This window comes from Hyperolius riggenbachi, chromosome 12, assembly GCF_040937935.1.
Source record: "Hyperolius riggenbachi isolate aHypRig1 chromosome 12, aHypRig1.pri, whole genome shotgun sequence".
In the NCBI taxonomy this organism is placed as follows: domain Eukaryota; kingdom Metazoa; phylum Chordata; class Amphibia; order Anura; family Hyperoliidae; genus Hyperolius; species Hyperolius riggenbachi.
Window position 1 is genome coordinate 32,470,422 of NC_090657.1, and position 72,089 is coordinate 32,542,510.

General features: G+C 44.6%; 2 protein-coding genes across 2 annotated transcripts in view; both read right to left on the reverse strand.

Moving 5' to 3' along the window:
- Positions 1–17,716: 17,716 nt before the first annotated feature.
- Positions 17,717–42,681, reverse strand: LOC137542577 (keratin, type I cytoskeletal 47 kDa-like). Its single transcript, XM_068264600.1, has 8 exons — positions 41,936–42,681; positions 35,826–35,908; positions 35,545–35,701; positions 31,206–31,367; positions 28,489–28,614; positions 22,811–23,025; positions 22,658–22,731; positions 17,717–18,469 (listed from the first exon to the last, which is right to left on the reverse strand). The coding sequence occupies exons 1-8, from the start codon at positions 42,617–42,619 to the stop codon at positions 18,372–18,374; spliced, it is 1,599 nt and encodes a 532-aa protein (XP_068120701.1). The 5' UTR covers positions 42,620–42,681; the 3' UTR covers positions 17,717–18,371.
- Positions 42,682–68,116: 25,435 nt separating this feature from the next.
- Positions 68,117–72,089, reverse strand: part of LOC137540910 (keratin, type I cytoskeletal 10-like) — a 15,818-nt gene continuing 11,845 nt past the window's right edge. The window contains exons 5-7 of the mRNA XM_068262092.1: positions 71,606–71,817; positions 69,483–69,841; positions 68,117–68,300 (exon numbers count right to left, since the gene is read on the reverse strand). Of these exons, the coding sequence (XP_068118193.1) occupies positions 68,215–68,300; positions 69,483–69,841; positions 71,606–71,817 (657 nt within the window). The 3' untranslated portion in view covers positions 68,117–68,214. The remainder of the gene's footprint in view (positions 68,301–69,482; positions 69,842–71,605; positions 71,818–72,089) is intronic.

The window sequence follows — 72,089 nt, forward strand, 5'->3', positions numbered from 1 at the left end:
AAAAATCACTCCTGCAAAATGCTAACGGTAATCGCCGGCGTTTTGCGGTTTTAAGTGTGAACGGACCCTTAGAGTTGTTGCTTTTGTCTGGTATAAAAGGTAATATACATATTTAATTGAAGGAATACCACAAAAACATTTAATTTGGATACCTTTATTTAAAGCATACCTGAACGAACCTGGGCTATAGTGAGTGGTGTGATGGACGGTCTTCAGTCCGTGGCAAACTTCATATGTGAGTCATTCACATTTATGGTGAACTTTACAGGACAGCCAATTTTTACCACGTGTGTCATCACCCCCACCCCGTAAAAGAAACAAACCTGGCAGCCATTTTAGGGCTGGTGTACACCAGAGAGGTTCTGGAGAGTTTTTAAAAACGCTAGTGGTTTGAAAACTGCTTGGGTAATGTATTTCAATGGGCTGGGGCACACCACAGCGGTTAATTTTTTTTTCCACAAACACAAACTCGGGCTGCAGCATTTTTTAGATTTCTGAGGTGTTTCTGCCTCAATATTAAAGTATGGGAAAGTGGAAAACTGCTCTGAAAAACGCTAGATCAGAGCGGTTTTTCAGGCATTTTTGTTACAGAAGCTGTTCAGTAACAGCTTTACTGTAACAATATATGAAATCTGCTACACAAAACGCTTCAGAAAACGCTAGGCATGTTTAGAAAACCTCTCTAAACATGCCTAGAATCGCTCTGAAATCTGCTCCAAATACCTCTAGCGTTTTGAGGATCTGCTAGCGTTTTTTTGTGTGCACTAGGCCTAAAGCTACGTACACACATGCGACAACGATCGTTCGTTGTGAACGACGAACAAACTTTTAATTGACGAAAGAACGACCTAAGTAAAGTTAGTTTTTAAAGGTGTGTAACGATCTGATCATTAGAACGAACGTTACATCACGTAAAGCAACTATTGCACTTGCGCGTAAAAATGAAAAGTTCCATGGAGAAATAGTAAAATGCGCATGTCAAGCCTAGTACAAACGATTGTTTACAACGATGTACTACTTTTGCAAATGATCGTCGTTGGAAAAAATCCGCCAAGATAGATCGTTGATTTTTAACGATCTAGCTCGTCCGTCGTTAGACTTAATGGTCGTTGGCTCCTTTTTTTAAACGATCGTCATTTGAAATGATCAGGGAACGATCGTTTCAAACGACTATAGTCGCATGTGTGTACGCACCTTAACAGTCTGCCTGGCCGGGGTCAGTGTAGGGAGAGCAGTGCTGCTGATTGGGGGTAAAAAGATAGCTTGCTGTGTAGCTGCTTCCATAGTTGTTCAACTCCTTGCAATTCACCAACTAAGGACCCAAAAGTCCTCTTGGGGACTGATCCTGCCGTTATTTTGTATTTATTTTTTTGTTTGTGGTATGTAGCTTATTGTAGACCATCTGTGTAGAGGCCTGCATTGGGTCAGGTACCCACGTGTTACCCGAAATGCCGGCCGGGTTCGGGTACCCGCTTTGACCCGGGTCTGCGGGTGCCATTACCAGATTCACCAGAAAGCGGGTTGGTTGTGGGTAGCGGGGCTGTGGGCATGGGTTGGGTGCGGGTCTGAAAAATTAGACCCGCAGAGGGCATCAGGTTGGGTACCCAGGATGCGGGTTGGGTTCGGGTATCCGTTTTGATTTTAATCAGAGTGCGGGAAGGGGGTCTGCAGGTACCAGATTCACCAGAAAGCGGGTTATGGGTCGGGCACGGAAAGCAGGGTTGCGGGTGTGAAAAATTAAACCCTCGCAGGTCTCTAATGTACATACCGTAATTGGCTGTGTTGGGCAGATTCAGCCAAAGGATAGATGAAATTCTGATAGAATCGGATCAGGGAGAGATCTGTCGGCTGCACATACACTGCAGCAAGGTCTTGTAAGTCCACCGCCTTGCCGTCTCCTTTGTGTGTATTTATACTTCACTACCTGTCTGCTGTCATCTGCCGCAGTGCCACAGAGACGTCACACATGAGCTGTGCACTGGCAGTGTGTGAGTGTAGATGTATGATGGGCACTGCCGCGGGCGACAGAGGACAGCTAAAGTTAAATGCATGCACAGGGAGCACATTTACACTAGGGGGTTCAGTCACGTTCATCGATCGTCCCAATATTCCATGTTGTTACCGCCACACACCCAATCAAGCACGTCGGCACAAGATTTTCCAACATCTACGATTGATACATGCAGCCAATTGTGACCTGAAATTGGTCACATCATCAATCGAGCATACTCTTGGCAACACAGATTTTCATGCGACTCGATAATAATCATTGAATCGGATTGTTGATCGGCCACCAGGTTGAGTGATGTATGGGAACCTTTAGGGCCCATTCACACTAGAGAGTTTTGAAGGCGATTTCGGCAAAACGCGCAAGCGCTTTTTGAAGTGCTAGTGCCATAATACCCTATGGGCCCTTTCTCACTTGGGCGATTTGTGTTAACTGCCGGCGATTAACACAAATCGCTTCACCATTTTCAGGCGATTTCCCGGCGATTGCGTTTCAGTGCTATATAAGCACTAAATGCAATTGCGGTAATCTCTGGCATTTTGCGCTTTTAAGTGTGAATGGGGCCTTAGACTTACACTGCGCAAACAGCATATTTGTCAAATATTTAAGGCTTCTGCTACAGTGGCTGCAAATAACTTTTTAGGCATATGTAAATATAATATACAATATAATTAGCATATATATAGTATAAATATATCATAAATATGTAAACAAAAAACCCTCTAATTTAGCTAACTCTAAAGTCTGATAATGTTGCAGAGCACAGACTTGTGTAGGTGGAGCCAGGCCATTAACCCATTAGCGTTACCAGGGTAACTATAGCAACATGCGGGGTAACTACATTACCACCGTTATTCATGCACCGCTAATGGGTTACCGGCTTACGCTCCCCCTGCGTTAGTAGCAATAAAATTGCTGCATGCTTCCTGCGCACTGCAACTTTACCGGACTTAAAGGGACTCCGAGCACCTTTCATGGGCATGCCTTTAAGACGGACTTCTTCCAACAAAGTCGTGCTATGACCCCTCTGTAGGAGCCTCTTGCAATGGCCATGCATGTCACTTCCTCTTCCTGCTTCATTCAGTGATGCACTTCTCTAACAGAGAAGACAGGGGTGACCCGGAAGTTATAAAATAGCCAAGATGGCAGCTGCAATTTTAAATTGAAATCGAACTAAAACTATTTAGTGTAGAACGGGCATCAAATGAAAGCGGAGAGCACAAGCTACAGAAAGGTATGCATCTTTAACTATTTTGCAGTACTGGTCGGAGTCTAAAAGGCATGCCCAGGAGAGGTGCTCGGTGTCCCTTTAAGTGCATCAGGCTGAATGATTCCCAGCTGAGGCTCTGTGGAGTCTCACAGTGTCATCATTAAGACTAAATCCCCAACATGTGAGACCTTCTGTGGCTTGAATTAGAAATCACTGCTTTGTGGATCTAGAGGAGGGCAAGGAAAATCCCCAAAGTAAGAAGTTTTTACTTTTTTTTTTTTTGGAATAGTATGGCCTTTGTAGCCAATAGTCCTTTTTAAAGGACAACTGTAGCGACAGGTATGTGGAGGCTGCCATATTTATTTCCTTTTAAACAATAGCAGTTGCCTGGCAGTCCTGCTGATCTATTTAGCTGCAGTAGTGTCTGAATCGCACCAGAAACAAGCATGCAGCTAATCTTGCCAGATCTAACAATAATGTCAGAAACACCTGATCTGCTGCATGCTTGATCAGGGTCTATGGCTAAAAAGATTAGAGACAGCGGATCAGCACTGCTGCCAGTCAACTGGTATTGCTTAAAGGGGAACTGAAGAGAGAGTCTGTCATGTTTATTTCCTTTTAATCAATACCAGTTGCCTGGCAGCCCTGCTGGTCTATTTCTCTGCAGTAGTATCTGATTAAAACCAGAAACAAGCATGCAGCTAGTCTTGTCAGATCAGACTTATAAGTCTGAACCACTGAAACACCTGATCTGCTGCATGCTTGTTCAGGGGCTATGGCTAATAGTATTAGAGGCAGAGGATCAGCAGGGCTGCCAGGCAACTGGTATTGTCTAAAAGGAAATAAACATGACAGACTCCATATACCTCTCTCTTCAGTTCCCCTTTAACCACTTCAGGGCTGTGGTGTTAACCTCCTTGCCGGTTATCCTGAGCTCAGCTCGGGGTAACCTGCGCAGGAGGATTTCTCAGGCCCCGCTGGGCCAATTTTCACAATTTTTTTTAATTGCACGCAGCTAGCACTTTGCTAGCTGCGTGCATATCTCGATTGCGCTGGCCACCGATTCGCTGCTACCCGCCGCGCTGCCCCCCTCTCCAGACCCCTTGCGCAGCCTGGCCAATCAGTGTCAGGCAACGCTGAGGGGTGGATCGGGATTCCCTCTGACGTCCCGACGTCCATGACGTCATCCCGCGCCGTCGCCATGGCTTGTCAGCGGCTATCATGTAGCTAGCGCTAGGCTAGCTACATGAATTAGAATTTTTTTTTTAATGTGCTGCGTCGCCCCCTTGCCAACATAATTGGAACTGCAAGGGGGTTAAACTCCCCTAGTGACCAGGCCTTTTTTCATAAATTGGGCCACTGCAGCTTTAAGGCCTCGCTGCAGGGCCGCACAACTCGGCACACTAGTGATTCCCCCCCCCCCCCCCCTTTCTCCCCAGCAACAGAGCTCTCTGTTGGTGGGGTCTGATCGCCCCCCAATGTTTGTTTGTTTTTTTTACAAATATTTTTCTTATTTTTATTAATAAAAATGCCCATTTTTTTATTATATTTCCCTCCCTCCTGTCAGCCTATGACATCGATCGGCTGTGATAGGCTTCAGCCTTCCATCTGCGCGCATGCTCTCCTGCTAGCTCCATAGAAGGCCAATCACGTCTTCAAATTCAAATGGTAAGCTACAATAGGGAAATATTGGTAATGCTTATATTTTATTGCACCTATCCCTATTCTCACACTGTCCCTTAAATCCCCCCCCCCCCCCCCCCACAATGGCTAACCTTAAAGAGGACCTCCATGCAAAAAAATACAAATCTGTCAGCGCTGCTGTAATGAAAAGTTATATTTACCTCGAGTCTTGTCCCACGAAGCCGCCCCGAAGTCCCTGCATCACTCCACTTCCACCACTTGGCCCCGCCTCCCCCTCTCCTTCTAGAAAAAAACACCATGCTATTTATTTATTTTTCCTGCAGTAAATAGCTTGGCGTTTTTTTTTTTCTTTATCTGTTTTTCAGTGTTGCTATGCTGGTAGTCTGCAATGCATTCCTTTTTTTATGGACAACCATCCACTTGACCATAGCTCCCAACTGTCCCCCTTTTGGAAGGTTTTGGAAGGACAGTCCCTCTTTGGGAGCCCTGTCCCTCTGTCCCTCTTTCCTCCTCATTTGTCCCACTTTCAGGACTTTGTCCCTCTTTTTATGTAAATATATAGATTTCTCTTCAAAAAAATCTGTTTGACTCTAAACTTTATTCCCATCCTTAAAATTGAGATATTACTAATTGTAAAATGTTAATATAAAGGAAAATGAACCAGGATAGAAAGGACCAGTGTGGTTTGAATTATAAAACATATTTTTCTTATGAAATCTTTATGGCATGCGTGACTAGGAGTTTGACGGGGCGTTATCAGGGGTGTGGCTTAAGTGTCCCTCTTTATCATCTCAAAAAGTTGGGATGTATGCACTTGACAACAGCATCCAGTTATAAGACCACTTAGTAGATAGCCACAGAACAGATGTGAAGCCCTTGCCACTGCAGGGAGGGCCAGAATTTTGGAGGCTCTTGCTATGTATTACCCTCATTCACTTTAGCTAAAGGTGGCCATTAACAATCGATTATGAACGATTATAAAAATAGTCATCCGATTTGGATGGATTTTTGTCAAACCAAAATTTGGATCCTTGATGGTGTGATGGTGTAGTAAATGATTTTTCTTCCGATCAGAATTTCTGGTTGCTCAAACGATTTTTTGCTAGACGTTGGACCATTAGTGACTGGCCAGCTTAAAGGGGTTCTTCCGCGAATGAGGAAAAAAAAATAAAAAAGTGGTTTGTGCATAAACTATTAAACATCCTTCTAAAATAGTGTAAAGTTTTTTTCAAAAAAATGAATGGTTTCATCAATACAACATGTAATGTAAATAGTGAAGTATGAAGGACTGGGAAGCTAATCTATTTGTTAGGGGTGGTTTTTTTTTTTTTTTACCTTCTTTTCAAAACCATAACTCCTGCCTAAGTAGTTTTCAGTGGCATAACCCACTTCTAGCAGGAATCGCTGTTATAGCCCTAACAGAGCTCAGCTGAGCTGCTGAGTGTGTTTACATTGTTGCTAGGCAACCAGAGGCCATGCAGAGACTCGTTTGTGAAAAAGAATCATAAGCTGCTGGGAGAATGAATCAGTCCCATCGACACCATATGATTCTTTGTCAGATTTGGTTCAATTTGATTTGATTCATTGATTTAAATCAATCTGACATGTCCGATTCATGATTTGATTCAATTCGATTAAAATTGAATCGAATCATGAATCGGACATGTTAGAGTAATTCAAATAAAATTAATGAATCAAATCAAATAAAATCGAATCTGACAAAGAATCATATGGTGTAGATGGGACTGATTCATTCTCCGAGCAGCTTATGACTCTTTTTCACAAACTAGTCTCTGCACTGGGCTCTGGTTGCCCAGCAACAATGTAAACACATATTCAGCAGCTCAGCGGAGCTCTGTTAGGCCTCTTGCACACTGCAAGTGATTCCGATTCAGATTCCGCTTTTTAATCAGTTTTTACATCCGATTCAAATTCCGATTTGCAGTTTGCTCCCTGCACACTGCAAATCGGAATCTGAATCGGATGTAAAAACAGATTAAAAAGCGGAATCTGAATCTGAATCGCGTGCAGTGTGCAAGAGGCCTAAGGGCTATAACAGCGATTCCTGCTAGAAGTGGATTATGCCACTGAAAAATACTTAGGCAGGAGTTATGTTTGGGAAAAGAAAGTAAGAGAAACACCACCCCTAACAAATGGATTAGCCTCCCAGCCGTCATCCGTCACTATTTACATTACATGTTGTATTGATGAAACCATTTAAAAAAAACAACTTTTTACACTATATTTTAGAAGGATGTTTAATAGTTTATGCATAAACCACTTTTTTTTTTTCCTCATTCGTGAAAGAACCCCTTTAAGCTAACCATTGTTTCAGTAGAAGACTGGATGCAGAGTTCTCTGTTATGCTAGGTACATACGTTGCGTTCCCGCATCGAATGCCTGGCTCGATTCGATTATTTCCGAGCATTTCTGAGCGCATTTCGATGATTTTTAGGTCGAATGCCATGTAAAGTATGGCAAATCGACCTAACGATGCATCGACCTGCGAATCGGACATGTCGGAAATAAACAAATCGGCGGGAATCGAGCGGCGCATCGACGGGAATCGAGTGCGGGAAAGCAATGTGTGTACCCAGCATTATGACAAATACTCGGAGATCATAATACTGTGAACATGTTGCTTTGTAAGAAAGGTCAAATGCACCACTATCGACTCGATGTGCAGACTGGCTGTCTCGGCCTGTGATTGGTAAGTCTAAACACTTGCCTGTGTTCCAAGCATGAGATTCTGGGTATCCAGGTGCAGCGGATGTTCTCAGTATGGTCATGGCTTTCGCAGCTGTGCAGTAGACAGCCGTCAATCACAGAGTTGTAGAAGCCAATAGCAAGCGTCGAATGGGGGTGACACCTGGAACCCACCAATATCCCACCTTCAGGGGTGTGTGGTTAGTGAACACTTGTTAATCTGGAGGTTTTTCCATGTATAAGCTGTATCCCAAAATGTCATAGCCAGCGCTCAAATTAGCAGTGTTTCTGCCTCAATGTAAAGTATAGGAAAAGCTCAAACCGCTCTGAAAAACGCTAGATCTGAGCGGTTTTCCAGGCGTTTTTTGTTACAGAAGCTGTTCAGTAACAGCTTTACTGTAACAATATTTGTAATCTGCTACACAAAAACGCTCCAAAAACGCTAGGTATGTTTAGAAAACCTCTCTAAACATGCCTAGAATCAATCTGAAATCTGCTCCAAAAACCTCTAGCGTTTTGAGGATCTGCAAGCGGTTTTGGTGTGCACTGGGCCTCACAAAGTTTGCACCGTGTATCACTGATACAATAAACGTTTTAACTGCCCTGATGTTTCAAATCTGTAACCAGCTGTAAGAATTCCCAGAGGTGTTAAAGGGACAAGCGCGGTCCAAGACCGCTGGACCTGAAGTTATTTACACAAGGGACTGTAAATATTTATTTCACTGTTCACTTTCCTTCCCTCACAGCAGGTGTTACAGAGACCTCACTTGTTTAAAGGGAATGTACGAAGAGTATTAAAAAAAAGTACCTTGCCAGGGCCGGCCCTAGACTTTTTGCCGCCTGAGGCAAAGTTAGAAAAAAATGCCGCCCCAAAAGCACCCCCAAGCCATAGGTAGGGGGGCCACCGAGCTGGAGGGGGTAGCGGGCAGGAAGGGGGAATTGGGCCTAGCGGTGGGGAGGGGGGGTCGGACCCCCCCTCCCTCGCCTGGGTCCCCCGATCTGCGCTCCACCTCCAGCTTTAAATAGCTCCGTAGCTGCCTATAGTAAGAGGGACGGGCGGGGACCACTCACCTCTTCCGGTTCCAGCGTGCGCTCCACTGACGTCGCTTCCTGCAACACCGCCCACTGAATTGTAAGTGGGCGGCGTTGCAGGAAGCGACGTCAGTGGAGCGCACGCTGGAACCGGAAGAGGTGAGTGGTCCCCGCCCGTCCCTCTTACTATAGGCAGCTACGGAGCTATTTAAAGCTGGAGGTGGAGCGCAGATCGTGGGACCCAGGCGAAGGAGGGGGGTCCGACCCCCCCCTCCCCACCGCTAGGCCCAATCCCCTCTTCCTGCCCGCTACCCCTCCAGCTCGGTGGCCGGCCTCCTGCACCCACGGACGGGCGGTTGCCGCCCCCCAAGAAGTGCCGCCTGAGGCAAACGTTTCACCCCGCCTCATGAGCGGGCCGGCCCTATACCTTGCGCTTCCTCCAGCCTCTGCCAGCTGTACTGTGGCCTCGTTGCAGCTCCGCTTCACACCGGTGGCCTGGGGTCCACTCCAGGGCAAGATGCTGACCTCGGCAGGTTGGCGCCTACTGTGCTTGCACAAGAACCGCTCGCAGTGGTGCTGAAGTCATCTCGAGTGTACTGCGCAGGTGCAGTAGGCTTGCGCCTGCACAGTACACTCAAGATGACGTCAGCACCACCTGACGAGGTTGACATCTTGTCTCAGGCGGCGTCCATGCAAAAAAGGCATCCGGGGGCGGGGTGGAGGGAGAGGTGGTGTATAAAAATATTGTCATATTTTGTTTACAATAATGTTTTCCAAATTGAAAACCTTTAATAATGTCTATGAAATCGCAAATTTTGAATACAATAATCTTCCGTTTTGAAAGTAAAACTTATAATTACGTTTGTTAACAAAGATAATATATGTATAACCATTATAATTGTATAATATTGTGTATAACCTTCACTTATCATTCCTTCATGTAATAAAATCTGAAAATATTGTTTATAACAATGAATGTATAACCATTATAATTGTATAATATTGTGTATAACCTTCACTTATCATTCCTTCATGTAATAAAATCTGAAAATATTGTTTATAACAATGAAAAAATATATATAAGTACATTTTGTATTTACTGTAGTAAAACCTTTTACTTTAAACTTAACCCTACTCTCACACAGAACCCTCTCTACCTATCCCTAACCCTAAGTCCCCCTGATGTTGCCTAACCCTAAATCTCCCCTGGTGGTACCTAACCCTAAATCCCCCCCCCCCTCCCCCGGGTGGTGCCTAACCCTAAGACTCCCCCGGTGGTGCCTAACCCTAAGACTCCCCCGGTGGTGCCTAACCCTAAGACTCCCCCTTGGTGGTGCCTAACCCTTAGACTCCCCCTTGGTGGTGCCTAACCCTTAGACTCCCCCTTGGTGGTGCCTAACCCTAAGACTCCCCCTTGGTGGTGCCTAACCCTAAGACTCCCCCTTGGTGGTGCCTAACCCTAAGACTCCCCCTTGGTGGTGCCTAACCCTAAGACTCCCCCTTGGTGGTGCCTAACCCTAAGACTCCCCCTTGGTGGTGCCTAACCCTAAGACTCCCCATTGGTGGTGCCTAACCCTAAGACTCCCCCTTGGTGGTGCCTAACCCTAAGACTCCCCCTTGGTGGTGCCTAACCGTAAGACTCCCCCTTGGTGGTGCCTAACCCTAAGACTCCCCCTTGGTGGTGCCTAACCCTAAGACTCCCCCTTGGTGGTGCCTAACCCTAAGACTCCCCCTTGGTGGTGCCTAACCCTAAGACTCCCCCTTGGTGGTGCCTAACCCTAAGACTCCCCCTTGGTGGTGCCTAACCCTAAGACTCCCCCTTGGTGGTGCCTAACCCTAAGACTCCCCCTTGGTGGTGGCTAACCCTAAGACTCCCCCTTGGTGGTGCCTAACCCTAAGACTCCCCCTTGGTGGTGCCTAACCCTAAGACTCCCCCTTGGTGGTGCCTAACCCTTAGACTCCCCCTTGGTGGTGCCTAACCCTAAGACTCCCCCTTGGTGGTGCCTAACCCTAAGACTCCCCCTTGGTGGTGCCTAACCCTAAGACTCCCCCTTGGTGGTGCCTAACCCTAAGACTCCCCCTTGGTGGTGCCTAACCCTAAGACTCCCCCTTGGTGGTGCCTAACCCTAAGACTCCCCATTGGTGGTGCCTAACCCTAAGACTCCCCCTTGGTGGTGCCTAACCCTAAGACTCCCCCTTGGTGGTGCCTAACCCTAAGACTCCCCCTTGGTGGTGCCTAACCCTAAGACTCCCCCTTGGTGGTGCCTAACCCTAAGACTCCCCCTTGGTGGTGCCTAACCCTAAGACTCCCCCTTGGTGGTGCCTAACCCTAAGACTCCCCCTTGGTGGTGCCTAACCCTAAGACTCCCCCTTGGTGGTGCCTAACCCTAAGACTCCCCCTTGGTGGTGCCTAACCCTAAGACTCCCCCTTGGTGGTGGCTAACCCTAAGACTCCCCCTTGGTGGTGCCTAACCCTAAGACTCCCCCTTGGTGGTGCCTAACCCTAAGACTCCCCCTTGGTGGTGCCTAACCCTAAGACTCCCCCTTGGTGGTGCCTAACCCTAAGACTCCCCCTTGGTGGTGCCTAACCCTAAGACTCCCCCTTGGTGGTGCCTAACCCTAAGACTCCCCCTTGGTGGTGCCTAACCCTAAGACTCCCCCTTGGTGGTGCCTAACCCTAAGACTCCCCCTTGGTGGTGCCTAACCCTAAGACTCCCCCTTGGTGGTGCCTAACCCTAAGACTCCCCCTTGGTGGTGCCTAACCCTAAGACTCCCCCTTGGTGGTGCCTAACCCTAAGACTCCCCCTTGGTGGTGCCTAACCCTAAGACTCCCCCTTGGTGGTGCCTAACCCTAAGACTCGCCCTTGGTGGTGCCTAACCCTAAGACTCGCCCTTGGTGGTGCCTAACCCTAAGACTCGCCCTTGGTGGTGCCTAACCCTAAGACTCCCCCTTGGTGGTGCCTAACCCTAAGACCCTCCCCTGGTGGTGCCTAACCCTAAGACCCCCCCTTGGTGGTGCCTAGCCCTAAGACCCCCCCCCCTTGGTGGTGCCTAGCCCTAAGACCCCCCTCCCTGGTGGTGACTAACCCTTAGACCCACCCCCCCCCTTAGTGATCGCTTTATTGTGCGGATAATAATGTTTTACAAATAGTGACTGTAAAAAATATACTGTATTACAATTTACTTACTGATCGCTTTATTATGTGGATAATCAGTAATAACATTTTTACATGTTTAGTATATTTGAAAATATGATTCGTCAATTGAAAACGTTAATCTCCGGGCGCCCTTTTTTTCCGGTGCGGCGCCCTTGAAACGATATTTAATATGGGAGTGAATGGCGGCGCCCTTTTTTGTCCACCTGCCTCATGTACCCAATATTCCTGCCCCCCCCCCCTTCCTAGCGGGAAGCGGAGCTGTGGCAAGGGCACAGGACGGCTGACGGGTTGGACGAAGCCCCGGGTAAGTTGAATGATTTTTTTTTTTATACTCCTCCTCAGACATTCCCTTTAATGGGGGAAAAGGGGTGTCATGGTGGTCAGACTTGTTTTATGATGTTTCTGGCAGATGAGTCTCCATAATCTGTGGGTTACCAAAGGATGAGGAAGAAGAGGATGTGAATGTTCGAGGAAGACCCCATCAAAGTCTCTGTAGTAAAAGCAGCGGCTTTCTAAAGTAAATGTAGAATAATGGAGATTTATAGCATAAAATGCATTTACTGCTGACTGGCCTGATCTGTCAGGAAAGTAGATCCATGCAAAACAATCTGTTTGTCAATGCTAGTCCTCAGTCTATCAGCTGTCCTCTTATAACCAAAACCCCCAGGGCTTTCCTTTACATATTCCTCTCGTGTAGGTCATGAAAAATGTAATGCCCAAAGGAACACTGTAATAAGTTATTCTAACACACAAAAATGCTATGCAAAAAAGTATATATAAAAAATGGTAAAATTACATATAATTTTCATGTTCACAGTGGTGGGGTGTAATGGCTGCTGTATAACGTGGCTTACCCACACTGCAATGCACCACCTCTGCAATATGCACTGTGCGACAGGTGCTTTGCCATATAAAGGGTTGCAGTGTAAAGCTACGTACACACATGCGACAACGAGCGTTCGTTGTGAACGACGAACAAACTTTTAACTGACCAAAGAGTGACCTAAGTAAAGTTCGTTTTGAAAAGTGTGTAACGATCTGACCGTTAGAACGAACGTTACATCACGTAAAGCAACTATTGCGCTTGCACATAAAAATGAAAAGTTTCATGGAGAAATAGCGAAATGCGCATGTCAAGCTTAGTACGAACGGCCGTTTCCAACGATGTACTACTTTTGCAAACGATCGTCATTGGAAAAAATCCGCCAAGCTAGATCGTTCGTTTTCAACGATCTAGCTCGTCCGTCGTTAGACTTAATGGTCATTGGCTGCTTTTTTTAAAATGATCGTCGTTTGAAATGATCGGGGAACGATCGTTTCAAACGACTATAGTCGCATGTGTGTACGCACCATTAGTGTGTTACTGCTAAATGCGTGTGTTAGCAGTTAAGATCAAACATAGTACCGTATATACTCGCATGCAAACTAAATTTTTGACCCCCAAAAAGTGGGTCAAAAGTTGGGGGGTCGGCTTGCTTGCGGGTGTGTAAAAAAGAATGAAGCTCCCCTTCTCTGCTTCCCCAGCAGCCGCCGCTGCTATTACCTTAGCTCGGCGCCGCTTCTATTCCCCTGTCCTCCTCGTATAATCCACAACAGTGTGCCCCACGGCGACTGCTGTGATGAGAGAGGGAGCCGTAGAGAGAGAGAGCGGTTCCCATAGTAACGGCGATACACATCGCCGCTACAGGAAGCCGCTTTCTCTACGGCTTCCTCCCTCATCACAGCAGTCGGCGTGGGGCACGCTGTTGTGGATTATACGAGGAGGACAGGGGAATAGAAGCGGCGCCAAGCTAAGGTAATAGCAGCGGCGGCCGCGCGCGCGGGGGGGGGGGTTTCACTACACTACCTACGCTGGGCACTATACTGGGGCACATTACTAGCTATACTGGGCACTATACTAGCTATACTGGGCACTATACTAGCTATACTGGGCACTATACTAGCTATACTGGGACACGATACTAGCGATACTGGGGCACTACCTACCCACACTGGGCACTATACTAGCTATTGCTGGGCACTATACTAGCTATACTGGGGCACTACCTACCCATAGTGGGCACTATACTAGCTATACTGGGCACTATACTGGGGCACTACCTACCCATAGTGGGCACTATACTAGCTATACTGGGGCACTACCTACCCATAGTGGGCACTATACTAGCTATACTGGGGCACTATACTGGGGCACTACCTACCCATACTGGGCACTATACTAGCTATACTGGGGCACTACCTACCCATACTGGGCACTATACTAGCTATACTGGGGCACTACCTACCCATACTGGGCACTATACTAGCTATACTGGGGCACTACCTACCCATACTGGACACTATACTAGCTATACTGAAGCACTACCTACCCATACTGGGCACTACTCTGGGCACGATACTAGCTATACTGGGGCACTACCTACCCATACTGGGCACTTTACTAGCTATACTGGGCACTTTACTAGCTATACTGGGGCACCACCTACCTTACTGGGCACTATACTAGCTATACTGGGCACTATACTAGCTATACTGGGGCACTACCTACCCATACTGGACACTATACTAACTATACTGGACACTTTACTAGCTATACTGGGGCACTATGCTAACTATACTGGTCACTTTACTAGCTATACTGAGGCACCACCTACCCATACTGGGCACTTTACTAGCTATACTGGGCACTATACTAGCTGTACTGGGCACTACCTACCCATACTGGGCACTATACTAGCTATACCGGGACACACTGGGGGGATCACACGGACAGCATTTCCTACCCCCGGCTTATATGAGGGTCAATCGTTTTTTCCTGGTCTTCCAGGTAAAAGTTGGGGGGTCGGCTTGCTTGCGAGTATGTACGGTACTTTTCATTAACTGTGTGATTTGCTGTACTCAATACAACCAGGGCCGAATTTGTGCTTTGCAGCATCCACAGTGCTGCCACCAATCACCCCCTCCCCCCAACAACATTCTGGAGGAAAAGCCTATAAAATGACTTGTGCACCTAATATGTGTGCATGTTTTCTCTCAGCTGACAAATGATCGTACTTCCTGTCAGAGCAGTGAGTCCCTCAGGAGTGAAGTAGCAGAGCAGTGTTCATCTCCCTCTCTAGCACTGGAAATTAGCAAGTCCATTTAATTTGGGGAAAAAAGATTCACCCATGCATATTGAAATGCTGCTTTTATTGCAATTCCTTCTTCAACTATTTTTGTACTGATTTTTTTTATTTTTTGCTCATGGTTAACACAGTACAATACTCTACTACTACCTTTTTAAAATGAGTCAGCAAGGGGATAAGCATGAGCCATACATTTCTCTAGGTGAAAAAAAAAACATTTTTTTTATTAAAATATACTGGGGAGGGGTAAGAAGGCTTTAGTGATTAACAGAGGCTGACCAGCCATACTGTCTGACAGCTGTAGTTGTAAAGTGGAGCGAATTTTTGTGTGGATATGTGCTGTGCAGGAAAACTTCTTATGGTTCTTCTTTCTACAACCCTGGCACTAATCACTGAAGCTTGTATGTTCTGGGGTCATCAGGACACAGCAGATGCAGAAGAGTAAGCTGTTTCTCATTGCGCACCACAAAGTAAGGAAGATGCACAGAACTCTAAAATTCAGGCTTTGGCCTCAATTCACTAAGCTTATCTCCTGTCTTTAATAACTCTTCTACAGTTGTTACCATGGGGATAAGGCATGTAGTATTCAGGAAACATTTTACCTCAGGCAAACCTAAAGTTAACTCTTCTGTCTTTAAGTTAACTCTTTAATCCTTAAAATAACTCCAGAGTTAAAGACAGGCTGTTCATTAACTGCGTGTGAAAATAACTACAGAGGAGGTAACTTAACTACAGAGGAGGTAACTTAACTACAGAGGAGGTAACTTAACTACAGAGGAGGTAAATGAAGAGGTAACGTAAGGAATGAAGAGTTAACATAACTCTCTTACTGTGTGGAGGTAAGTTTTCTCTTGCCTTATTATCTCCAGCATGATCTTAGTGAATTGAGGCCTTTGTGTGGAGTAAAGCAGGGTGGCTTCAGACCAGGAGAGATGATTTACTTTGACATGTGGCCTTTTATCACTCCTAAGTCCTGCCCCCCTTCTGCTTTTTCAGCATCCAAGGCCTTGGGCTTTCTGGCCTTTCCAGAAATTCGTCCCTGAATGCCACGTGGGTATAACATGCGGTGTCCCTGTCCCGATGTGTTGTGTTGCATTCCTGATGTCACAGGGAACGCAATGGTTATTGGGAACGTGGCCTAAAACATCTGTAGAAGGGCCACAAAATCAAAAACTGAAATCCTAATAGGCTCTGTGTTAAAGGAAGATGATGTTACAGTTACTTTTTAACGTTTTATACTGACATATAGTAGTGTGCAGTAAATGATTCAAGATACCCACTTTTACATCAAATACCCTGGTTAGAACATTTCCTATAGCTGTATATTGCTTTATATTGGTATGCAGCTCTGCCCGTCCACTAAGGCTTAACGTCCTTAGTGGTAATCCCGAAACAGGCTCGGGAGTTGGGATTTAAATCCGCAGCTCAGTGCAGTAATCCTGTGCCTGAGTGAGTTATTTCTCTGCATTTTTTTTTTTCATTTTTCTTAGGGTCTAAAAGCTTGTGAAATATTGCATGGCTTTTAGACCCTAAATCTGGAAATAATCATAACATCTGGGAGGTTAACCTAGGCTCAGGGGCGTAACTAAAAAAATCACCTCTCAGCACTCCCCTCCTGCAATTATCAGTGGCTGGCAGCAGGCGGATGCAGGACACATACCTCCATCCACCATGAAGGGGCCATCTTTAAGTGCTTCCTGCTACTTCCTGTTTAAACAGAAAGTAGCATCAGACACTTAGGGCCCTTTTCCACCGGCGCGTTTGCGCTGGCTGAATCGCAAAACCGCAAACCGCTAGCGATTTTACAATCGCTACGGTTTGCTTTTTAACATAGGAATCGCGGTAGGTCATTTCCACTACCGCGATTCGTTTTTGTCAGGAACGCGAACGCGCGGCGGAGCGATAATTGCCGCGATTTTGCTATGCAGTGCATAGCATAGCAAAATCGCGGCCGCAAACGTCGGGGGAATCGCCGGTTTTGCGATTCAGCAATCGCTAGCGTTCAGCGTGAACGCTAGCGATTGCAGGTGGAAAAGGGCCCTTAGAGGAAGTTTAGGGGGTGGAACGCAGGGAGGTATGTGATTCAGCCGCTGCCAGCCACTGATAATTGCAGGAGGGGAGCGCGCTGAGGGGAAAGCCCGAGGTGAGGGACTGCCCCCCCCCCCCCCTCCCCGCCGATGTAGGTGGCCAGCTTTCTCCTCATGCTGCGACCCCTCCTGCCCTCCAAAACGGCCTGAGTGGGCCCGAGGGGGGGGCCGGACCGCCCCGCGGGAGCAGGGGCTGCATCTCCTATTGTTACCCTATTGTCACCCCTGCCTAGGCTGGTAATTATGCAGAATTCCCCCAGAGCATTCTGGGAGACCAGAGATCTTTTCTACTGCCTTTAGAACTCTTAGTAAATGAACCTCCCGCAGAAATAACCTGCCAGTACTAAAGATGTTTCCGCCTGCAATAAATTTCAGGAAGAGGAAAGAGTTTACAATATCAAACATTGACTAATTTATGACAGTGGCATAGTGGTTAGCGCTCTTGCCTTGCAGCGCTGTGTTCTCGGTTCGAATCCCAGCCAGGTCAACATCTGCAAGGAGTTTGTCTGTTCTCCCCGTGTCTGTGTGTAAAGCAGTAAAAAATTCTATGTTCACGACATCTCTAGCTAGCATTAGTGGGGTTGCTGGTTTTGGAGAGTAGAATTACCCACACAGATTTTTTTTCTTTTTCTTCAACTACCTTATAGATCAGTTAATATCATGATTTGCAGTGAAGTAGAACCCTTAGTTATTTATTTACTTGCTGTTTTCTATTAGCACCATAATTCCACAAGTACAAAATGACATCAGTGCTTGCAAAAGTTTATTGATTAGGTATGCATACTAATCTGAAAGAAAGAGAAGAAAACATGGGTCTGATTTAATAAGGCAACCCCAGAGTTGTCCAAACTTCCCCACCTGGGATATTTTAAGTGATCAAGCAAATCCAGACTGGGTCATACCAGAATATACTTGGGGTTCTTGACAGCTTAGTAAATAGTAACAGTTGGGTGATTGCAGTCTCTTACAAGCACCCACTTGTATTTTACATGGTGCAGACTTCTGCAATCACATAATTAGGGATGGTCAATGAAATGCAAATCATTTTGCACTGATGCAGGGTTATGCAAATGTATGCAACTTAAAAACGGACCAATCAAATTTTACCCCAGCAGGATTTGACTGGTTCATTTACAAGCTGCATACATTTGCATGCAAAGTTTGCATAATACTCACCACTGATTTACAAACCTTTCAACAGTAATCGCTATGATCTGCTATGACTCAGGACTGGAGAAGTAAGTATGTCCTAACATTTAATATCAGACAATTGATAATGAATACTATCTGGAATGGCTGGGTCACTTATGATATTTCCTCTGGAAATACCTTAGTATATCAGTCCCAAAATATAGCAGGTGTAATCCAGTAACCCGGTCTTCTTAATCCAGTTATTCCATTCTAAGATTTCATTTTGGATTCCTTTGTTTGCGAGGAAACAACTTTTCCATTCACCATTTCTTCAACGAACACCTTTACTCTTCTGGTTCTGTTTGGGTCTAAATATAAAAACAAAAAACATAATGAGAGGGTAATCAACAGTCATGAGCGAAAATGCCGATATTCTTTTTCACATACATTTTTGGGAAAATGTTAAATTCAACTTTTGAGCGAAAATGCCATGGGAAATAATTTTGTAATGTTTTTTTTTTTTTTTCCGCATTCTTCATGCTAAAAATGCTAGATCATAATGGTTGGGTCTATATGTTGGAGTGCTCAAGGTCAAGTTGTGCTGTTGACACCTTGCCAGACCAATATAATTATGAAGATGGGTGCAAAAATCAAGCACCTCATACCCCCAGAAGATCTGCCAACCTTAGTCCACGCCTTCATCACATCCCGACTGGACTACTGCAATGCTCTCTACACTGGCCTTCCAAAAAAGGTCTTGTACCGCCTACAGCTGATACAGAATACTGCTGCCAGACTGCTAACCAACCAACCCTGTCACTAACAAAACGCCAGTCCTGCACTCCCTTCACTGGCTACCTATAGAATGGAGGGTCCTATTCAAGATCGGCCTACTGACATTTAAATCCCTGAATAATCTGGGCCCTGCATACATGAAAGATATGTTGCAGCTGCATAGCAATCCCCGCATTCTCAGATCCACAGGTTCTAATAATCTAGTCATACCCAGTGTCCACTTGGAAACTTTTGGTCCCAGAGCCTTCTGTCATGCTGCCCCTATGTTTTGGAACTCCTTACCTCAACAGATCAGGACAGCCCCATCCCTGGATGTGTTTAAATCCAGACTGAAAACCCACCTGTTCAGTCTGGCATTTGCAGAAATATAACTTTTGTTGTGTGAATACTTCATCCTACTAACTACTGAATCTGAGAGAGCCTAAGCGCTTTGAGTCCTATGGGAGAAAAGCGCTATAGAAATGTTATTGTATTATTGTATTGTATTGTATAAATGCCTCGATGCACTCGCTAGGATAGTCGTAATTCAGCAGGGGCCACCCACATGGCACACATAGCTATCCTAAGTGTGCTTAGGATAGAATGTGTAAGTAACTGCCCCATTTATAATATGCTTTGACATATTCCTAAAAACTGTTATTGTTGCCAAAATTATTACATATCCTATAGGGAGTTTAAATTGACCATCCAATGTTTTTCCCCACCTCCTGTAGTTGATGTTATCATTACAAGAGTCTTCGCACAGCACAATATTGTGTTGAAAGATAACACTGTTGTACTTAAAGGGACACTTAAGCTAGGAATAAAAAAAACAGTTTTACTTCCCTGGTGCTACTACTAGCCCCTTCCAGGCGTCCCATGCCCTCACAGTCACTTACAGAGCCTCTGGTCCCCCGTCACCAGCTAGTTTTGTTTTCGCTATTTTTCTTCGTGTTCCTGTCCGCAATAGTGTCCTGCGCCTGTGCAGGACACTACTGAGGACAGAAACATGAAGGATACACGTGGCCGGGCCTGCGGAGGCTCCGTGAGTGACTGCGAGGGCACAGGATGGCTGCAGGGGGCTGGTAGAAGCCCCAGGCAAGTAAAACTGTTTTTTTTTTTTTATTTCTGGCTTAAGTGTCCCTCTAAAGCTGCAATCCAAAGAATCTATTTCTTTGCTTATCTCCTGTCATTCAAGTAAATAGATCTAGGCTTTAATGTTTACCCTTGCCCTCTCTTAGCCCTTTTACATATTGGTTTAGAGAAATTTCCTGTTCAATTTAGAGTTACTATTACCCATGTTATAGGTGCTGCCAGACACTTGATTAGTATATCAAATTGGAAATCTGAAGATATTCCCACTTAAGGCCCATACACACGTCTGATTTTTGAGAACGACGGGTCGTTTGAATGTCCCGTCGTTCAGTCGTTCGCCCACCAAAACGGGCGTGTGTACAGACTGTCGTTCGCGTGATGAGACTGAGTTTGAGCGATCCGCCGGGCGACGGGACGTTCAAAAAACCCGTCGTTTTCTTAGAAAAATCCCTTTCAGTAAGATTATCTCCTCAAATGAATAACATTTTTTGGCTAATAGACTGGTCATTAATAAAGGTACAAACCCCCTGAATTATTGATAGTAACCTTGCTTATTAAAGAGTAGTGAATGATGCTCAAATCCAAACTTTGGGTGAATCCGGATAGTGCTTTCTGGATATCACCCAGTAAACCTGTGCGGTCAAGCTTACCTGTTTGACGTCTTCTTCAGTCCGTCCCTCGGCGCCTCCCACGATGCGCTCCACGTGCGTCACGTGACTACAAACACTTCCTCCTTCAACCCGGAAGAAGGAAGTGTTTGTAATAACATGACTGCCGCGTGGAACGCATTGCGGGAGGCGCCCGAGGGACAGACTGAAGAAGACGTCAGACAGGTAAGCTTGACCCCCCTGCCCACCCCGCACAGGTATCTGGGTCAAATCTTAATAGAACTATTCGGATTCACGCAAAGTTCTGATTTGAACATCACTATTAAAGATATATATATACGAATGGGTAAAAGATAATTACATTGTTAATATATAGTGATAATACTAATAAATATTTATCTGTTATACTGGGAATTAATAGAGTCCAGAAATTCTACTTAATCTAATACTTACAAGACTTCAGAATATAGAACAACAAAACATTGAGAGGCCATAGGTATATAAGTTCTAATACACAAAAGATCAAATTCCTCAAAGGACCGAGACTAATTAGCAACTTTTTGATTTAATTCCATTTTTTAATACTGATTTCCTGTTTTACTCTTACTCTTTATAGTTAGATCCATGTTGCTTCTATAAATATTTGTAATATTTAGCACTTGGTTAGCAATAAAGCACATGTGCTATGCTCTGGTTCTCTACAACCCTTACCAAACTAATATAATACACACATAAATATTCCTAGTCATTTGTCTAATACAAAGCATCTATATGGTATTTTGACTTGGATGAACCAATTCTGGTCTTGGTTCTCCATTAAAATGCACCTGCTAGATCTGCAGCCCAAGTGGCCAAGTAAATGCAGCTCTGACAGGATAGACTCCACATATCAATCTATATGTAGATATCTTTTTGATATACATGGAAAAGTGGCCATACACTGATCGATTTGCCATCAGATTGACCAACAGATAGATCCCTCTCTGATCGAATCTGATCAGAGAGGGATCGTATGGCTGCCTATACTGCAGATTGTGAAACGATTTCAGCATGAAAACGATTCACCATCTGTGGAGCTGCCCCCGCCCCCCGTTACATACATTACCTGATCCGGCCGGTGCGAGTCCCCCGGTCTCCGCCCTCTACTGTTTAGACAGTAGAGGGCGCTCTACTGTTGATAAAGCAGCAGTAGGAGGCGCCCTTGTTGTAATGTTTGCACTTATGCGTACTAGTAACAATTAAAATATAATATGTTGTAGATCGCCTACCTTAAGAATGGACACTCCACTCGGTAGGATGAAAATAAGAGTTTAATGATGGTAGGCACCTAGGACAACGCGTTTCGCGGTACAAGCCGCTTCATCAGGTCAATATAGTGCTGTAGCAAATGGTGGGTATTCTGCTTACCATCATTAAACTCTTATTTTCATCCTACCGAGTGGAGTGTCCATTCTTAAGGTAGGCGATCTACAACATATTATATTTTAATTGTTACTAGTACGCATAAGTGCAAACATTACAACAAGGGCGCCTCCTACTGCTGCTTTACCTAGAGTTTAACATCCCACACAGTGGGAGTGTTATTTTCTGCCACAATTCGTGGCAAGAAACTTTTTTTCGAAGGAGCTGCGACCACCCACCGCAAAGACCGAGTGGAGACGGGCTTTCTCCACCTGCTTATTCGAGTGGTTGCCTCTCCAAGCAACCTATACTTGTGAGTAGTATTATTTGTATATTTTGACCAGATCGCAAGGATAATACACTATAGGGGCTCCCGGTGTCTCTGTGGTTTTTTTCGTTTTTTTTTACACAGCTCTACTGTTGAAACTTCCTGTCCGGAAGAAGTGAAGCCTGCCGGAGCCCAGCGGAAAAGGAGCAGTGGTGACAGCGGGGATACGCGCCAGCTGGATCAGGTAATGTATTGCCGCTAGCATCTGTCGTCGGACATTCAAACGCCGCTATCGACGCACTCCCGACCCGCCGGTGATCGAGCGAAATCTTCCGCACGGACGGATCAACAGTTGTTATTTCTATTGAGTCTGGCATCATGGTTGATCGAGGTCTCCTTCAAACATTTACCTTTAGATGAATCTACTGAATGTGCCGGAGACTTTCCACCAGTATAAGATGAAGATGCTCCCAGTCCCAGTGACCTTTAACACAGAGATAAGTCATTCATACAAACATCATTTTGAAAACACTCTTTTCTACTCATCGGCTTCCTTGTCTTACCCTCCTCCCTCCAGCAGGATGCGGTATTGCTCAATCTCCTTCTCCAGTCTGGTCTTGATGTCCAGCAGCTGTTTGTACTCTTGATTCTGACATTCCATGTCATACCTTAGCTGAGACAATTGGTCCTCCAAACCATTGATCATTTCCTTTATCTGCGCGATTCGGGCGCAATACGATCCTTCTGTTTCTGCCAGCGTCTGCTCTAGGCTCTTTTTCTGTACAGTAATAAAATTTAAAACATGAAGTTACTTTCAGGGTTGGGCAGCATGGTGGCGTAGTGGATAGCACTGTCGTCTTGCAGTGCTGGGTCCCTGGTGCGAATCCCAGCCAAGGCACTATCTGCACTGAGTTTGTATGTTCTCCTCGATTCTGCGTGGGTTTCCTTTGGGCACTCTGGTTTCCTCTCACATCCCAAAAACATACAATTGGCTTTCCCCTAAATTGGCCCTAGAATACGATGGACATACGACTATGAAGGGATTAGATTGTGAGCTCCTCTGAGGGCCAGTTAGTGACAAGACTGTATACTCTATAAAGTGCTGCCGAAGATGTCAACACTATATAAATACTAAATTATAATAATAATTTTGGCGTTAATGTGCAAAAACAATGGGAAGTCGGACTTGATTTCTATACTGACACATTCTATTTTTTGTTTTTTTGTGTGTGTGACTAATGACCCTGCATTTACAGAGGTATAGTAATGGCTACAGCAACCACAGTGACTGCGATGGGGCCTAGTTGCAGGGGGACCCAGTTTGCCCGTAACTTGTTTAATCATTTTTTTATTTTTATGTGTTCATTCAGCAGCAGGAAAAAAGGGCGCCGGCTGAGGGTGGACGAAAAGGGCGCCGCAATAGACTTTAATGCAATTATCGTTAATACGATGAAAAAAGCAGAAAAAAGGGCGCCGTGAAAAATCTGGTTAATAACATTAGAACATTATAGTTTTTGAGGTAGTTATTGTCTTAGAAGTTTACAATGTTATAGTTTTTGTCATATTATTTCGTTAAGTACAGATTTTACGTTTTCAAAGGTATTATCGTTAATAAATGTAAAAGGGTGTTTCTGCAGAGTGAGTGGTTAGGGTTAGGCACCACCAGGGGGAGTGGTTAGGGTTAGGCACCACCCAGGTGGCGGTTAGTTTTAGACAACACCAGGGGTGGTGTATAGGGTTAGCCACCATGGGGAGGGGGGGGGGAGGGGCGGTGCTCACGGTTAGGCACCAACGGGGGGGGGGGGGGAATCACGGCTAGGCACCACGGGGGGGGGGGGAGGGAATGGTTAGTGTTAGGCACCACCAGGGGAGGGTTCTGTGTGAAAGTAGGGTTGGGTTAAGCAGTATTGACGAAAAACGCAATAACATTTAATGTCAATATTTATTCGTTGTTATTATATCTAGTTTGTTTTTTGCAACAGAAAATATCGTTAATAAAGTTTGACAACAATGGTTCTCGTTATCAAATTTCATTTTAATACCTGGCACCAAATTCGTTAATAAGTCGGGCCCTTTTTTCATGCACGCGTTCATTCACCCTTTGAGCTTTGACCAATAGACTTTGGACTTTTTTGTCTCTCTCTTCTCTGCCCAAAACAATAAAAGAGCCTCCGCAAACCCTGCCCAGATACTAGCTATATCTCCTCAAGGTTCCAGCATTGACATTACACCGAGTCTTCTTGCATTTGTCCTGATGCCTTCTGGGAGAGGACTGCCACATCATGGGTAAGGCAGAAGCTCCTGTAGTCATTTCTGGGAGGGTGTAGGAAGCACACATCACTCAGTGTTAGAGTTGGGCCGAACCTCCGATTTTAGGTTCGCGAACCCTGTTCGCGAACTTCCGCAAAAGGTTCGGTTCGCGAAAAAGTTCGCGAACCGCAATAGACTTCAATGGGGAGGCGAACTTTCAAAGTTTTAAAACATTCTATCAGCTTGAAAAATGATAGAAAACATGTTTCGAAAGCTCTAATACCTGGAGCCACACCTAATTGAGTGAAATACACATCACTGCTGGAGGACCCACCCTCCCACCTCCAAGCAAGGTCCTTTATACCATTTGCCTACCTACACTAATTAGTTATGGGACAGCTGCTACACACTCTGCTAGGGAGATTTTATCCTCCCTCCTCCTCCTTTCTCCCCTTCTCCCCTTCTCCCCCCTACCGGAGGGAGGAGGGTCTCTTCTGCCAGGGAATTATACTATTTTAAAAACCAGTATACATCATACCATAGCTTGGGAATACATACATAAGTATACATCATACCATAGCTGGGGATACATACATGAGTATACATCATACCATAGCTGGGAATCAAACCCAGATCTCACTGTGTGGTGAGCACGTCACCCTAAGCACTGTACCACTACAGAAGTAAGTGAAGCTTGCCTAAAATTTAACATTTATGCTCAATGCAATAGAACCATTAGGTTGCTTAAAGGAGAACTGTAGTGAGAGGTATATGGAGGCTGCCATATTGATTTCCTTTTAAGCTATACCAGTTGCCTGGCAGCCCTGCTGATCTATTTGGCTGCAGTAGTGTGAATCACACCAGAAACAAGCATGCAGCTAATCTTGTCAGATCTTACAAAAATGTCAAACACCAGATCATACCATAGCTGGGAATCAAACCCAGATCTCACTGTGTGGTGGGCACGTCACCCTAAGCACTGTACCACTACAGAAGTAAGTGAAGCTTGCCTAAAATGTAACATTTATGCTCAATGCAATAGAACCATTAGGTTGCTTAAAGGAGAACTGTAGTGAGAGGTATATGGAGGCTGCCATATTGATTTCCTTTTAAGCTATACCAGTTGCCTGGCAGCCCTGCTGATCTATTTGGCTGCAGTAGTGTGAATCACACCAGAAACAAGCATGCAGCTAATCTTGTCAGATCTTACAAAAATGTCAAACACCAGATCATACCATAGCTGGGAATCGAACCCAGATCTCACTGTGTGGTGGGCACATCACCCTAAGCACTGTACCACTACAGAAGTAAGTGAAGCTTGCCTAAAATTTAACATTTATGCTAAATGCAATAGAACCATTAGGTTGCTTAAAGGAGAACTGTAGTGAAAGGTATATGGAGGCTACCATATTGATTTCCTTTTAACCACTTGAGGACCCACCCTTTACCCCCCCTTAAGGACCAGCGCTGTCTTAGCTGATCTGTGCTGGGTGGGCTCTGCAGCCCCCAGCACAGATCAGCGTGCAGGCAGAGCGACCAGATCGCCCCCCTTTTTTCCCCACTAGGGGGATGATGTGCTGGGGGGGTCTGATCGCTCCTGCCTGCCGGGTGTTGCGGGGGGGGCACCTCAAAGCCCCCCTCCGCGGTGAAATCCTCCCCCTCCCTCTCCTACCTGGCCCCCCCTGGAGATCCGGGCTGCACAGGACGCTATCCGTCCTGTGCAGCCAGTGACAGGCTGTCTCCTGTCACATGGCGGCGATCCCCGACCGCTGATTGGCCGGGGATCGCCGATCTGCCTTACGGCGCTGCTGCGCAGCAGCGCCGTACAATGTAAACAAAGCGGATTATTTCCGCTTGTGTTTACATTTAGCCTGCGAGCCGCCATCGGCGGCCCGCAGGCTATTCACGGAGCCCCCCGCCGTGAATTGACAGGAAGCAGCCGCTCGCACGAGCGGCTGCTTCCTGATTAATCAGTCTGCAGCTGGCGACGCAATACTGCGTCGCTGGTCCTGCAGCTGCCACTTTGCCGACGCACGGTATAAGCGTGCGGTCGGCAAGTGGTTAAGCAATACCAGTTACCTGGCTATCCTGCAGATCCTCTGCCTCCAATACTTTTAGCCCTAGACCCTGAACAAGCATGCAGCAGATCTGGTGTTTGACATTTTTGTAAGATCTGACAAGATTAGCTGCATGCTTGTTTCTGGTGTGATTCACACTACAGTGGCTGGATAGTGTACTGGTTAAGGGCTCTGCCTTTGACATGGGAGACCAGGGTTTGAATCCTGGCTAGGTCAAGTACCTATTCAGTAAGGAGTTCAAGGCAAGACTCCCTAACACTGCAGGGTGGCCTCTTGAGCGCGTCCCTGTGGCTGCAGCTCTTGAGCGCTTTGAGTCTGACAGGAGAAAAGCGCTATACAAATGTTTGGATTATTATTACTGCAGCCAAATAGATCAGCAGGGCTTGCCAGGCAACTGGTATAGCTTAAAAGGAAATCAATATGGCAGCCTCCATATACCTCTCACTACAGTTCTCCTTTAAGCAACCTAATGGTTCTATTGCATTGAGCATAAATGTTACATTTTAGGCAAGCTTCACTTACTTCTGTAGTGGTACAGTGCTTAGGGTGACGTGCCCACCACACAGTGAGATCTGGGTTTGATTCCCAGCTATGGGATGATCTGGTGTTTGACATTTTTGTAAGATCTGACAAGATTAGCTGCATGCTTGTTTCTGGTGTGATTCACACTACTGCAGCCAAATAGATCAGCAGGGCTGCCAGGCAACTGGTATAGCTTAAAAGGAAATCAATATGGCAGCCTCCATATACCTCTCACTACAGTTCTCCTTTAAGCAACCTAATGGTTCTATTGCGTTGAGCATAAATGTTAAATTTTAGGCAAGCTTCACTTATTACTGTAGTGGTACAGTGCTTAGGGTGACGTGCCCACCACACAGTGAGATCTGGGTTCGATTCCCGGCTATGGTATGATGTATACTGGTTTTTAAAATAGTATAATTCCCTGGCAGAAGAGACCCTCCTCCCTCCGGTAGGAGGGAGGAGGGAATAGGTAGAAGGGTAGAAGGGTAGAAGGGTAGAAGGGAGGTGGGAGGCCAATTAAAATCTCCCTAGCAGAGTGTGTAGCAGCTGTCCCATAACTAATTAGTGTAGGCAGACAACTGAGTCAAATGGTATAAAAGGATACCTGCACGTGAACAAGCGCCACACCGGCGCGAAACGGCTGTCGCGCAGTCCTCCCCTCCCATGGCACAGGTCAGATCAATTTAATGTCAATGTGCATGAAAATGCTGTCACTGGACTTTTGCCTATATACCTGCTGATGTACTGTATGGGAGAATAAATCAAGTGTTTAAAGGAAGCGGTGCACAGATTGCCTGGTGTGTGCTATATACGAATTCCTGTTTCAACAATATCTGTCTGCACGCTTCCACACGTAGGACCCCAGGTACAGCAAGGAACAGGACGGGATTGTGTATTAATCTTCATAGGTGCAGCAGACCTCACTACCCTCCTTATACTGAGTGCCGGGCAAACCAGCATCTTTTGTGTAAATGGTATAAAAGGACCTAGCTTGAAGGGAGGGTGGGTGGGGACTTTAGCACTGAAAGGAGTGTGTTTCACAATAACATGTCTGCTGACAGTAAAATGGAGGCGAAAAATTTTGCTCAATACAGCTTTATGGGGCGAATCGAACTTCCGCAAAAGTTCGCCTGATGCAGGCGAACGCGAACCCCCAAAGTTCGCCTGGAACCGTTCGCCGGCGAACCGTTCGGCCCATCTCTACTCAGTGTCTCTCTTTAACACCTATTGTAGAAGGATGGGGGCTATGGCTGCTTTATCCACTGGCAATTCCCTCTCCAACCCCCCCCCCCCCCCCCCCCCCATTTCAGCTCATTGGAAGGATAGCTTGTGGGAAGGGTGATGTGGTAAGAGGGTGCGGTACTGTGGGATCAGTACAACATCAGTCTTACCATTGCTAGTTGGGACTGCAGTTCTATCTCCAAGCCCTGAAGTGTTCTCCTGAGGTCGCTTATCTCAGTACTGGTAGTCTTAACCTCAGCCAGCCCAGCTGAGATCTCTTTTTTCAGTTCATTGCTCTGAAAGAGAAAAAACACTGCATAAATTATCATCAATTATAGGATCAACATTTGAACAATAGTTGTATAATCACTAAGGAACTATCTTATATATGTTGGTAACAGTAACAGGCCCGGATTTATATCACAGGAGTCTATAGGCACAGATGTTCTGGCACCCTAGACTTCGCCCCCCCCCCCCATTGACCCCCAAAAAATACACCAAAACCCCATACCGTAAATATGCTAGCTGGCCCTGCCCAGAGTAGTTAGACACATGTGCCCCCTTGCCGTTATGATTCTTTCCAGATTTTAGGGTCTAAAAGCGGTGCAATTTTTCCACTCTTTCAGATCCTAAAACCTGAAAAAAATCATTCTGGCAGGGAGATCAGCAGCAGAATAAAAAAATTTACCTTCCTGGGCTCCAGCGCTGCAGTTTTCAATTTGTCCACTAGATGGCGCTAATATGCATATAAACAAACCTCTACATTTCTCTAATATAGAGAAGTTTGTTTTAAATATTAGCCTCGCCCTCGATGACGTGACGCCGCCCCACTGCCGATCCGCTGCTCTGATTGGCCGCTGGATCCCCGGAAGAATAGCGGGGACATGGGGATCCCCACACTGCTGGGGAGAGAGGCTGGAGTCCCGCTGTGCAGCATGATCGTGCGCAGGACTCCAAAGCTACAGGTACAGCGCTGCACTCCCTACCCTGACCTGAGCTCGGGATCACCGATAGCAGCTGCTTTTTTCTACCCCGAGCTCAGGTCGGGAATACTGCCAGGGAGGGTAATAATGAGCGCACTTCTGGCAAACTAACACTAAGTAGCTTGAGGTGCCCCAATTATTAGGTAGCTAAAGATGCCCTGGGCTGAATACAGTTGAATGTAGAGAGCTGGGTGAGTAACCTCTCATTTACACTCTGCTGGGGACTATGCATAGGTAAGGGGGGGGGGTCACTCGGGGAGGGATGAGAGCCACCTTTCCATCTTCTGGCGCCTGTAGGCATTTGCCTACAGTGCCTTGTGTGATATCTGGCCCTGGCAAGTAATAATGGTGCGGTGTACTTATCACTAGTGCAACATCCCATCATAGAATAACATTGCAGCAATGTGGTGGGAGGCTATGAACACCTATTGCACATAATCAGGAAAGTCAGGGTAGGCAGCAATTTCCAGTGTGAAAGCTGGTTCCCACTGCAAGAGCTTTTTCGAAGTGCTTGTGATTTTAAAAGCTCTTGCTTATGTAATGCTATGAGTTTGTTTACACTTGAGCAATGTGATTTTATAAATATCCCCAATAACACTGCATTAGCAAGAGCTGTTCAAATCACTAGCGCTTAATAAGCTCTTGCAGTGCCAACCAGCCCTGACAGAACAAAAAAATTAAATCGAACAAAAAGAGGGAGTGAAGAGTAACCCAAAAAGCCCCAAAAATATATAAAAGAAAAACTGGTTAAAAGGAAGATAAGTGTGTGCTTACCTTCTAGACATCTACTGGACGAATAATTCTGACTTTTAATTTGATATTGCACAATTAACAACTGCGCTTCATGGCCTACAGACACTTCCTCAGGTCAATAGAAAGTGTTTTGAGTCTGTAGTTATATAGAGCTTTGAGAGCACTCTTTTTTTTTAATTTTTTTATTGACCTGAGGAACGTGGCCATGGGTCGTGAAACATTGTCGTTTGTTGTGCAATATCGAATAAAAACTCTAAGGCTGTATTCACAGTGGGACGTTGAGGTTTAATGCGAAGTTAAAGTCGCAACGTGTCTGCGTTAAGAGGTAACGCACTGCAAGCAGTGAGTTACCACAACGCAACATTTTTTAATGCGACTTTAACGTTGCACTGTGAACGGCCCATAGGATTAGCATTGCAGTGGGGTAAGCTGCGTTATAAGATTTTATAGCGAGCAACCGTAGCGTTCCACTGTGAATGCAACCTAAATCTTTTGTTCAGTAGATTTATTGAAAATACGCTCACACTTGTCTTCCTTTTTTTTATATATTTTTTGGGGCACCTGTCATGTCACTCTACACTTCATAGTTTCATTCCTGTTGGGGGGGTTTGAATTTAATGTCCTGCACGTTTCTTGGGAGCTGCAACCAATGTTGAACATTAAGGCGAGTTGGGACGTTGCTATCTAAAGTGGTTGCTATATAAAGCACTTGGTAGTATATATTTCCCCTGTGTTTGTCTGTCATATCTGAAATATAATGTTACTGCACCCGATTGGGTTGCCGCTGTCCCTGTTTTTTTTTTTTTTTTTTTTTTTTTTTTTTTTTTTTTCTTGCTCTCCAATCAAACAAGAAGAGCCATATCTTCCATTTCCTCCTTAGGTGGAGGTTCTTTATAATGCTGATTTAGAGAACTCTTTGTCTCGTGTGCACCATCTGATAATATTATAGATTCATTTGAAGAAGTATATCATATGCTTAGAGGCTTTGGAGTTTGTACTAGAATTATATTACTCCATTCATATTTATGTTGGGATAAAACTCATCTATGTATGCAGACAGCAATAGATCCTTTAAGCTCTTGATATGTTATAAAATAAAGCAGGATGATGTACTGGTGGTGATTGTGGAACCATGCTATCAGTTTATATACCTTCTTCTCAAAGTTTGCCTCGGCCTCTCTCCTGTTCTTCTCAGCCAAGGCCTCATACTGGTCTCTCATGTCATTCAGAACCTTTGTCAGATCAATGCCTGGAGCTGCATTCATCTCAACGGTGAGCTGCCCGGCTTGGGCACCAGACATAGATGTCATCTCCTAGTTCGGTTGAAAGAAGATCAGTGTTAAAATAAATCTCCACTTTTATTCATAATAGATACATCATTCCTACACATGTTAATTAATTCTGTTTCAGTCTTGAGTTTCTCATGGTTTTCGAAATCCAACTAAAAGTGAATTCAATATTCCTTGAGTAGTTAGTAGTTAGTCTAAAGTCTCCAGCATATTCCAGCTTCTAAAGCTAAACTTTCATACTTTAGAAATTGGATGAAATCCTAAATAAGGTAGGGAATCTTTCATTTCAGGGATAATCCTGGACATGACCGGATGGTGGGAACATTCCAAGAGGCTGCCTGTGTTTCACTGCTGCTCCCCTCCTCCCCCCGCTGAAGTTGTGGCACTTCTAGGCAACAAGACTTCTGCTAGTGCTGATCCCCTTTTTCTTCGGGGCATAAGGGGTCCTACTCGTGGCATCCCTGTTGAGGTGCCATCTATTTTGTGTGGGCTAACTCCTACAGGTCAAAGCAGTATAGTTAGTTTAGGCCCTGTATATTTTGGCAAGAAGATTCAATTTGCTCAAGCTGTGCATTTACATTTGTAAATAAACATTTCTGCAGGCATTTTGCTTGGTTAACAGTATACTCTTTCAACCACTGTTGCCTGTTGGGATCGGGACATGATCCCTAGGGGGGTGGTTTCATGTTCTTTAGCTATAGCTGAGCAATGTGTTCTGTTGCCATAGGGATGAGGGGCAGGACAATGGCCTAGCACACCATGAAGTGGCTTCAGACAGGGTAATGCTGGGAATACACGTTTCGTTTTTGCCTTCGTTTTAGCCTTCGATTCGTTCAGTAAACGAATCGAGTGTTGAAAACGTATGTGAAAATAGTCATAATCTCATTATAGTTTCGATTAATAGACCCCAAAAACGAACGACTAGTGATCGAACATGTTTGATATTATCTCTCTTTATCCATCTAATCGAGCCATTGGTAGGCTTGATGGCTGTTCAGATCGATTATATGTTCGTTTATGTTAGTCCGTCCCTGTAAAAAGGGATTTTCGTTTCGTTTTTTTGCAGCCTTCGATCATTGGAAAAACAAAACCATCAGAATCGAAAAAAAAAACGAAACCGTGGGTGGTGATATTAACCGTACGTTCGATTATTTCGGGAACGAAAAGGACAAAAGGCACAATCGAAACGAAGGCTAAAACGAAGGCAAAAACGAAACGTGTATTCCCAGCATTAGAAGGAGAAAAATGTGCCCCAGCCATTGCTCACTTAAAAATCTGGTGGGCTTTGGCCAAATTCAATCCAAGGTGATCTAGTGGTTACAAAACGCCCAGCCTGTTGTAGGAAGTGGAAACACCAGTGAAACAGTGGAAACAAGGAGTGGAAACACCAGTGGCACCATTAACTCAACTCAAATAAAAAGTTGTAAATGAGGTACAGTATATTGTATAGTCTGATGATTGCTAACCTTACCATACAATTTGCAACTATACATTTAAAGTTCCCATCTCAAAACTGGGTATGTAAACTAACACATGAGATTTAGTAGATGTGGACCTCCCAATAGACATCTCTTGCATCTCGTCAGGCTGGGAATTAGGTGGAGTTTTCAGGTGAATGCATATTGACTGACACACAGGTCTCTGAGTGCTCAGCTCCTATCCTGCTGATTACAACCATTCTGACACCATGATAGTAATGTCAGCAGCCATTAATTATTGGTGTGCAAATTGTGGAGGTATGGACCAGGAAATAGTGGAGATATTGGAGGAAACTTAAATATTAAAACTTTATAAGCAAAAGAAAAGACAAACAAGAATAAAACACTGAACAATGTTGACAGCAGAAGATGTACATTTCATATTTTATGTGTATTTCCTGGACTTGAGGTTTATGAGGGTGACCATATTTATGACTCTTCTTGTACGGAATTGTCCTGCAGAGTAGTTTGCGTAGCTGAATAGTTTTTACATACTAAAAGGCTGATCTGATGAATCATGCCAAAGTGAGCAGAGAGACTGCAAATCGCCCAGCAAGGACATTCCTTTAGAATTTTTGCTGAATTATGATCATGAACAGGCAGGTCTTCCACTGCCAGAGGGGATGCACTGAATGTGGTCCTCCCATTATTCCTGGATTTTAGCACTTAGATTAGTTTAACACCTGGAGGAGGTTTTCGTAAAGCAAAAAAACAACCCACCTTTTTGTAGACTGGGGATCCCTTAGATCAAGTCTCAATTTGGTGCCTTAGGCGTGACTACTACCTGCTGCTGTATATTTATTGCCTTTACAGAACATTATACAGTTCTGCTTTGCTGAATATTTTCATGGTAGTCCAAAAGGGTTTGATAATGAAACGATAACTCTTGCCAAAAATGGGAACATTTAGAAATACATGAAGACACATAAGTAAAAATTACACTTTTCCCAGAGTAAAATTGTGCTATAAATTACTTTTCTCCTATGTTGCTGTGACTTACAGTAGGTTATAGAAATCCGACACAAGCGACAGGTCTCGGACTGGTCCATGTCCTCATGAGGGATTTTTATTTTATTTTCAAAAGCACTCCTACTGCAGGAATAGTGTGCAAAGAGGGGGGGGGGCTGCATATTTATAAAAATCCTTCCCAGTGAGTACCTTTGTATAGAATAAATTAAATACTGAAAATCCTCCATGAAGAGATGGCCTAGTCTAAAACCTGTCAGATTCGTCAAAATTACTACTAACCAATTTAAGTGACAGCAACATAGGAGAAAAGTAATTTATAGCACATTTTACTCTGGGAGAAGTGTATTCTTTACTTGTGTGTTTTCATGTATTTTTCTATGGGAGAAAAGCGCTATAGAAAAGTTATTGTATTGTATAATTGTTTTTGCAATAGTGGTCCTTCAATTATCAAACCCTTGTGGACTACCATGAAAATATTCCGCAAAGCAGAACTGTATAATATTCTGTAAAGGCAATCAATGTACAGCAGGTAGTAGTACTCTGGAAGAAGCATACTTCTTATCTATATGTGTTTACATGTATATTACATTTTAAAAAAAATTTGTGATAGTGGTCCTTTGACAAAGAACAGATCTAAAACAATTGAGAGTTCAGTTAACACAGTAACTGCACTAGCCACATTATTGCTTTTATTAATAATCAAGTTACCATTATTATGCAATGGTATATCACCACGGATAAGCTGACCTTTTTATACTAGAATGTTGGACTAAAATTGGTGTTCCTCTTATCCTCGGGTGATATGCCTGTGTGCAGAGTACATATTGGAAGCATACTCCTAACCATAGCTACTCAAAAACAGGAGTTGGAGGCGCACTCATCCATAGGAAGGAACTATTTTGTGTGCCCAAGCCTTGGATTCCTGTATCCTCAGAATCCTCAGTAGTCAAATGTAGAAACGAGGCTGGCACCACCAGAAGTAGAAAAGTAAAAAATTTGCTCTTTATTGATCACTCATTAAAATGACAGCCTAGTCAAAAAATAAGGCTTTGGCGGCAAAGCCTTATTTTTTGACCATGCTGTCATTTTAATGACTGATCAATAAAGAGCTAATTTTTTACTTTTCTACTTCTGGTGGTGCCAGCCTCGTTTCTACATTTGCCTAACCATAGCTACCTTTCCTCCCTCTCTCCAGCTTGAGTCCTTGTGTCTCTTCTGCAGTTTCAGAACTTGTCGCTAGAGCTCTAGACGCAATATGGTCACACAAGGTAGTGAGAAGTGGTAGCTATGGTTTCCGGGACACTTCCAACACGCACTCTACATGTGGGGCTAGGGTAGCACATGGTGGTGGGTTGGCGGGGGGGGGGGGGATTGGTCTAGTCACTGCATTTGGCCTATTTTGTATGGCAGAAGTGGGGGGTGGACATATGTGCAGATGATCATGTTGGCCCTTATTTATGAAAGTATCCTGAGGCCTGGACCATCTTCTATATATGATCTAAACTTTGAGCCACAAAGCCCTTCAGCTCTGGAGTGTCAACTAACATTTCTTGGCCGAGTGTATGTGTTTCTGTCCATAGAGAGATGCAAAGGGAGATGGGCAAAAAGTGGGAACTGTGTATCTCCATGGAAACGGTAACAATGGGACATGTTCTAACTTCCTGAACCATCACCCCCCATCCCCCTTCAGATGTGGCCTTCCAGTAGTCATTAGCCTCATCTTATAAAATGTTATCAACATTGAATTATTTTACCTCCTCATGATTCTTCTTGAGATATGCCAGTTCTTCAGTAAGTGACTCAATCTGCAACTCCAAATCAGATCTTGACATGGTCAGATCATCCAGGACTCTACGCAGTCCATTAATGTCGGCCTCCACGCTCTGTCGCATAGCCAACTCATTTTCATACCTGTAGAGACAACGCAGTAGTTGGAACAATGGATACTAGCCCCCCGAATGGTGATCATAATACTGCATAGCACAATAATATAACATAAATGCATGAGTGCCTTATAATGGCCCCCAAAACATACTTCAGCCTGAAGTCATCAGCTGCCAGCCTGGCATTGTCAATCTGCAAAATGAGCTTGGAGTTGTCAATTGTTGCAGCAAGAATCTGAAAAAAACAAAACAAAAACATGCCAGGGCAGTGAATAACTGATTTAGTGTATATGACCACCAAGCAGATGCATGAAAGAAAATTATTTATATTTGGGCTAAAGAACGAATTAATGTTAGGGTCAAGATCACCTGATTTGACTTCAAGACAAAGACAACATTTAGCAGATATAAGTCTAGGAAAAAGCAAGACACAGACTTTTTTTTAATTATTATTATTTGTATCCCCTGAGCCTCAGTGAGTTTTTTTTTTTATTCTGAGAATTGTTACTTGTAGAGCAGATATTTTGGGGGGTAGGTGAAATGGCATAGCAATAAGGGATGCAGGGGTTGTTACCACATGAGGCCCCCTGACCAAACCCACCTGGGGGCATTTAAAGGGTTCCTCCCTTAACTGCTGTAATTAGCTATGCTGCTTATGTAGATGTGAGAGTTGCTTCAGACACCAAAGGGTTATCTCTGCATCTAAGCACCCCTGAGATATGTTTGTTTGCACTGGAGAGCCATATCAAGCTGAAGCAGTCAGGCAATTCTGTCAGCTCTTCACAGAGCTCATTGAGAGGCTTAAAACTCCACAATGAATCAGATTATTTCCTGAAAACAACTTCAAAAAGAAAAGGTATGATTCTTGCCAAACTATTTTTAAAGTCTGGTACCCACATAAACGTTTTAACATTTAGTGGATACACTAAAATAGTTAGTATATATTGACAGGAAGAGAGCAAGATACTTTAATGACATAGTATTTATACAACGCTGCATTTGCAGATGATCTCTGTCTGGTGTCTGCTGACAGTCAGGTGTCAGTGAATTTAGCTCCTAGCATTTTCCTTTTAACTGTAACTGTTTTAGGCCTTGCTCACACTAGGGACGTTTCTGTGCGCTTTACAGAGCGCATTGCCCTGTGCGTTAAGCAGGGTACATTGTATTCTCATTAAAGTAAATGGGAACCTCTTATGAAAAAAAGAAACCAGATACTTGCCTAAGGAGACAGAAGGCTCAGGATCCTATTAAGCCTTCTCTTTCCTCTCCTTGTGCCCTCGTCGTCACAGCGGCAGCTCCCCCATTTAAATTCGCCGCGGGGGACTTCGGAAGTCTTTGGGACTCGGGAGGCAAGTCCTACCGAAGACAGGCGGCTCCATACTGCGCACGCGCGAGTGTGCAAGAGAGGGTGCTTGCGCGTGTGCAGTTTGGAGCGGCCTGTCTTCGGGAGCACTTGAGCTCCCGAAGACTGCTGAAGTCTCCCTTTGGTGGCGGAAGTAGCAGTATTTGACCAATTTAGTCAAATACTGCTACGGAGGAGGCAGCGCTGGGACGGGGACCGGGAGAGAAGAGGGAAGGCTCATTAGGACCCTGAGCCTCCCCTCTCCTTAGGTAAGTATCTGGCTTTCCATTTTTTTTTAATGGGTTTCCATTTACTTTAACCCTCCTGGTGGTCTATTAAAAACCACCAGGGGGCAGCACAGCAGTTTTTTTTTTTTTTTTTTAAATCATGTAGCGAGCCCAGGGCTTGCTACATGATAGCTGCTGTGCAGCGGCATCCCCCCACCCGCTTCGATTGCCTCCGGCGATCTGCGATCAGGAAATCCCATTTAAAGAATGGGATTTCCTGGAGGGCTTCCCCCGTCACCATGACGATGGGCGGGATGACGTCACCGACTTCGTGCCGTCATTGGGAGTCCCGATCCACCCCTCAGCGCTGACTGGCCCTGATTGGCCAGGCAGCGCACGGGGTCTGTTGGGGGGGCGGCGCGGCGAGCGGCGGGTAATCGGCACGGAGCGGTGGCGATCGGAGCGCACAAGCAGCTAGCAAAGTGCTAGCTGCGTGCTGCAAAAAAAAACTATGCAAATCGGCCCGGCAGGGCCTGAGAAATCCTCCTGCGTGGCATAGCCCGTGCTCAGCATGCGTTTTTTCCCTAGTTGATAAAAACAAAACATCTTTTCATATGAAAACAAATCTTCATTGACAACCGCAACTGCTATAATAAACAAAACTTGCTCAAAAAACGGCAACACGCATACGTTTTTATCACGTGCTTTTACACGTTTTTGAACGCACCAGATGTGAACGAGGCCTAACGGCTTGAGAGAGGCAGTTCAGACATTTACCTTGCAAGGAAGTAAAAGGCTAGGTAATAGTACCCACTCATGTTTTAGGCAAAACCTAAGTTTTACCCTACACACTTTAAAGAGAAACTCCGACCAAGAATTGAACTTTATCCCAATCAGTAGCTGATACCCACTTTTACATGAGAAAAATAATGATTTTCACAAACAGACCATCAGGGGGCGCTGTATGACTGATTTTGTGCTGAAACCCCTCCCACAAGAGGCTCTGGTACCGTACGGTACTCTGGGCAAACTGTCACAATGTAACAATGTTCAGACAGGAAATAGCTGTCTGTTAAAGCCAGACCAGCTAGAAACAGCTCCATAATCTGCCCACAGTAACAATGTCACCATGTAATACAAGTCAGAATGTGAATCTGGGAGAGGAAAGATTTTACAATGAGCAAACACTGACTAAATCATGTATACATAATTATTGTAAAAATGAAGCACTTTTTTTATTACATTATTTTCACTGGAGTTCCTCTTTAAGAGTCCTCCAACAGCTAGAGGGCAGTTATTTCCAGGCTGTTTAATGTGGGTGTGCCTACAGGCTGTTCTTGCTCAGTTCAATAAACGTATCAATGAATACTACCTAGAGATGAGCGTAATGACTTAATTACGATTTCGCAAAATTTTGCGTAATTAGTGTAATTATGATTATGGCCGTAAGTACATCATCGTAATGAAGAAGGATTTCGCAAAATTCCGCGTAAGCGTAATTTTCGCGTAATTTTCGCATTACAGTGGGTATCGCGAAATTACGTTTGCCTTGCATGCAACCGTTTGTAAGCGTAGTTACATAACGTAATTTCGCGATAGTTCATATTACTGTAAGCGTTAATTTTCGCGTAGTTTTCGCGTTACGGAATGCTGAGTTGTTTTTCCTCCACGAATAATGCCCCTTGTTATGCCCAAATAACTCAATTTTAGTTTCATCAGTCCACAGCACCTTATTCCAAAATGAAGCTGGCTTGTCCAAATGTGCTTTAGCATACCTTAACCCGCTCTGTTTTTGCTGTGGGCAGAGAAAAGGCTTCCTTCTTTTTATAGCTAACAAGTAATTACGAAATTCGCGAAATTACGAAGAAATGCGAAATTACGTTATGGTTTAATGCAAAATTACGTTATGGTTTAACGCGAAATTACGTTATGAACGAAACGCGAAATTACACGTTGAAAATTACGCTTACGGTATTTTCAGTTACGATTTTAATGGCAATTACGCTACCATAATTTCGCATCGTAATAGCAAATTTCGCATGCGTAATTATAGTAACGGGAAATTTCGAAAATTTCGGCTCAACACTAATACTACCTTACCAATGGTATTTTTACATAAATGAAGTTGGTGGTGGTAGTCACTGATAACGCATGCAGTGTCCATGCAGAATGTGTAAGGTGCGATTATTAATGGAAACCAGAGATCATCTAGATCTCATTGATAATGAGAAATGAATGAGATGATGTAAAAAGAGGGAACCGTTACCTTTCTACTGCTTTGAAAATCTATTTGCCACAATTGTTGTTGCCTTGGATTGTCTTACCGACCTTCCAAGCCACTGTAGTCTCTGCAGCCGGTAATGTTGGGTTGTGTTGATGAGAGCAGCTTTCTCACTGACAACTTTTTTTTTAGATTGCATCTGACTGTTGATATGGAGGCAGTTAGATATCTGCAGGCAGTTAGCAGCAGTATCACCCTGCCTATTTAGAGTTGCAATGTCTAACTAAACCAGAATGCACACACTGTATAATAGAACAACCACTATAACCAGTAACCGTTTTTGAAAGCTGTAGAAGAAAAAATATGACTTGATAGGCATCGGTTATGTACAGCGGTATAGCAATAGGGGATGCAGAGGTTCCCTTGGGCCAGAGGGGCCCCATGAAGCCCTCCCTCAACCACAGTATTAGCTCTTTATTAGGCCTTTGCTGGTATTAATCACTTCTGTTGATGCTTTGAATAGTAGTAATCATTAACAAGCTGTTCCCCATCCTGTTCTTGCACCTCTGACACTGTGGTTGTCCTTGGCAGGTTTTAAGCCCCATGTACACTATACGATTCTTTGTCCTATTCGATTCGATTCAACCTGAAATGTCCGAATCATGATTCGATTCAATTTCTGATTCAAAACAATGGAAAATTGAATCTAATTATGAATGGGACATGTTGGGTTGAATCGAATCAATTAATCAAATCAAATTGAATTGAAACGGACAAAGAATCGTATGGTGTAGATTGGGCTTTAGTGCACCACATCAATTGTTATCTGTATGTATCAGCATTCTAATTCTAGGTTCACATCATACAATTTTCTGTTAGATTTGTACCTGCCAACATGTTGGAAATTATCTATCTAACCATCTATCTGAAGAGCAATTAGGCATTGTTCTACTCAACAGCGGATGAGCTTTTTGTCCCTAGGCCTTCTCAAAGGACTAGAGGACATGATCTGCGCATGGATGAAAAACGTTTTAGCCATTTATTTAGGAAAGGGTTCTTTACAGTAAGAGTGATTAAGATGTGGAATGCATTGCCACAGGAAGTCGTTATGGCAAACTCTATACCTGCATTTAAAGGGGGCTTAGATGCTTTCCTTGCGTTGAAAGACCTCCATGGCTACAATTACTAGGTAATGCCCAATGATGTTGATCCAGGGATTTTATCTGATTGCCATCTGGAGTCGAGAAGGAATTTTTCCCCTTTTGGGGCTAATTGGACCATGCCTTGTAAGGGTTTTTTCGCCTTCCTCTGGATCAACAGGGATATGTGAGGGAGCAGGCTGGAGTTGTACTTTATACTGGTTGAACTCAATGGACGTATGTCTTTTTTCAACCAAAATAACTATGTAACAGGAGACAACAAGAAGACAATGCACCAGAGATAATGACCAGTCTCTACCAGTACTTTTCAGAAAATAACCGAACAGAAAATGTAACAGAAAAATCCTACAGAAAAATATGTGTGGTGTGTACTAGGCATAAGAAGTAGGTAATCATGTATGTTAGTATATAAAGTCAGTAGTGCCTCCACCATGACTTGGAAATAGTCCACTGGTGCTTAATAGACAGGGTTTCAGCTGTTGCTTGGAGTACACAGTTTGTTTCTGGCGCACTATTCTCCTCTCAATCGTTTTTGCCGCTCGGTTCTGCAGTCGATTCTCTCATCATCCGCTCATTTTTCTTATCTTTTTCCATTCAATTCTATTAGAAGTTGAGCGGCGAAAGGATCAAAAGGGAGATCGGTGGGAAATTATCTATCGAACCATCTTATCATCTCAGAAACGAACCGTGTATTCCTAGCATTACAATACACTTATACAATAACCTTCTCTTAGAAACTCAGATGGAACAGATTACATTGTTTAAATGTTCAGAAATGTGATCAAACAGGATCAAGGTTTTGTAACTCATTCCAGTGATAGTATTCATGAGTCAGGTTGATCACTGATGCCAAATTCCCAGTGTGCACAGGCTTCAGTGAACCTTACTTTTCAATCCAATCGGTCTATGTGAGCCTGTGACAGTTGTACCCTCAGGCAGCTGTCAGCTGGCCAGCCCGAGGTACTCATCTATTTGAAATTAAGTATTTGGGTGTTCAAGAAAACCTATATGATCATGGAATTACCGTAATGAGCATTTGTTTCCCTCATCACTAAAGTTCTGACCTAGGGTACTATGTGCATGTTTGTGCGTTTTAGGGTAGTTAGTACTTTGCACATATCAATGCATATTTTACCTCCAAATGATGTTTTTAAAACAAAGTTAATTCTCAGTGCTAGGTTCTGTAGTAGTTGCCTCTCCTACTAAGCCTTTTGCACTTCATAATATTTTTTATGAGGTCAACATACTACAGCATTTTACATAAAACACTCATGAATAAAAAAGAACATACTCTGGCATCAAACCGACTTACCTTAGCCCTAAGATCCTCAATAATGGTGTAGTATTTGCTGTAATCTTGCCCTCCAACACCAGTAGTGGTGCTAGGACGCTGCTTGTCATACCATTCTCTAATTTTGCGTTCAAGGTCAGCATTAGCTTCCTCTAAGGCCTTGACTTTATCCAAGTAAGAAGCCAAACGGTCATTTAGGTTCTGCATGGTCTGTTTCTCATTGGTTGCAAGAATGCCTCCACCTCCACCAGCTCCAAATCCCCCTCCGAATCCTCCTCCGATACCTCCTCCAAATCCCCCACCAAATCCTCCTCCGATACCTCCTCCAAATCCTCCACCATATCCACCACCAGAACCCCCACCTGCTCCTCCACCGAATCCTCCTCCAACTCCTCCACCGAATCCTCCTCCAGCTCCTCCACTAAAGCCTCCACCAGCTCCTCCACCTGAATATCCACCAAAGCCCCCGGAATGACCTCCTCCTCCAAAGCTGCCACCACCAAATTCACTATATTCACCTTCAAAACCCCCAAAGTCACCACTGTGACCAAAGCCAGCTCCATTCATTACCATTCCTGCTCCCCCTCCATATCCACCACCACTGCCACCCCCACCACCACTCATTGATACTCTCTGAAAGGACTTTCTAATAGATGATGAACCTGAAACATTTCCACCACCCAAAGACTGTGAATATGCTGCCATGATAGTAAAAGAATGGAGCTAAGCTTGGTGAGATCTGTCTCCGTTAACTGGAGCTGACAGGGAATGCCTTCAGTCCTTTTATATAAACTTCTGATGGGTGTAACTTCTTGTACTCCTTTTGCTGGAAGAGATTAGTGTTGAGTAATATTAGTGGTTCTGTGCCCATTTGGATAATTTATTTCTGTTCAATATGTTCCCATCTGCAAAAATATTTTAGCTCAAGGCTATATTTATTAAATCAAAAGGTAAGGATGGGTGGAGTGGCACTAGACCATCATTTATTATCTGTAAGTCGCTGAAGCCTATCTAGACCTGCCCAAACAGATAATTTATGCTTTCTATTGTAACCCTTGTGCTGGAAGCAGCAATTTCTCTGCCATGTGATCAAATACCAATGTTCTGTGCTCAAACTTGTAAAATCGCTAAACTCCCTAATTTGAAGGTTATTAACATAGGGCGGGTTTAAATTAGAGGAACAAGGTGGTCTGTGAACTTTGCAGAGTTTGTATTGCGTAGCAAAATTAAATCTAAACTTGCAGACACACTTGACACCCCCAAAATAAATTTTTGGGCTCACTCGCCAATTTCTATATGAGTTAATAGGAGGACTAGGGAGCGGTGCACTCAGATAATTCTGTTGCTTAAACATTAAGCTTGCAATCTTGGGGTTGCTTACTGTATTCTTGGACAAGATGTCTCCCAAATAGCTCCTTGGCTGAGTTCTGTCTAGTGGTTTTATGAGATTTTTGTTTCAATTTCAATTTGCATCTGACCATTAGTTGAAATTATCATCCATTCATTTAGATCTACCATGGGGTGGAAATATTGATCATGCATTCACTCAGGAAATTTTATAGTAGAGCTAAAGGGGTGGTTTCATGTAAAACAGGCCCTGGGTCAAAAATTTACATTTTAGCAGTCTACCAACTGTTGAGCTGTTGTGACCTACATAAACCCTGACTTGGTGGCCCCTAAGTGGTTTGGGCTTTAGACAGTTTCCAAGGTTACCCATATGTATGCACCGACCCTGAGTGGAAAACCAACCCTAAGGTTGCATTCACAGTGGGACATTGCGTTTTAAAGCAACGTTAAAGTCGCAACGTGTCTACGTTGAGAGGTACCGGTAACGCACTGCAAGCAGTGAGTTACCACAACGCAACAATTTTTTTAAAGCGACTTTAACGTCGCACTGTGAATAGCCCATAGGATTAGCATTGCAGTGCGGTAAGACTTTATAATGCAGCTCCACAATGTGGCACTGTAAATGCAACATTAAAGTCTCAAGTTATCATCCATTCTGGGGTACCGAGAAAATTAATAGTTGTGATAGTACTTTTTGCTATTTTTTTCATTTGCAAAGTTCTGAAAAGTTATTTTAAAGAGAAGATGAAAAATTATCTCCCAGGAGAAACATTTAATTGAATAAGGACCTGTGTGTCAATAAAGCCATGCTAATAAAGAAAATAAGTGTTGGTGCTGAGTGCTGACATCGGGGCGGTTCCTATGGGTGGGACTCCATGTATTTGGCATAAAAAATGCAGGCACTTTTTCTCCCATTTTTTTGGGGGGTGATAAACGTGTGTTTTATATGACGAAAAATACGGTACGTGCTTAATCTAAATTTCGATAGAACAGTGAGTGGGGTCACTTACACTTGACCCGCAGCCTGGGAGAACCATGGCAAAACGTGGCCTAAATATATATTTATATAATAAAGAGGAACTTCAGCCTAAACAAACACTGTCATTAAGTTACATTAGTTATGTTAATTAAAATAGATAGGTAATATAATCTCTTACCCTCTTGTTTTAAATGAACAGGCAAATGTTTGATTTCATGATGGGAGCCATCTTTTTGGCTGAAAAGAGGTGACAGGGAGCATGAGACACAGTTCCAACTGTCCTGTGTCCTGAGCACCTCTCGCAGTTGCTAGGCAACGTGAATAAAAACATAGGAAATCCCATCATGCTCTGCACAGCATCAGGGAAAAAAAAGCCCGGGCTTTTTTCTTTGATGGGTGGAGCTTAGCTAAAAATGCAGCTAAAAATGATGCTTTGGTAAGAAAAAGAAAGTTCGGATGCTGTGAAACTGTTAAAGGGAAGGTTCAGGGACAATTAAAAAAAAATAAAAATCCAAATCCACTTACCTGGGGCTTCCTCCAGCCCGTGGCAGGCAGGAGGTGCCCTCGGCGCCGCTCCGCAGGCTCCCGGTGGTCTCCGGTGGCCGACCCGACCTGGCCAGGCCGGCGGCCGGGTCGGGCCTCTTCTGCGCTCCATTGTGTGTTCCACGCCGGCGCGCTGACGTCATCGGACGTCCTCCGGGCTGTACTGCGCAGGCTCAGAACTAGCCCAAAGGCTCAGAACTGATGACGTCAGCGCGCCGGCGTGGAACGCACAATAGAGCACAAAAGAGGCTCAACCTGGCCGCCGGCCTGGCCAGGTCGGGTCGGCCACCGGACACCACCGGGAGCCTGCGGAGCGGCGCCGAGGGCACCTCCTGCCTGCCAGAGGCTGGAGGAAGCCCCAGGTAAGTGGATTTGGATGTTTGTTTGTTTTTTAATTGTCCCTGAACCTTCCCTTTTAAAGAAACACCAAGCCTTTTCAGTTCTGCTGAGTAGATTTTTAGTCTGGAGGCTCACTTTTTAAATGAACGTGGCATTCCCAAAAGGCATTTGTTTTTCTCCGATTAATTAATCGGAGAATCTTGGGCTTCAGGTGCTGTTTTATCTTCTGAATGTTAATAAGTTTTGCAGCAACCTGAGGTAAGGGAGTTTACGTAATTCAGCCTGAACATGATCAGGCAGCGCAGAATTACTTTTAAGTGTGTGAGATATAAAATTACCCTCAGTATACTTTTAGTCATCTCTGATGAAGGATCTGCATGACTAGGGTCCCCTAGCTACGGATAATAATCTCTAGCACTATGCAAGCTAACACAGCTCCTCCAAGTATCTGCTTTCACACAAGTAGCTCTGGGGAATGAAAGTAGATTTAAGCCCTTGTACACGTGGAGGAGATCAGTGGGTCAGCCTGTAGTACGGCATGTTTTTCTGCAAATCGGTAAAGCTTTTAAGCAGAAACAGGGCAATGAAGGTAGCTTTGTCCTGCGGTGAGACCTGATCCCTGACGGGCTCAGGCAGTGGTGTACATAGCTCCCGACTGGCCATTTTTTTTAGAGGGACAGTCCCTCTTTGGTAAACAAATCCCTTTGACTCTCTTTCTTCTCATTTGTCCCTCTTTCAGGACATGTTTGTGTTTTTCTACTGAAAAAAGTGTTTCCTAGACATCAAACATTATTCCTATCCTTTAGGATCCTTTTACACTTTAGCAGTGTGATCATCCAGCGTTTGATCGCACCGCAGCTGGCTAGGCAAGTCGCACTGCGCATTATAACTGGAGCAACCATAAAAAAAAAATAGAACTTCTGATTACACCACAGTTATAGTTAATTACATGTCTGTATTATAGTCTCTTAGGTCCTTATTGTAGACTAAGGACAATTTTAAGTGCTAGTGATTTCAAAAACTCTATCTACAGTGGTGGCTCCAGCTTCAAATTTTTGGGTGGACACAAAGAGGGCACAGTGGCTGGCTGGTGGGGCTCATTTGGGTGATCAAAATCAGTGTTTGCGTGGCGAGCTTTAGATATATTTTGCCTAACTCATGTGATAAAATGAAGGATAACTAGTTCAGCAATGATAGGAGTCCTATGTAAACATCACAAACAGAACTCAGAGGCTTTTGGGAAGAGCAGATTGCCCAAACGATGGTGCCATTATTAGAAAAGAAAGTTACGTACAGATGTACGTGGCTAGTTTGCTGGCATGCTTTAATCCTTAATTGGAAGCAAGCTGCTCCTGTGTGGACAGATCACAGACAAATCATTCCAGCCTCCCCCCCCCCCCCCCCCCGCCTGTGTCTCACAAATTTACAAGCAATGGGAGGGGGAAGATGCAGGAGGGAGAGGAACACTGTGTGTGTAATTCGTTATCTTAGTGGCTAATGCTGGGCATACACGGCTCGTTTTTGAGCCATTAAGATGGCTCAATAGATAATTTCCAACATGTCCGATCTCCCGCCCAATTGTTTCGCCACTTGATTCCGGATTGCAGTGAATGGAAAAAGATAAGAAAAACGAGCGGAAGATAAGAGAATTGAATGCGGAATCGAGCGGAGAAGCAATTGAGGGGGAGAATGGAGCGGCAAAAACGACCCATGTATGCCCAGCGTAAGCATTGCTGAAGACTGGTGCAAGCTCTAGTTTACTGGCTAATTTTACATTAAAAACAGTAAGCTTTCAGCTAATAAGCCTTCTTCAGACACTATTCCTGTCGACTGACAATGTTAGAACATACAATCAGAAGGAGGTAGAGAGATTTTTTTTTTGCAGAAATTAGTGTCATCCAGATACATTCATTACAACAGTTAACTGTATATTACTGAGTGGGGGGGGGGGGGGGGAGACATTGGAAGGGGGCGGGGGGTACAATTATTCCCATGAGGGGGCAGTGCCCCAATGTAGCACCTCCCATGTCTATCTAATACAATGCTATGGGGGATTTTTATAAAAGCACACCGCGCTAGTGATAACCCCGCGTGTCTGACCTACAAATCTATCCACAAAACCTGTCCAGCCTACATTTCCGATCTTACTCAGAGGTACACACCAAGCTGCTCACTCCGCTCTTCCAATGAACTTCGCCTGACCGTCCCCCGCATCACCCAGTCCCATGCACGCCTCCAGGACTTCTCAAGAGCCGCTCCAACACTATGGAACTCCCTACCTCCACCCATTAGGGCAGCCCCCTCCTTCAACACCTTCAAGAAGGCCCTAAAAACTCACCTTTTCACTCTGGCCTACCACCCCTCACAGGTGCTCTAAACCCACAACGGAACTCTGGTCCCCTACCTTTCGTGTCTCTACCTCTCTTTCTAGATTGTAAGCCTTTGGGCAGGGTCCTCCTCCTTTTGTGTCCTACCTGATCATGCACCTCCATTACTGTGCACCCATGCTATGCATCTGAGTGAACCTAACTTGCCTAATCTCCATGCTCCCCTCCAGTGACTGACTAAGCATTACCTGGCACTCATACTGTGCTGTGTGGTCTGGTTTTCTTGTATTCCTGTATTGTCATATTGCTGTTTGTCACCCCTAAATATTGTCTGTAACCTAAATTAATGTTCAGCGCTGCATAATATGTTGACACTTTATAAATACAATAAATAATAATAATATTAATAATAATAGCATTGCATTAGCAAGATCTTTTAAAATCACAAGCGCTTAAAGCAAAAAAAAAAAAAAAACTTATGATATAATGAATTGTATGTGTAGTACAGATAAGGAATAGAACAAATTAGTAGCAAAGGAGAGTTTCATATTTTTATTTTCAGTTATATAGCCTTTTCTTTCCTACTAATGTTCGATTTCTTAGCTGTACTACAAAACCAATTCTGCACTACAAATCTCACAAGTCTATTTTCATTTCCGGTTTACTTTTACTTCTCAACGACCGAGTCACGCTGATGGGCGTGAACGCGGTGGCAGCCCCAGGACCGCCTTGGCGTCAAGTCCTGGGGCGGCGTTTTCTAGGAGATCGCGCACGCCAATGCTCCACTCTATCGGTCTCCCAGTGGCGATCGCCCCTAGGAGACTGTTAGATGGCGAGACCGCCGTCTATTTACTGTGTACATCGCTGCGATCCACAGCAGCGCTGTACTGGGGACAGCCGTGTGACACAGCTGTCCGCCTGAGAGTGTCAGGAGCGATCCGCTGTCATAGGCTGATGTCTATGACAGCCGATCGCTGTGATTGGCTGGAGGGGGAAGGGAGGGAGGGGCGGGTAGGAAAAATAGAAGCAATATTTATAAAAACAGCAACAATTGAATATTTATATACAAATAAACAAACGTGCTAGCAGGGATAAGAGCCCACCAACAGAAAGAGGTGTGGGGGGGGGATCACTTGTGTGCTGAGTTGTATGGCCCTGCAGCGAGGACTTAAAGCTGCAGTGGCCAAATCTGTGAAAAATAGCCTGGTCCTTAGGGGGGTGTAAGCCGGTCCTCAAGTGGTTAAAAAAAAAAAAAAGCTCTTAGAGTGTGAACTGGACTGGACTGGACATAAACCTCCATGCAGATAGCAATTCAGCCTAAATTTGAATCAAGGACCAAAAGATCTGCATGCCAACCAGAAAGCTAGGATGGTTTGGGGAAAGTCCTTTACCCTGCAGAGCATCCAGAGCTGACCTGTGCCCACCACCGATCTAGCAAAAATACACTTACCAGCCTTCAGTATACCCAGGCTATAAGGTCGCGAAATGCTCAGTATAGGTAATCCTCCAATGGACTATGCGTACATCTGTTCCGGCTGCCGGGGAGTTGGGTGCAGGGCAAGCAAAGTGAGGGCTCTCCCTGCTGCCACTCATCTCCCTGGGGGTGTTAATTACTATTCCCCCTCAGAGTTCTAGCAACTGTGAGGGAGGTGTAATTCCGGGTCTTGCAGTCGCCGGATCCCCAGATTATCCTGGCACATGGCGAGCATCACAGTATTGCTGCTATGACGGCTCCCAGCTTTGGTGCTCGGCGCTGAGCGTGGTGTGCCGAAGTTTCCTGCTTCATGGACTACATGCTAAATATAATAATCTGAGGGGTTGATTCACGAACAGAAATCGGATCAGAGATTAATGGCGCACAGCGCCTATGCATAAAAATGGCGCCGCATTTAAAAGTAACGCTTATCGCTATTTATCGTTAGTACTGCATAATAATGGCGCACAGGGAAAAAAAGAAGAAAAACGGCACACAGTAACGTTATTTATCCATAGCGCCGTTTATATCCCAAACAGCAGACTTTATTGCGCGCAGTAACGTCATTTATCAATAGCCCCCTACATAAGCCAAACTGCAGACGTTATTTAGCTGCAAAACAGGGAATGGATTTAGTGTAACACTGTGATGGTACATATGGCAAACAGTAGATGTTATTGCGCACACTGATGTTATTTATTAACAGGGCCCTACATAAGCCAAACTGCAGACGTTATTTAACTGCAAAACGGTTGATGGGTTTAATGTAACGCTGTAAAAAATTCTAAAGATGTTGCAGATCAAGGATTTAAAAAAACAATATTAACATTATTAATGTTATCAACTTTTTTCAAGTAATGTGCAGTACTGTAAACGTAAACTGTTATCAACTTTGTGCAAGTAATGTGCAGTACTGTGAACATTAACGAACATTAACACACTGTGACTGTGTAGGATTGGAGCCAAAAACAAGAACAGTAGTTCCCTAAAAGACCGCACCACTCCATAAGTAATCAATAAACCACATCTTTATTCAAAAAATGATTAAACCACTTAAAAACACATCTGAGACGCCATATAATAACAATGTAAAGCAATCTAAGATAATAGCAACAAACTCCACCAAATAGCAATTCATATACAATGTAGTAATAACCTATAGATATTGATTTATATATATAGCATAGGTAGCAACAGCAAGTTGTGAAGTGACAAAACCACAGAGATTAAAAAGTGAAACAGTGCAACATAGAGGTAAAGTGCATAGTGCAGGAGAAAAGGCGTAGAAAACGCCAGTAGATAGTGCATGAAAAAGTGATGAGTGCAAAGGTAGGCTGGATACCTAACCAACGTAATGAAAAGAGCTGGAGCTTACCAAAGCAAATGTTAATGGAGCATGAGGGAATGGCGTCCAGGAACAGCCGATGTGGTTTATTGATTACTTATGGAGTGGTGCGGTCTTTTAGGGAACTACTGTTCTTGTTTTTGGTCTCATCATATTTAGTTCCTTTCTGCACACCCAGATTATGATACTATAAGATTATATTGAGTGGTAGATGGTGCTAGCCCCAATTTTGCTTCAACATTATGTGTAGGATTGGAGTTTAACCTGCTGGGCGTTTCAAGGCCGCGGGAGGGTTTTTTTCGCCCGATTTTTTTTTTTTTTTTTTTTTTTTTTTTCTCCCCCCCCCCCCCCTTTCATGTAGCTAGCCTAGCGCTAGCTACATGATTCTCCCCTTCCTCCTCTCTCCCTCCCACCCTTCTGATCGCCGTCGGCGATCACGCCCATAAGGAAATCCCGTTCTGAACGGGATTTCCTTTAGGGCTTCCCCTGTCGCCATGGCGATGAATGGAGTGACGTCATCGATGTTATCGACGTCGTGACGTCACTGGGACTCCCGATCCACCCCAAAGCGCAGCCTGGCGGCGATTGGCCAGGCTGTGCATGGGGTGTGCGGGGGGGAGCCTCTTCCGTGGCGGATAGCGGCGGATCGGCGGGTAGCGGCAGCGATCGGGGCAAAGTGCTAGCTGCGTGTTTGAAAAAAAAAATTATCAAAATCGGCCCAGCTGGACCTGAGCGGTGCCCTCTAGCGTCTCTGGACGAGCACAGCTCGTCCAGAACGCTAGGGAGGTTAAAAAAAAAAACATAACGATTTTAATGTTAGCTAATTTGTATCTTGAAAGTACAGTACTCTTAACTGTAACTAACTATAATACACTTTGTGCAGGATTGGACTGCGCTCTGCATTACATTTTAAATATAACTAGAATTATTATACTGCGATGTGTTTATATGTAAATATCAATGATTTGAAAATAAAAAATACCAATTAATCCAGTTAAAAATAATAACTTTAAATGAAGACTACTATCAAGAGCGTTAGAGTTATTAACCACTTCACAACTGAGGGGTTTTACCCCTGGAGCACCAGAGCCATTTTCACCTTTCAGCTAGTGTTGGGCGAACAGTGTTCGCCACTGTTCGGGTTCTGCAGAACATCACCCTGTTCGGGTGATGTTCGCGTTCGGCCGAACACCTGATGGTGTTCGGCCTTTTAAGTTCGGGTTCGCCCCGAACTTCTAATGGCCGCCGAACAGGGCCGAACAGGGCCCCTGTTCGGCCGAACAGGGCCCTGTTCGGCCGAATACTGCCCCCCTATGGGGTCACAGGCATAAGGGGGGAGCATGCCCCGATCGCGGGGGGGTCGGAAATTCCCCCCACCCCCTCCGCTAGCGCTCCCCCCTCTGCCCGCTTCCCCATTCAAAAGTTTAAGCAAAGTACCTGTAGTGGATGGCCTGGCAGTGGGCGGCACTGTGGAGTGAGGAGGAGGAGTCCGGAGAGTGACGAGTTGAGGGAGGCCGGGCAGCGGGCGTGAGGTCAGAGAAAGGGCGGAAGTACCACAAGGGTACTTCCGCTGAACCGCCCGCTGCCCGGCCTCCCTCAACTCGTCACTCTCCGGACTCCTCCTCCTCACTCCACAGTGCCGCCCACTGCCAGGCCATCCACTACAGGTACTTTGCTTAAACTTTTGAATGGGGAAGTGGGCAGAGGGGGGAGCGCTAGCGGAGGGGGTGGGGGGAATTTCCGACCCCCCCCCCCGCGATCGGGGCATGCTCCCCCCTTATGCCTGCGACCCCATATGGCCCCCAAAAGCTGGATGTTCGGAAAGTTCGGGGTTCGGCCCGAACATGCCGAACATCTCGGCCATGTTCGGCGAACTTTCCCGAACCCGAACATCCAGGTGTTCGCCCATCACTACTTTCAGCGCCCCTTTCCATTCATTCGTCTATAACTTTATCATTACTTATCGCAATGAAATGAACTATATCTTGGTTTTTTTTCGCCACCAATTAGGCTTTCTTTAGGTGGGACATTATGCCAAGAATTATTTTATTCTAAATGTGTTTTAATGGGAAAATAGGAAAAAATATGGGGGAAAAAAATCATTATTTTTCAGGTTTCGGCCATTATAGTTTTTAAACAATGCATGCTACTTTAATTAAAATCCATGAAATGTATTTGCCCATTTGTCCCGGTTATAAAACGGTTTAAATTATGTCCCTATCACAATGTTTGGCGTCAATATTTTATTTGGAAATTAAGGTGCATTTTTTTCAGTTTTGCCTCCATCCCTAATTACAAGAATTACAAGCCCATAGTTTATAAAGTAACAGTGTTATACCCTCTTTAAAGAGTTCAGTCCCTAAGGTAACTATTTATGTAATTTTTTTTTATTGTAATTTTTTTTCTTTTTATTACAAAAAAAATTGGGGAGTGTGGGAGCTAATGAGTTAATCTATAATATAAAACTAATATAAAACTATGTATTTATATATGAAAAATGTTTTGGATGTAGTTTTACTATTTGGCCACAAGATGGTCACAGTAATTTTTTGTGCATGTGTCCTGTAAGCGTAGGAAGTACGCTTACAGGAAGTGTTATGAGGCTGGAAAACTTTTTTTTTTCCACAATGACCGCACAGCTTCTCACGGAAGCATGGCGATCATTGCTGTGGGGAGTTAGATCAACGAACAGGAACAGTTTTCCTGTTCATTGATCTCCAGGCGAGCGACCGGCGGCTTGCGGGAGCGCACGCACGAGCGAGCGGGAGCACAGTAAGTGGCGGCAGCGGCGGGGGTGCATGTATCTACGCTCCTGGTGGGAAATGGATGTTAAAAGGAGCGTAGATACACACACCCATGGTGGTAAAGTGGTTAATATCAAGTAAAAAGTTATTGAGACTAATTTTTCATGGTAAATAACGATTAACTGTTTACGTTAAATAACAATAAGCGGAAGACGGATTAGCGGCATCACCATGTGCCATTATTTACAGGCGCCATTTTCATATTTAGCAATAACGGGCACGCCATTCGTCCCGCCCTGAGCCCCAGTGGATCCAGTCACTTGATCCATGCACTTTTTACATAGTTACATAGTTATTTTGGTTGAAAAAAGACATACGTCCATCGAGTTACATAGTTACATAGTTACATAGTTATTTTGGGTTCAACCAGTACAAAGTACAACTCAAGCCTGCTCCCTCACATATCCCTGTTGATCCAGAGGAAGGCGAAAAAAACCCTTACAAGGCATGGTCCAATTAGCCCCAAAAGGGAAAAATTCCTTCCCGACTCCAGATAGCAATCAGATAAAATCCCTGGATCAACATCATTCTGCCTTACCTAGTAATTGTAGCCATGGATGTCATTCAACTCAAGGAAAGCATCTAAGCCCCCTTTAAATGCAGGTATAGAGTGTGCCATAACGACTTCCTGTGGCAATGCATTCCACATCTTAATCACTCTTACTGTAAAGAACCCTTTCCTAAATAAATGGCTAAAACGTTTTTCCTCCATGCGCAGATCATGTCCTCTAGTCCTTTGAGAAGGCCTAGGGACAAAAAGCTCATCCGCCAAGCTATTATATTGCCCTCTGATGTATTTATACATGTTAATTAGATCTCCTCTAAGGCGTCTTTTCTCTAGACTAAATAAACCCAGTTTATCTAACCTTTCTTGGTAAGTGAGACCTTCCATCCCACGTATCAATTTTGTTGCTCATCTCTGCACCTGCTCTAAAACTGCAATATCTTTTTTGTAATGTGGTGCCCAGAACTGAATTCCATATTCCAGATGTGGCCTTACTAGAGAGTTAAACAGGGGCAATATTATGCTCGCATCTCGAGTTTTTATTTCCCTTTTAATGCATCCCAAAATTTTGTTAGCTTTAGCTGCGGCGGCTTGGCATTGAGTACGATTATTTAACTTGTTGTCGATGAGTACTCCTAAGTCCTTCTCCAAGTTTGATGTCCCCAACTGTCTCCCATTTATTTTGTATGGAGCTAGACCATTGGTACGACCAAAATGCATGACTTTACATTTTTCAACATTGAATTTCATCTGCCATTTATGTGCCCATATAGCCATCCTATCCAGATCCTTTTGCAATATGACACTATCTTCCTGAGAGTTGATGATTCTGCACAATTTTGTATCATCTGCAAAAATGGCAACATTGCTCACTACTGCATCCACTAGGTCATTAATAAATAAATTGAAGAGCACTGGACCCAGTACAGACCCCTGTGGTACCCCACTGCTAACAGTGTCCCATTTTGAGTATAACCCATTGACCACAACTCTTTGTTTTCTGTCCATTAGCCAGTTCCCTATCCAAGCACACAGACTCTTCCCCAGTCCTTGCATCCCCAACTTTTGCACCAGACTTTTGTGGGGAACAGTGTCGAAGGCCTTAGCAAAGTCCAAGTATATCACATCTACAGCATTCCCAATATCCATATTAGCATTCACTACCTCATAAAAGCTGAGCATGTTAGTCAAACAGGACCTGTCTTTAGTAAACCCATGTTGATGCTGAGAAATAAGATTATTTTCTACTATGAAGTCATGTATAGTATCTCTTAGTAACCCCTCAAATAGTTTGCATACAACTGATGTTAAGCTTACAGGTCTATAATTTCCTGGATCTGATTTTTTGCCCTTCTTAAATAATGGGAAAACGTGGGCTGTACGCCAATCCACTGGGACTCTGCCAGTTGAAAGAGAGTCACATAAGATAAGATAAAGGGGTTTATCTATAACTGAACTTAATTCCCTTAGGACCCGAGGATGCATGCCATCCGGGCCAGGTGCCTTGTCTATTTTTAATTTATTTAGTCTTGCCTTTACTTCTTCCTGCGTTAAGTATTTAATATTACAGTTAGAAGATTGAGACTCTTCTGCCTCTGTAATTTGCAACAGTGCTGTTTCCTTTGTGAAGACAGAAGCAAAGAAAGCATTTAATAACTCTGCCTTACCTTGGTCATCCACCATTGAGTTCCCACCCTCATCCTTTAGGAGTCCTATACAGTCAACCTTTCTTTTTTTAGAGTTGATGTACTTGTAAAACTTTTTTGGGTTAGATTTGATATCCCTAGCTATTTGATTTTCAGCTTCGATCTTTGCCAGCCTAATTTCTTTTTTACAATTTTTATTGCACTCCTTATAATTGCTGAGTGCAGCCTCAGTCCCCTCCTGTTTTAGGACCTTATAGGCATTCTTTTTCCTCTTCATTTTATCTCTAACCTTTCTATTCATCCGTAGAGGCCTTTTTTTATTCCTACACATTTTGTTTCCATATGGGATATACATACTACAATATTGATTTAGAATACGTTTAAAAGCTTGCCATTTCCCTTCAGTGTCCTCCCCTTGTAGTACATTATCCCAGTTCACCAAACTTAGTGCCTGCCTAATTTGATTGAACTTTGCTTTTCTAAAATTCATAGTTTTAGTGGTCCCGCTGCCCCGTGGCCTATCATTCACCAGATCAAACGTTATCATGTTGTGATCACTATTTCCCAAATGTTCTTGAACCTGCACATTTGATACATTTACTGGTCTATTAGAAATGATCAGATCCAGTAACGCATTCCCCCTAGTTGGTTCCGTTACCATTTGAGTCAAGTAATTGTCCTGTAGTGCTGCCAGAAATCTGCTGCTTTTACCAGAATGGGAAGCTTCAATACCCCAGTCAATGTCTGGAAAGTTGAAGTCGCCCATAACTATGACCTCATTTTTACTTGCAGCTTTTTCAATTTGCTGCAGTAATCGCAGTTCTGCAGCTTCATGAATATGTGGTGGCCTGTAGCATACCCCAATAAGCAATTGGCAATTTTTATTTCCACCATGAATATCTACCCAAACGGACTCCACATCTTCGCAATCTTCCTCCATCTCATCGTTGAGGACAGCTGTAAAAGAATTCTTAACAAAGAGACAAACCCCTCCACCTTTTTTCCCTGTTCTATCCCTCCTAAACACATTGTATCCTTTTAAATTAGCTATCCAGTCATGGTTTTCATCCATCCATTAGTGTTGGGCGAACATCTAGATGTTCGGGTTCGGGCCGAACAGGCCGAACATGGCCGCGATGTTCGGGTGTTCGACCCGAACTCCGAACATAATGGAAGTCAATGGGGACCCGAACTTTTGTGCTTTGTAAAGCCTCCTTATATGCTACATACCCCAAATTTACAGGGTATGTGCACCTTGGGAGTGGGTACAAGAGGAAAAAAAAATTTAGCAAAAAGAGCTTATAGTTTTTGAGAAAATCGATTTTAAAGTTTCAAAGGGAAAACTGTCTTTTAAATGCGGGAAATGTCTGTTTTCTTTGCACAGGTAACATGCTTTTTGTCGGCATGCAGTCATAAATGTAATACATATAAGAGGTTCCAGGAAAAGGGACCGGTAATGCTAACCCAGCAGCAGCACACGTGATGGAACAGGAGGAGGGTGGCGCAGGAGGAGAAGGCCACGCTTTGAGACACAACAACCCAGGCCTTGCATGAGGACAAGAAGCGTGCGGATAGCATGCTTTGTACCACCATGCAGTCATAAATGTAATAAAGATAAGTGGTTCAATAAACAGGGACCACGCGGCAACGCTAACCCAGCAGCAGCACACGTGATGGAACAGGAGGAGGCGCAGGAGGAGAAGGCCACGCTTTGTGAGACACAACAACCCAGGCCTTGCATGAGGACAAAAAGCGTGCGGATAGCATGCTTTGTACCGCCATGTAGTCATAAATGTAATAAAGATAAGAGGTTCAATAAACAGGGACCACGCGGCAACGCTAACCCAGCAGCAGCAGCAGCAGCAGCACACGTGATGGAACAGGAGGAGGCGCAGGAGGAGAAGGCCACGCTTTGTGAGACACAACAACCCAGGCCTTGCATGAGGACAAAAAGCGTGCGGATATAGCAGCAATGCTTTTTGCCGCCATGCAGTCATAAATGTAATACAGATGAGAGGTTCAATAAACAGGGACCGGAAACGCTAAACCATCCCAGATGTTCATCGGTCATGTTACTTGGTTGGGGTCCAGGAGTGTTGCGTAGTCGTTTCCAATCCAGGATTGATTCATTTTAATTTGAGTCAGACGGTCTGCATTTTCTGTGGAGAGGCGGATACGCCGATCTGTGATGATGCCTCCGGCAGCACTGAAACAGCGTTCCGACATAACGCTGGCTGCCGGGCAAGCCAGCACCTCTATTGCGTACATTGCCAGTTCGTGCCAGGTGTCTAGCTTCATGCCCGGTTTCAGGTCCAGCGGTGCCAGCCACAAATCCGTCTGTTCCTTTATTCCCCTCCAAATTTCCTCCCCTGTGTGCTGCTTATCCCCAAGGCAGATCAGCTTCAGCAACGCTTGCTGACGCATGCCAACAGCTGTGCTGCACTGCTTCCACGATCCTACTGCTGCTGGTGCTGGGTTAGCATTTCCGGATGAGGTACAGCTTTGAGATGCGTTGGAGGAGAAGGAGTCAGAGAGGTAGGTGCTGCTGTTGTTATCCAGCTGTTTGCGGCGTGGGCAACACCCGCGCCGTAGCAGGTGAGGAATCGCTGCCAGGCTCCACAAGGTTCACCCAGTGCGCGGTAAGGGAGATGTATCGACCCTGGCCGAACGCACTCGTCCAGGTGTCAGTGGTGAGGTGAACCTTGCAGGCAACGGCATTCTTCAAGCTTCGGGTTATTTAGCTGACCACGTGCTCATGCAACTCAGGCACTGCAGAGCGCGCAAAGTGGTAGCGGCTGGGAACCACGTAACGTGGGATGGCCACTGACATCATGCCCTTGAAGCTGTTTGTCTCCACCACTCGATATGGCAGCATTTCGCAGGCCAGAAGCTTGGCTATGCTGGCTGGCTGTTACTGCCACGGCCCGGGGGTCATTTGCTGGCAATTTCCTCTTGTGCTCAAACATCTCAGAAACAGACAACTCAACCGTAGCGCTGCACACCGTAGGGCTGTTGGTTGTTGTGTTTGATGAACACTGGGAGACCTCAAGAGCACTAGTCCGGAAAGTGACAGTGTCAGCATCGTCTGATGTTTGTGAATGTTGTGAACCACGCAATGGCTGGGCTACTGCTGCTGCTGAGGCGGGTCTGGTGGTGAGTCTGGTGAACCCAAGGGAGGCAGTGTTGCTGGTGGTACCCTGTCCTGCCGCGTTTGCCCACAGAGTGGGATGTTTGGATAGAATGTGGCGGCTCATGCTGGTGGTGGAGAGGTTGTTAATACTTTTCCCCCTGCTCAGGCGGGTCTTGCACACCTTGCAAATCGCCATGGTAACATCCTCAGTGCAGTCTTCAAAGAAAGCCCAGACTTTAACTGGCTGAGGACTCGGACCTCGTGCGTGATGTGCTGGTGCTGCTTAACCCACTGCTGGACGCTTGAGAGGTCATCCAAGTAATTATCTGGTCCTGTTCTTTTGGATCTGTGAGGGTTGTTGTCCTGGACAACATGGGCAGTATTGAGTGGGTTTTCTTGGGTGCTCCCCTGTGGCCTGTACGTGAACCGTCAGGGGAAACACCTCTTCCCTTGCCCCTCCCTCTTTCACCGGATTTCTTCCTCATTTCACTTATCCTTAAAGTACACGCTGACTGGCAGCAGTACAGTGGCAGTACAGAAATGCTATACAGTGGTGGGTGAGCGGTGTACCACTATTGTCAGCAGTGACACAGAGCACAATGCTATACAGTGGCGGGTGAGCGGTGTACTACTGTTCCCAGCAGACACAGAGTGGAAGTAAACACAATGCTATATAGTGTGGCTGAGCCGTGTACACAGAGTGGCATTAAACACAATGCTATATAGTCTGCTATATAGTCACCCCGAACAGGGTGATGTTCTGCAGAACCCGAACAGTGGCAAACACTGTTCGCCCAACACTACTGGGAGGGAACGCAGATTTTAGTACCTAAACACACGATACAACATGTTTTCCGGGGTCGGACTCTGAGGCACATACAGATGGTCCCGATCATCATCCTCATCATACAACTCTTCTCCTGAGTCTGACCCACCCACCACCTCTGCCACCCCAACATCCCCAGACACAGACCCCTCATCGTCCTCAACATTAACTTGGGATGCTGGCCTGAGCCAGACCTCCTCCTCCACATCAGGCCCCATCATCTCCTCAATGGCAGCCCTCATTAATCGCTCTGGCGACGGACTGATGGACACAACGTTCTCCTCCGGGGAGGGCTGCTGCTGACCACTGGCTGCTGGGGTGGATGTTATAGCTTGCGTGGGGCGTTGGCTGTTGCTGTTGTTGGGAGTGCTGCTCACAGCGGAGGTCTCTGGGGAACTCATGTTGAGCTCATATAGTGGTTGACGGTGAGTGGAGTATTACTGATCCCAGCAATATACACACTGACTGGCAGAGTACGCAATGCTATATAGTGTGGCTGAGCGAGGTACACAGAGTGGCAGTAAACAGAATGCTATATAGTGTGGCTGAGCGAGCGGTGTACCACTATTCCCAGCAGACACAGAACAGTGAACAGAATGCTATATAGTGTGGCTGAGCGAGCGGTGTACCACTATTCCCAGCAGACACAGAACAGTGAACAGAATGCTATATAGTGTGGATGAGCGAGCGGTGTACCACTATTCCCAGCAGACACAGAACAGTAAACAGAATGCTATATAGTGTGGCTGAGCGAGCGGTGTACCACTATTCCCAGCAGACACAGAACAGTGAACAGAATGCTATATAGTGTGGCTGAGCGAGCGGTGTACCACTATTCCCAGCAGACACAGAACAGTGAACAGAATGCTATATAGTGTGGCTGAGCGAGCGGTGTACTACTGTTCCCAGCAGACACAGAACAGTACACAGAATGCTATATAGTGTGGCTGAACGAGCGGTGTACTACTGTTCCCAGCAGACACAGAACAGTACACAGAATGCTATATAGTGTGGCTGAACGAGCGGTGTACCACTATTCCAAGCAGACACAGAACAGTGAACAGAATGCTATATAGTGTGGCTGAGCGAGCGGTGTACCACTATTCCCAGCAGACACAGAGTGGCAGTAAACAGAATGCTATATAGTGTGGCTGAGCGAGGTACACAGAGTGGCAGTAAACAGAATGCTATATAGTGTGGCTGTGCAAGCGGTGTACTACTATTCCCAGCAGACACAGAGTGGCAGTAAACAGAATGCTATATAGTGTGGCTGAGCGAGGTACACAGAGTGGCAGTAAACAGAATGCTGAGCGAGCGGTGTACTACTATTCCCAGCAGCGACACACAATGACTGGGGGGGACCCTGGCTAGCGTGGCTGGAGCGCGAACTACCCTGCCTGCCTACCCAAAGCTAAACCCACAGACAAATGGCGGAGATATGACGTGGTTCGGGTATTTATTTACCCGAACCACGTGACAGTTCGGCCAATCAGAGCGCGTTCGGGTCCGAACCACGTGACCCGTTCGGCCAATCACAGCGCTAGCCGAACGTTCGGGGAACGTTCGGCCATGCGCTCTTAGTTCGGCCATATGGCCGAACGGTTTGGCCGAGCACCGTCAGGTGTTCGGCCGAACTCGAACATCACCCGAACAGGGTGATGTTCTGCAGAACCCGAACAGTGGCGAACACTGTTCGCCCAACACTACCATCCATGTCTCGGTTATTCCCACAATGTCATAGCCTTTGTCATTCAGAATGAACTCTAGTTCGTCTATTTTATTTGCAAGGCTCCGAGCATTGGTTACCATGCACTTTATATTTTTACCACCACATTTACCAATTTTGTTTACCTGAAATGGGCTACTTGAAGTTTTACCAACCTCCTTAATCTTTACACTGTCCCCACCCCCCTCTCCACCCCCCATAATGTTAGGCTCCCACTGTCTTTTTACCTTATCTTGTCTACATTTTGAGACTTTATCCTCCCGCCTCCCCCCAGATCCTAGTTTAAAATCTCCTCCAATCGTTTAGCCATCTTCTCCCCCAATGCAGCTGCACCCTCCCCATTAAGGTGCAGCCCATCCCTGCTGTAGAACCTGTAGCCGACTGCAAAGTCTGCCCAGTTCTCCAGGAACCCAAACCCTTTCTTCCTACACCAATTTCTCAGCCACTTATTTAATTCCCTAAGCTCCCTCTGTCTCTCAGATGTAGCACGTGGCACTGGCAGTATTTCAGAGAACACCACCTTGGAGGTCCTTGCTTTAAGTTTATCTCCAAGTACCTAAAAATCATTTTTGAGGACCTTCCATCTCCCACTAACTTTGTCATTGGTGCCAATGTGTACCATGACAGCCGGGTCTTCCCCAGCCCCACCCAATAATCTGTCAATTATTTCCGCTATATGCCGAACCCGAGCACCCGGGAGGCAACAGACTGTACGGCATTCACGGTTTCTTCGACAGATTACCCTATCTGTGCGCCTAATAATTGAATCCCCTACCACCAGTACCTGTCTAGCCTTAGCTGCACTCCTATTCCCTTTCTCGTTACAGCAGTCTGCCCCTTGGTTGCTAAGGAGCACATCCTGCTGCAGCATTGCTACTCCTGAATCATCCTCCCCAATATTACGCAAACAAGCATACTTATTAGTGAGGGACAACTCGGGATTGGCCCAATAGGCTGTCTGTCATTGATTGTCAGTGAATCAACCCCTTAGTTCACACACAATGTGCTCTATTCACAAAACTTCTCATAAATTACTTATTTATCACCTCACACTGAAATGTCTGGAACCAGAGCCACCCGGGGAGACGGCGAGGGACGCATCCTTAAAGTGAAACTTAAGTCAACGATAAAAAATGAGATTTACTCACCTGGGGCTTCCCTCAGCCCCCAGCAGCCGATCGGTGCCCTCGCAGCCCCGCTCTGACGCTCCAGATCCTCCTTTTTTTATTGTTGACTTAAGCTTCACTTTAAGGGGGCTTAGGGAACCCCCAGGTAAGTATGGAACCAGAAACTCTTCTTGTCTCAGGTTCCTTTTAAGGCTGGGCATTGCAAAAATGTAACTACATTTACTGACCGGCCCTGATTGTTTGAGGAGGCAGCGGCCTGGGGGAAAAGTCCTCCCCTTCCCCCGGTCCAGTCTGCGCGTGATCCAAGGACTGCAAAGCGGATTTTTTTTAGCTGTTTAATAAGTGCACTTAACTGTACTATTGTTTAAGCCAGAAAGCTAGACAACAATTGATGCCAGAAGATCGACATGTCAATAAGTAATGACAACGATGGCAGCTTCCATTTTTCACTTGGTTTGATTACTAATTACACTACAATAAACTTAAATATTATTTGTTGCTAATGGCTACCCCATATCCTCGTTCTTTGTGGATAATACTACAGAGTGCATTTCTTCAGCCACAATTACTAAGAGTTTTTCTTTATGTTCTGGAAACATGTCAGAGAAGAATGCAAACAGCTGAATATTTTTTGTTCAGTAGGAAATTCACAGAATGTTCCTGCAATTACTTTCTCTACTAAGAACTCCTGCCCTTTCATCCTCCCCTACTTGTCTGTTCTTGCTACGGTTCCCCATAATCTGCTCAGTCATTTTCAGGACAGTATTCTATAACTCTTAAAAAGGACATATGTTATGTATAGATTGCAGAAAAGCTTTATTTTGGTTTTGAATCGTATCAAAAAAATGTAAAGAGAACCTGTAACAAAAAAAAAGTTCCCCTGGGGGTACTCACCTAGGGAGAGGGAAGCCTCAGGGTCCCAATGAGGCTCCCCCATCCCTGTAGCTACAGGCAATCCAACACTGGCTCCCGATGTTTTACTGCGTAAATTCACAAAAACACAGAAAACAATATTTTTACCGTAAAAATAATCTATCTATCTATCTATCTATCTATCTATCTATCTCTATATATATATATATATATATAAATACAGAGGGTGCTGCAGCACACAACAGGAAAACAGTGACAGGGGCTCTTGGTTACGCTTTAACGCGTTTAAGCTCACCAACTGCGCCAAAGTGTCCCCGATCTGGTGAGTCCTACTCTAACCAGGCAAAAATGCTATTTTTTATCAGCGTTCTAGTGGGAACCATGCCAAAAGCCCAGGGGTCAGCTAAATGGGAGAAATGAAATTAAAAACCCCTCACCTTCTACTAGCTACTAACTGAACTATGAGCACTGCTCATTTATATGCTTAACTGTGCTAGAGATGGGTGTGGTTATGCACGCTCACAGGGGAAAATAATATAATAACGCGTTAAAGCGTAACCAAGAGCCCCTGTCACTGTTTTCCTGCTGTGTGCTGCAGCACCCTCTATATTTATATATTTCTTATGGAGTCTGGGGACCTCCAGTGCTGCGTGCATGCTTTACTTAGTATTGCATATAATTCGGTTTGTGCTGCTCATCCCCTGGTATATATATATATATATCAGTTGGCTGATGGTGTAGTGGTTAAGGGCTCTGCCTCTGACACAGGTGACCAGGGTTCGAATCTCGGCTCTGCCTGTTCAGTAAGCCAGCACCTATTCAGTAGGAGACCTTTGGCAAGTCTCCCTAACACTGCTACTGCCTATAGAGCGCGCCCTAGTGGCTGCTGCTCTGCTCTGGCTCTTTGACTATCTATCTATATGTCTATCTATTTATCTATCTATCTATCTATCTCTATCTATCCATCTATCTATCTATATCAATATCTATATATATATATCTATATATATATATCTATATATATATATATATATATATATATATATCTATCTATCTATCTATCTATCTATATATCTATATCTATATATATATATATATATATATATATATATATATATATATATATATATATATATATATATATATATATATATATATATATATATTTATTTATATATATATATTTATATATATATATATATATATATATATATATTTTATATATATATATATTTTATATATATATTTTATATATATATATATATATATATATATATATATATATATATATATATATATATATATATATATATATATATATATATATATATATATATATATATACATGAAAAATGTTTTCTTTCCTGTTGAGATAGCCAGATATATTACCCCTTTAGATAGCCAAATGTGCTCACCTTCAGCTAGCCAGGTGTGCCACTGCCGTAACAATAGGCCCTGCAGCCCCTGCCCTCGTGGGTGGGGGGGGGGGGGGGCGCTCGGGCCGTTATGGGGGGCTGGAGGGGAAAGCCATGCTGCACTTCGGCGGGGAGGGGGGATGGTCCCCCCCCTCCCTCACCTCGGGCACTCTCCTCTGCACTCCCCTCCAGCATCAATACCTTTATCTGCGCAGCGGCGGGCAGTGGCAGCTGCATACCTTCCATGTGCTCCAGCGTGCGTTCCTCTCTCTCTAGCCTCTGATGTGACTTCCCGTATAAACAGGAAGTCGCGTCAGACACTAGAGAGAGAAGCGTCCTCACTGGAGCGCACGGAAGGTATGTAGCTGCCGCTGCCCGCCGCTGCACAGATAAAGGTATTGATACTGGAGGGGAGTGCCGAGGGGAGAGCCCCAGGTGAGGGAGGGGGGGGGACCGTCCTCCCTCCCCGCCGAAGTGCAGCATGGCTTTCCCCTCATGTTGCGACCCCTCCAGCCCCCCAAAGCGGCCCCGAGCGGGCCCTGGGTGGTGCTCAGAATTTCTGCAGGGGGCCCGGGGGGAACTAGTTACGCCCCTGAGGTGTGCTCTGATTTTTATTTATTTTTTTTGGCTGCAAGGGGCAGGAGGGAGAGAAGCAGGGGCACTTTAGGAAGCCAGCAAGTGCCTCTCACACACGTGGGGGTACAGCGGCCATGCTGTGTGCCTCACAGTGCTGCGCCCGGGACTAGCTACGCCTCTGATAACGTGTGGCAACAATGCCTGCACTGTATACCTTCATGCTATTCAGACTGAAGGACCAGATGAATATCAGTTGACCTCCAGTAACAAATCCATGATGGGGAGGCTCTCCCTCACTTTAACTTTAGAGGTTCTAGAGGGGTCATCAAGTGTACCGTGTACTGTATGCCTACAAGCAAAGGTCTCTGTGAAGATTGGGGTATGCCGCTCTGGATGTCTGTAATACAAGAAATGGAGCTACAAGACATGTTGCAGCTTGTACCTACATTCTTTAAAAGTATAACTCTAAACACAGAAATAGAAGATGATGATGATTATTATTATTACAATATTTTCTATCTGTCCTGTCGAAATTTGGTCTATGCCCAAATTCAACAGCTTATGATTATAAGGAATTGTTATTACTGCTGTATCAGTTTTTTCCAGCCTGACATCAAGGTCACCTGGGACAGGAGGTTACAGAAAACATTGGCAGCCAATTGGGAAGGTGGGAGAGGGAAGAGTACACTCCCACACAGAAGCTTTTTAACTATGCTGAGATCATGAAAATGTAAATCTCAAATAGGTAGCAGGAAAAAAGGGCGCTGGCTGAGGGTGGACGAAAAAGGCACCGTCATAGACTTTAATGCAATTATCGTTAATATGGCGAAAAAAGGGCGCTGCGATAAATATCGTTAAAGGAATACTATCGATACCCAAGTGTTCTAAAATGACAGTGTGCAAATAATGTCTAAGTAGCTGTGTAAACATTTTCCTACTTTTCATGTTAAATATCAGAGGCAAAAGCTGTAATTTATTGAGAGTAGGATTTAGCTATATTGGGACAAATCAATAGCAGAAGGGGTGTCTGCTTCAATGCACAGCCAGAGTTGCATATCAGACTACAGAAAGCAAATATCAAATATACCAAACTCTGAAAGCAAAAACAGTATGAAAATCTGTGACAATTAGTTACATTTCCTCTGCTCTCTTCAGACACATCAGTCAGAAGAACACAGGACACAGGAGCTGCAGCTGTTCTCTCTGTCACACACAGAGCTACACATAGGCCTGGAACCCACTGAAAACAGCAAACGCAAAACGCAACCGCTAGCGTTTTGTCTGAGCGGTTTGCAAGCGGATTCATGCGCGTTTTTGGTCGTGTTTTGCAACATTGTATTTTTTTGCCCAGCGGGTGCGTAGCGTTTTGCGTTTTTATCCTGATTGGTCCTGTGAATTATTTTTAATTTTGTTACAGTGTGCTGAACCGCAAAACGCTAGCAAAACCGCTCAGTTTAGGTTTTGCTGAGCGTTTCCGCTAGCGTCTCAATACTTTACATTGAAGCGCTAACGCTCCCAAAATGCTGCACGTCCTGCGTTTGCGTTTCTGAGAAACGCAAACACTCCTGTGGAAGTTGCCCCATCCATTAACATTAGCCCAGCGTTTTGGCAAACTGCTAGCGTATCGCAGTGCTGCCAAAACGCTGCCAAAAGCGCTCCTGTGGGTTCCAGCCCATAGAGTTAACTGATCAAGTGTGAGGGGAATTTCCCCTCTCCTCATGGCTCAGTCAGCCGTCAGTTTTGGCGTCAGTAAAGATTGAAAGTATTTTGCTAACAGTAAACAAAGAAGTTGCTACTAAAATGTATACACCAGTACTTAGCAGCACTTCCCAAACAATTCCTGTGTCAATTGAAAAAAAATATATGAATCGATAGTATTCCTTTATCAACATTAGAACATTATAGTTTTTGAAGTATGTTAACGTTTTTAGAAGCTTGCAACGTTATAGTTTTTGTCATATTATTTTGTTTATATGTACAGATTTTACGTTATCAAAGATATTATCGTTACTATGTGTAAAAGGGTGTTTCTGCAGAGGGAGTGGTTAGGGTTAGGCACCACCGGGGGGGAGGGGGGGGAGGTTTAGGCACCACTGGGAGGGTATGGTTAGGGTTAGGCACCACCAGGGGGGTGGCTAGGGTTGGGCACCACCGGGTGGAGTGGTTAATTTTAGGGACCACCAGTGGAGGGTTCTGTGTGAGGGTAGGGTTGGGTTAAGCTGTATTGTTCAATTACTTAACGATATTTAACATTAATATCTTTTTTTTATATTATTATTTCTAGTCTTTTTTTACAACAATATTTATCGCTAACAAAGATTGACAACGATGTTTATCGTTATCAGATTTCGTTAATAACCGGCGCCATTTTATTATCCAGCCGGGCCCTTTTTTTATGCACGCCTCAAATATATGTTACTTCCGTTGCCTTGTGCAGCTTAGGCCCGGTTCACATTAGCGGTCGCCGTCCGGAATCGCCGTGCCGGAGCCGGACCGCATGCAGAACGGACGGAACGGACGCACGGCATAGCAATGAAAGCCTATGCGTCCCGTTCACATGCGTCCGTTTCGTCCGGACCGGATCCGGACCGGATCCGGACTCCGGCATAAGACCCAACATGCGCTATTTTTTGGTCTGGCTCCTCCGGCAGCCGTATCCGGAGCGGAGCCGGACTGCACCATCCGGCCAATACAAACCAATGAGAACCGGAGAGCGCACAACACACTGGCTAAAAATCCGGATGTTCTACCCCACTTCCTATGCGTATTGTAGCGGCGATTTTGGATGGGGACACATGGGCAAGCATTTTGGAGTGGATCAGCAGTGACTTTAAACGTGCTGGAGATGTTGGCAGTATGTCGGAGGTGGAGGTGAGTGCTAAACAGCGGAGGGCCTGATTCCACAGGTCCACCTTCTGCTGACCTCCCAGACCCCAACATTTTTATTCGGTTTCTACTATCTTTTGCCAAACGGATCCGGATCGCATCCTGATGAACACCTGATGCAACCTGACCGGATCCGGTCCGGATCCGGTCATGTCATCCGGTCCGTTTGGCAGGGAACCGCAAGTGTGAACCGGCCCTTAGGAAGGATTCAGGGCAAGTTTGAACGACCTATCTGTTCTTTAAAACTGGTATAGTATACAATATACATTGCACCATTACACCTTTGACATGACACCCAATTCAGTTGCAATTGCTTAAAAGCTTTATTGAGGGTAGTACTGAGAATGAGCAGTGAGTAACAGCAGAAAAGTGGGCAAAGGTTTAGCATGTTAGCAGTAGGTGATACATCTTCCAAATCTCCAACAATCTTCTTTAGACATCATATTCTTCTGTCTTTGAATCCACCATGTTGCCATCTATATAGGTTTCCGTTACAATCTTTCTCTTTGTTTTAACGGCTGATAAAAATAAAGCAGTAGAGAATGTGAGGCAGACATTCAAGTACATAGAATCCTCTAACTACTCTCCACACTCTTCTAATGACCAACTGACTTTCTCACTGATGACCTCTTTTATTGCATGGCTCCAAGACTTCTCTGAGGCTGCTCACACTCTCTGGAAGCCATTCCATTCAATAAAGTTTGAGCAGTCACATGATTGGGAGCCATGTATGAAGAGCGAGAGGCTCAGCAGGCTGCCGGGAGGAAGAGGGGAATGCTAGGCAGGATCGGGTAAATGTAGACACATGGCTCAGATAAGCAAATACTCTGTTAGATGGGAGGGAGGAGAACTAGGACCATTATTATTATTATTATTATTATTATTATTAAAATGTAAAGTCATGCATTTTGGTCGTACCAATGGTCTAGCACCATACAAAATAAATAGGATACAGTTGGGGATATCAAACGTGGAGAAGGACTTAGGAGTACTCATCGACAACAAGTTAAATAATCACACTCAATGCCAAGCCGCTGCAGCTAAAGCTAACAACATTTTGGGATGCATTAAAAGGGAAATAAAAACTCTAGATGACCATATTAGTTCTGCATTGGGGCAGTGAATGGCTTATAGTTATGTGAATGTAGAAGGACGTCGTCCCGCCTTGTGAAGTCATGCCCCACCCCCTGCACATCTGATGCCAACAGGCGTTTTAGCTCAGTTTGGGGGCAAGCAGGGGCGGAGCTTTATGAGGTACCTGTCCCACTAACGTACATACTTATCCAGCTCACCAACCTCTGCCGGCTTGTTCACTTTAATACTCCCTTCCAGTCAGTCTGAAGCCATTCCACTATACTACAGTGAAATAAATAGCCATGATAGACTATATGTCAGTAGCAAGACATGACAGTTGGCAGAGTGATCCCTTTCCTCTTTGCATGTGTCTAAATCGGGAATGTTTAAGATTGACTAGGTGTGAGCAGTCAGCAATGATGTACAGTAATTATCATCTGCTTTCAAGGTAGAAATAATCAGTTCAGGTGTTTTTATTAAATATCTTACTAAAAGCTTATGTACATGTAGAATACATTTTTGAATGCCCTTTTTGAATAACAAAATGGCCTCTAAGGATTTACTTATGATCAGCAATTAGGTTTCTTAGCAAAGTATCATGCAATTTTTTTGGGAAATCTGCTTACCATCTGAGCTTTGACCTCCAGAAATGGATCCTCCATGACCACCAGATCCATAAGAGCTAGAGCTTTGGCCACCATATCTACCGCTTCCAGCGCCAGAAGTGGCTGATGAACTGGAGCTTTGACCAGCAGAGGCAGAAGAACAAGATGCAGAAGATGGTGAAGTGCTCGATCTCTGACTACTTGAAGCTGAACTTTGATAAGCTGGAGCTGTAGAGCTTGAGCTTTGGGTTGGAGTGGATCTAGAAGCCTGGGTGGTAGAAGCAGGGGTTCTGGAGGCGCTGGACTGAGAAATCTGAGCTCTGGACCCAGTTTTTGTATCCACATGGCTTGCATCTTGCCCACTCCCGGTCTCAGCATCTCTATCAAACACAAATGATAATTTAGTTGATATTTTTGCTTTGTTATACTTTTTTTAAACCTTAAAGTATGACTTAAGTACCTTTATAAAGTTTAAGTCCATATTTTATGTAGAAACACAATTTTCTCCGGGTATATATTGAATATTTTAGCAAACATCCTAAAGTAACTCACTCTTAGATTGGGAGCACACCAAGCAAAATTGCATGCCTTTTTCAGTAGTCCTGTCCTGAAAATGAATGCAAGTGCTCCCAGCCTTATTATTTTCCTCTTCCTGTCTAAAGTGGAAACGCCTACTGCAGGAAATATAAGCTGTTTGCTGGGAATGCAAACATAAGAATCTGGGGCTATACCAACTTCCAATCAGTGAATAATTTGGAATGTCAAGAAATCATAGCTGCATAAAGACTTTTTAACAGGAAATTATAAAATGGCTTTCTAGTATATAATGTTGCTTGCGAAAATTTGCAAAAGTTATTTTCGCATCGCAAATTACATTTTCCTTTTTAAGAAAATATTAGCGAAAATAAGTTATATGTTCTCAAATTGGTGAAAAAATTATGAAAACATGAAAAACTGTATTTTTACCGTGAAAAAGGTGAAATAGTTTATTTTCAGTGTGAAAATTTGTAAAAAATCACCAAGTAATTGTAAAATAATTTTGAGGGCATTTTCACTCAAAAGTCGAATTTAACCATTAGCCAACCGCGTCACGGCGATGGGTGTGGCCGCGGCAGCAGCCCCAGGACCGCATAACGGCGATCGGTGTAAAGTCTTGGTGTTCTGTTTTGCAGGAGATTGCGCGCATGGTGCGCACGCATCTCCTGCTTGGTGGGCAGAGCGGAGCTCTGCCTTCAGTCTCCGAGCGGCGACTGTTAGACAGCGTAACCGCCATCTAATTATGTGTACAGCGCTGCGATCTCCAGCAGCGCTGTACTGGGGACAGTTGTGTGACACGGCTGTCCCCTCCTGAGATGAGACATAGAGGTGATCGGCTGTCATAGGCTGAAGCCTATGACAGCTGATCACGGGGATTGGATGGCGGGGGGAGGGGGGGGTTACACAATTAAAAAAAAACACTTTTTTTATTAAAAAAACACAAACAAACAAACATTGAGGGGGGGCAATATGCCCCCACCAACAGAGAGCTCTGTTGGGGGGGAGAAAAGGGGGGGGGGATCACTTGTGTGCTGTCGAGTGGCCCTTAAAGCCGCAGTGGCCAATTTACAGCAAAATGGCCTGGTCTTTAGGGGGGTTTAACACTGAGGTCCTCAATTGGTTAACATTATTTTTGTGAAAATTAATGCAAAAAAAATTTGACATTTTCGCTTATCAATTATAGTATATACAACATAACAGAATCCTCTCTTGCAACAAAATAACACATCGTGACTTGAGTGGCATTGATCTGCCCTTTTCACAGTCTACTAGAATTGGGCTGATGGATCTAACATGATATCATGACACGTTCCATGGCGGGACTTCTGTAGTTAGGCCCATTCCAGTTGCTAGCAATTAGCACTTTTGATCAAGACTAGCAGAAGGCGAAGTCATGCCCCATCTCTACCTGTAGTCGGAGCACTCGGCCTACCAGCCTTAATTCAAGAAGGAAATCTGTACAGCGAGATGAACCTGACGGTAAGCCAACTGGCACTTCTCCAAGCATAATACCAAGTTGGATCTCTGCCCATGAAACCTGTCTACAGAGTCGTCACTGCATTATGTTTGTTAAATAATGTTATACAGCCATTTCCCTCGTCGCTTACCCCTTTTCCAGAAGGTCCTGATAGGTCTTGATCTCATTTTCCAGCTGAGTTTTGACATCCAGAAGAGTTTCGTACTCCTGTTTCTGGCACATAACTTCCTCTTTCATCTCTTCCAGCTGTGCCTCCAAAGTGCTGATATTCGCCTGAATCTGGGATATCTGCATGCAGTAGTTGCCTTCTGTTTGTGCCAGTGAATCCTCCAAGTTCTTTTTCTAATAATAAATATATTGTTTATTTTATGTGTCTTTTTATATCTTAAAACCGAATCATACAAATAGTTAGTGTTCGTATTCGGCACAGCAAATTCGGTATGCCCCAATACTCCAGATAACCGCTGTTTAGCACTATTACATTACCCGAAGAAGCGGACAGGATCGGGGGAGTTCACTCACTTGCGGGTCATGGAGCATTTCACGTGACTCCAATACACGAGTCACGTCATCTTGGTATCTGAAAGGCACTGCGTAGCGCCTGACTTGGTGCT

Bases quoted from the DNA above. Each gene is read 5' to 3' on its own strand.
- LOC137542577 (XM_068264600.1), bottom strand. From the start codon at position 42,619: ATGGCAGCATATTCACAGTCTTTGGGTGGTGGAAATGTTTCAGGTTCA. The intron at 31,368-35,544 runs GTAAAATAATTC...CAACCGAACTAG, and splicing joins TCAAGAAGAATCATGAGGAG to GAGATGACATCTATGTCTGG. The intron at 22,732-22,810 runs GTAAGACAAGGA...TCTGTGTTAAAG, and splicing joins ATCCTGCTGGAGGGAGGAGG to GTCACTGGGACTGGGAGCAT.